The following is a 71,340-nucleotide window of genomic DNA, read 5'->3' on the forward strand; positions in this document are numbered from 1 at the left end:
GTTATCTACTGTTTTGGGCAATATTGGGCTTTATTATCCACTTTTATATTATTTTTGGGACTAACCTATTAACCGGAGGCCCAACCCAGATTTACTATTTTTTTGCCTATTTCAGTGTTTCGAAGAAAAGGAATATCAAACGGAGTCGGAACGGAACGAAATCAACTGGAGATGTTATTTTTGGAAGGAAAGCTACCGGAAAAGCTTGGAGTGCACATCAGGAAAGAAGGGAGGTGCCCACGAGGGTGGGGGCGCGCCCCCCTGCCTCGTGGCCCCCCTTCGGTCCACCACATGCTTCTTTCACCCATATATACCTACGTATCCTAAAACTTCCAGAACACACAATAGATCGGGAGTTCCGCCGCCAGAAGCTTCCGTAGCCATCGAAAGCCAATCTAGACCCGTTCCGGCACCCTGCTGGAGGGGGCAATCCCTCTCCGGTTGCCATCTTCATCATCCCGGTGCTCTCCATGACGAGGAGGGAGTAGTTCTCCCTCGGGGCTGAGGGTATGTACCAGTAGCTATGTGTTTGATCTCTCTCTCTCTCGTGTTCTTGAGGTGATACGATCTTGATGTATCGCGAGCTTTGCTATTATAGTTGGATCCTATGATGTTTTCTTCCCCCTCTACTCTCTTGTAATGAATTGAGTTTCCCCTTTGAAGTTATCTTATCGGATTGAGTCTTTATAGATTTGAGAACACTTGATGTATGTCTTGCCGTGCGTATCTGGGTGACAATGGGATACCACGTGATTCGCTTGATGTATGTTTTGGTGATCAACTTGCGGGTTCCACCCATGAACCTATGCATAGGGGTTGGCACGCATTTTCGTCGTGATTCTCCAGTAGAAACTTTGGGGCACTCTTTGAGGTTCTATGTGTTGGTTGAATAGATGAATCTAGGATTGTGTCATGCATATCGTATAATCATACCCATGGATACTTGAGGTGACATTGGAGTATCTAGGTGACATTAGGGTTTTGGTTGATTTGTGTCTTAAGGTGTTATTCAAGTACGAACTCTAGGGCTGTTTGTGACACTTATAGGAATAGCCCAACGGGTTGATTGGAAAGAATAACTTTGAGGTGGTTTCGTACCCTACCATAATCTCTTCGTTTGTTCTCCGCTATTAGTGACTTTGGAGTGACTCTTTGTTGCATGTTGAGGTATAGTTATGTGATCCAATTATGATATTATTGTTGAGGGAACTTACACTAGCGAAAGTATGAACCCTAGGCCTTGCTTCCTACCATTGCAATACCGTTTACGCTCACTTTTATCACTTGCTACCTTGCTGTTTTTATATTTTCAGATTACAAAAACCTATATCTATCATCCATATTGCACGTGTATCACCATCTCTTCGCCGAACTAGTGCACCTATACAATCTACTATTGTATTAGGTGTGTTGGGGACACAAGAGACTCTTTGTTATTTGGTTGCAGGGTTGCTTGAGAGAGACCATCTTCATCCTACGCCTCCTACGGATTGATAAACCTTAGGTCATCCACTTGAGGGAAATTTGCTACTGTCCTATAAATCTCTGCACCTGGAGGCTCAACAACGTCTACAAGAAGAAGGTTGTGTAGTAGACATCACTCGCATGTGTCCCGTCAACTCACGCCTGCTCGCACGGCACACGAGGAGTGTGGTAGCACGTATATTTTTTGCTTTATTGATGATTCATTCTACCGCTTTACTACTTAACTGAAGCATGGCACAGTCTAACGTACATGGTCTGAATAAATAATCCGTATGAGATATTGGTTGCCAGTTTTTAATAATCTCCCGTTTCTAAGAAGATTATATCAAAATGGGTCTCATTGATGAAAAAATACAAGATCACAGTCTACTGGTGTCCATATATGACACCACGATAAGTTTCATGAATTTCAACTAAGTTTTGGATTTACTGAATTTTAAAATATATATTCTCAATATTTTGAAATATCTTACACAAGGAAACAAGCTCCCAAGGACACATATGATTTTGCAATCCATTTTGGTGCACATGTAGCTCAAATTTGTTTTTTGCACATTAAATCCCTAGGAGATCAACCAATGTATAAAAATGGTGGAATGATGTCTATTTTTTAATTTTAACACGACACTCCGCCTTTGGTCACATGTTCACTGCAGAAAAAGTTTGACATACCTCAGAGCGGCTGTGGTGGTGCGGGATGTGTGTGTCTGTGTGTGGGGTGGGGGTGGGGGGAGGGGTCCGGCAGTACACTACTGTAGGATCGAAAGTAGGTCTAGAGGGGGGTGATTAGACTACTTGACCAAATAAAAATCTAGCTTTTCCCAATTTTAAGTCTTGGCAGATTTTAACAACTTAGCACAAGTCAAGCAATCAACCTACACATGCAATTCTAAGATTATAGCAGCGGAATGTAAAACATTGCATATAAAGGTAAAGGGAGGGGTTTGGAAAGGCAAACGCAATGTAGACACGAAGATTTTTGGCGTGGTTCCGATAGGTGGTGCTATAGTACATCCACGTTGATGGAGACTTCAACCCAGAAAGGGTAACGGTTGTGCGAGTCCACGGAGGGCTCCACCCACGAAGGGTCAACGAAGAAGCAACCTTGTCTATCCCATCATGGCCATTGCCCATGAAGTACTTGCCTCACTTGGGTAGATCTTCACGAAGTAGGAGATCTCCTTGCCCTTACAAACTCCCTGGTTCAACTCCACAATCTTGACGGAGGCTCCCAAGTGACACCTAACCAATCTAGGAGACACCACTCTCCAAAAGGTAATAGATGGTGTGTTGATGATGAACTCCTTGCTCTTGTGCTTCAAATGATAGTCTCCCCAACACTCAACTCTCTCTCACAGATTTGGCTATGGTGGAAAGATGATTTGAGTGGAAAGCAACTTGGGGAAGGCTAGAGATCAAAATTCTTGTGGTTGGATTGGAATGTCTTGGTCTCAACACATGAGTAGGTGGTTCTCTCTCAGAAAATGAATGCTGGAAGTGTAGGCACGTTCTGATGGCTCTCTCACTGATGGAGAGGAGGGTGGAGGGGTATATATAGCCTCCACACAAAATCTAACCGTTAAACACATAAGAGCCAACTCAGTCTGACCGAATGTATGAACTCGGTGAGACTGATTCAGTTCAAAATGTGAATGTTAGGCTTTTCGGTGAGACCGACATGATCAACTCGGTGGGACCGATGAGTTAGGGTTAGGGCAAAACTTGATCTCTATTACTTCAACTCGGTGAGACCGATTTCAGTAATAAGCAAATAGAGAGTTGGTCTGGCAAACTCGGTGGACCGATTGCTCCTTTCGGTGATACCGAAATGTTACAAAAGGGAAACAGAGAGTTTGCACTATGAACTCAGTGGGACCAATTGCTCATTTCGGTGAGACGGAAATGTTACGAAGGGAAACAGAGAGTTTGCAATCCCATCTCGATGAGACCAAGATCCCTATCGATGAGACCGAACTGATTAGGGTTTCTGGCTATGGCTATGCCAAGTGAACTCGGTGGCGCCGGATGAATCAAATCGATGGGGCCGATTTTGACTTTAGGGTTAGGACATATTTGGATTTGAGAAAATGGTCGAGGGTTTTGAAGCATACACTACTAGGGAAAAGCCTAGCAGTAGCGCGGGTACCCGCGCTACTGATAAGGCTCTACAGCTAACATGTAGCAGTAGCGCGAGTTGAAACGCGCTACCGCTATACCTAATTAGCAGCAACGCTCCCCTTACCAGCGCTACTGCTAAGTGCTTTAGCAGTAGCGTTTTCCTGTCCGGCTAAAGAGTGCTGCTACTATATTTTCTCATATCTCTTTTCCGCATATTTGTGATGTTTTTGTATATGTTTTAACAGTATTATAATCATATCATAAACATGCAATATGCTCGTCTTATCATACACATAATAGTCTCATCATATCATCCAACACAAATCATGTCATCACATCATAATCACGATATAGCTATACAAGTTACATGACATGTCTCATCATACATAATGTAGTACTTCTTAAGGCGTCGGTTCGTATCCCTCTCTCGCACTAGCGTGAACCTAAACTAACTACTGGCTGTCTCTCAGAAACCGGAAACCGGTACACCTGGGACTGACACTCCGGCCACTCGTCGTATACTCCTAGTGTAGCACTTCTTCGTCATCGATGATCTATGCACCTGCATCATCACATGAGTCAATGATATGCAACATATATAGTTGAGCAACAGAAAGAGAAAGACTTGGCAAAATAGAAGCAACATATCATAAGCGTAAATAACAAAGTTCATCATACCAAAATGCCCTAACTAGAGTGATCTTCGCTAGTTGAGGTGGACGGTTTAATTACATCACAAATAAAGTTTTGTCGTGCATAACTCAAAGTTTCTTCATTCAGAAAGTATGGACTAAATGGACACATTGTCATATATCGACAATCACTCCAACATGTAGTGCCAGCCATCCAAGTCAGGGAGATAGTCCCCGAGCTTAGTGAAAGGCTTCAGGTCGAGACACTGAGCGGCTACACGTGTTCGGACGTCTTCCCGCGACATTTGCCCTTCCTCGTAGAATGTCCCTGTTTTTTCGAGGTCCTCCTTCATGATGACTTGGGCAAGTTCACCCTGGATGTGATAGAACTCAACTCGAAGTCGATGATCTAGGATATCTCCTATGTTCTTTGCCCATTGCAGAATATGTGCATCGCCGGATGTAGGTGACATGCAAAGGTTCTGTTGATCCCGTATGTACTCCAGCATGTGGTGTAGGACATAGAATCCATCACTAAGAGTATCACTCGGTTGCTGGATGCAGCAGAAGTCGGTCTTATGGCCAAAGGCGGGCCTGCCTTTACTTTCCTTCTTGGTCTTGATCTCTCCACCTCGTACGCCGTAGAAAAAGATAGCATTGTCAAGAACAGACTTGATGTGGGTGTAATCCTTTTTGTTCATGTTCTTCGATGAGTCCAAGTAAAGATAATGGGAGTATCGGGGGTAAAGGATGATGAGGACCGCGCGCCCGCCGCTCCACAAAATAAGTACACCTCAAATTAATTAGCCTCCACCATGCAAATGAATGATTGAAACCGAAGGAAAGATATCCGCGCGGGTGACTTACAGGGGATGATAAGGCACGAGAATCGTCTCCTTGTCCTTATTGGCGACCATGAAATCGATGATGTAATCCCTCGCCTATTCACGGTGCTTTGCGCAGACTACCAAGAAGCCCTCGTGCATGAAGTATGGATCAGCGACACAGATATAAGGTATCTTCTCAATCTTGATGATGTAGTTCATGTACAAGGCATAAAGGCGGACAAACATAAAATCCAACTTCTTCAAGTGAGACATGTCGAAGATGTAATCGAATCGAAGGAAGAACTTCTCCGCGGGGAATGTGTCGACGTACAACCTTTGCCGCGACATGTTAACCACGTAGAGTGGGTATCCTAGATTTTCCGAGGCGATGAGACTTTTCTCTCTCCGCAGCACATCATCATGAAGTCTCCTTAGATTGTCATGTATGGCCTCTACCGATGCCTTAGGTAGGATTGGTTCACCGGGATATGGTATTTCGCCGCACCGGGGACAGGTATATGGTCTTGAACTCGAGGCTGCGGAGGCGGCTGGATCATAGCAGCAGCTTTATTGTTGCCTTTCCTTGCTCTCTTCATATGCTTCTTTGGTGGAAGGTCGTCTATAATATGTTCAGCCTCCGGAGGCGGCAATTCAGGCACCGACTCATGACGCTCAAACGCTGAGTACTCATACTGCTGAGCCATCAATCCTCCGTCATCGTAGGCGCCAGTATTGAGATATTGTTGAGTGTCATTGTCATCCTCATCCTCATCTATGGTGACGTCACCCGTGACTAATGGAGCCTCTTCCTCACCCAGTCTGCTATCACCCAGCATGACAGGCGACGCTAATTGGGTAGGTGGGGTGTTGATGTTCATACCTTGCTGAGGCTGCATGGTCGTGGGTGTGCTCCTGGCCGCCTCCAGACGAAGCAGACTCTTTGGCCACAACAGGACCACCCCTTGCAATCGTCAAGCCACCGCGGGGTCTCATCGTCATCCCCCCTAGTACCGGAGGAGCCAAATTCTCGTGGCCCGGTTTGACACTGGCCACGGAAACCTTGAAGACGTCAGGGGGGATCGGCCGGCTGTGGAATAATTGTTCCTTCGGCTTCATTATCGTCGCCTTTCCCACGTCCACCTTCTGGTCGCTGATTGTGTACAAAATGGTGCACGAGGTTACGTCGGCCTACAAAGACATGTCTGCGACATGAGTCATCTGAAAGGCAACGGAAACAGGAGATTATATATTTATTGAAAAGGGCCGGTGTGACAGGTACCGTGAGGGCGTCAAGCTCAGCCAGAGACGAAGCACTGCCGAGCACATTCAAGATGGAGGACGTGTTGTTATGAGCAGGTGCGGGAGCCGGTGCAGGAGCTGGTACGAGAGCCGATGCATGATCAGGTGCTGGAGCAGGTGCTGGTGCAATGCTAGTCGAGCTACTCCCGAAGAAGTCGGCAAGGGGAAAGTCCACTGCATTTTTATTTGGATTTTGCCTGCTCCAACTGACGACGATCGGAACCAAGACACCACATGAATCTGCAATCGCCTGTTTTGCGGTAGCTACCGCTGTTGCGACTGTCTCAGCTGATTTCTTCTCAACCGCAATCTCAACCTTCTTGTCAATTTTTCTTCAATTAACCTCTGTCTTTCCTTTCTCTCCTCCGTGGTCTCACGGTAGTACTTCTTCCACGTGGTGCCATCTCCAACACCGTGCACGTGTCCATACGATGGCCGAGTGTCCACTGGGAGTCGTTTCAATATGTTCAAGGCCCGGTTGAATGGGGTGTCCCACTTGGGCCACGCCAACGCCTCAGACGGCGAGTCGCTTTCGGCCGCAATACTGTGTTGCTCTCTCTCTGCAAAAGGAACAAGGATCGTTTACAAATAGGGATAATTAGATTTATGCCCCTAGTTGTGTCCCACTCGTCTGTTTTACCCCTAATTCCCAAAAGTCACCAGTTCTGTCCAAGTCACTTTGATCCTCTTATGCTTTTGCCCTTTGACCATTTGACCGTCAGTTTGAAAACTTCATAACTAATTCATACAAAATCAAAAAAATGCAAATAAGATACCAAAATGTTCAGAAAAACATCACCTATATGTCAGTGTCATTTGCATTCATGAAAAAAGTGTTGGAAAGTGCACATCCGAGTTTTAGCTCTTTTGATACCACCATGAATAGTAACTCTAAAAAAATTCAAAAAAATATGGTGGCAAAGAACGACAAGTGTTCTAAGTGCTTGCCAAGTTTCATTAGGGAACGACATTCGTGGAAGTCGTGGCAAAAAAATCTATTTTGGAGTGCTGATTGTTTTTTTTGCCGCGGCACCCACGAACGTTATTCCCTGATGAAACTTGGAAGACACTTAAAACATTTGTCATTCTTTGCCATGAAATTATTTTTGAATTTTTTGAACTTTTTAAGATTTTACAATTCATGGTGGTAGCATAAGAGCTAAAACTCGGATGGGCACTTTCCAACACTTTTTTCATGGATGCAAATGACACTGACATATAGGTGATGTTTTTCTGAACATTTTGGTATCTTATTTGAATTTTTTTGATTTAGTATGAATTAGTTATGAAGTTTTCAAACTGACGGTCAAACGGTCAAAGGGCAAAAGCATAAAGGAGCAAAGTGATTTGGACAGAACCGGTGACTTTTGGGAATTAGGGGTAAAACAGACGAGTGGGACACAACTAGGGGCATAAATATAATTATCCCTTACAAATATGACTAAACGTGTAGTCGAATTGATCCGAAACTAAAATTACCAGCAGTCTCATGAACTCCGTCGTGACCGGGTCCGTCTCGAAAACCTTATTGACTGGGTCCCAATGGTACCGGGCCCTGAGGACATCATGCTCCCGCGGGACGGTGAACTCTGCCAAGGGGTCTGGGATGCCCAGACTTTTGCATTTCGTGTCCTCCTTGGCCCATATGGACCTCTTCCCAGCGTAACCACGTCTTCCGAGGTGGTGGCACCCTATGTTCCTCTTTTGAAGCCCCTTCCTCTTTTGAAGCCTCTTTGGTTTCGGTTCTATACCGGCTCCGCCAGTCTCGGTGCCGGTCTCGGCGCCGGTCTCAATCTCAGCGCCGGTCTCGATGTCGGTCTCAGTCTCCAATGTGATAGGTGGGCCTAGCAACAACAACCGTTGATCGGCGGCAAGGTTCGAAAATCCGTCTGCCGCCAGGTAGACGTCGTCGCAATCACCATAACCCTGTCCTTCATCATTGCTAGCCATGTTTCCTAGGATTAAATCTAGTCACTTAATTCTAGACCTAATAAATTGAATAATGACATAAAAGGCTTATGTTTTGCAGGAACGTTGATTCCTTCCTAGTGCAGCAAATCCCGGGCACTCGATATGTCCTAGTTTGTAGCACAAGTCATGCCAAAATTTACGAAAAATTTCGGCATGACCTTTGCTAAAAAGTGGACAAATCAAGCACCTAAAATTTGCCGGAAAGGAAATGAATCAACATTCCGGCAAAACATAGGCCACTCGGCTTCATTCCCTAGAAACAACAAAAGGCCACTTGGGCACAATCGAACCACTTCTATGAAAAGATATAACATGAACACTTAAATGAAAAGATATAATCTACAATAAAAGTCTAGGAAGGGATCATCTTTAAAATAAAACTTGCCTAAATTCTTTTCCTTGGAAATAGTGGTCTTTTCAAAAATCAAAAACCTTTGCAAAATGACCTCACTAAACACTTCTCTGCCTAGGACAGAACCCAAATTCTGGTCTAGCTATTCCTCACACACACACACACACACACACATTATTTTCTCTAACCCATCTCTGCCTAGGATAGAACGCAATTAAATTGCAAAGGAACTCCATTTCTCCAACCCTTCTGACCTAATGCTCTAAAATAAATTTTTGCTCTAACCTAGCCAACCTAGTTAAGCTAGCTTGTTAACCCAACGAACCTAATTAACCTAGCCAGTTAACCTAGTTAGTTAACCTAGTTTACCTAGATAATTAACCTAATTAAACTAGTTAACCTAGCTAGTTCTCTGTCAAAGCCCTAAATAAATTTTGCACTAACCTAGATAATTAACCTATTTAAACTAGTTAATCTAACTAGTTCTCTGTCAAAGCCCTAACTAAAATTTTGCACTAACCTAGATAATTAACCTAATTAAACTAGTTAACCTAGCTAGCTAGTCCTCTGTCCAATGTTTGTGTTATGCATGAGAGAGGGAGGAGGGTGGGGGCTTACAGAGGATGGCTCCGGTGGTGGCGAGGGAGGCAGTGGTGGCGAGGGAGGCAGGGGCGTCTCCGGTGACGGCGAGGGATGCAGTTGTGGCGAGGGAGGCAGGGGCGTCGAGGGTGGCTCCGGTGGCGTTGGGGGCGGCTCCGATGGCGTTGATGAGGCAGCACGGCTCCGGTAGCGTTGGGGGCGGCTCCGGTGGTATTGATGTCTACTACACAATCTTCTTATAGACGTTGTTGGGCCTTCAAGTGTAGAGGTTTGTATGACAGAAGCAAATTTCCCTCAAGTGGATGACCTAAGATTTATCAATCCGTGGCAGGCGTAGGATGAAGACGTTCTCTCTCAAACAACTCTGCAACCAAATAACAAAGAGTCTCTTGTGTCCCCAACACACTCAATACAATGGTAAATTGTATAGGTGCACTAGTTCGGCGAAGAGATGGTGATACAAGTGCAATATGAATGGTAGATATAGGTTTTTGTAATCTGACAATATAAAAACAGCAAGTTAACTAATGATAAAAGTGAGCGAAATCGGTATTGTAATGCGTTGAAACAAGGCCTAGAGTTCATACTTTCACTAGTGCAAGTTCTCTCAACAATAATAACATAGTTGGATCATATAACTATCTCTCAACATGCAACAAAGAGTCACTCCAAAAGCAATAATAGCAAAGAACAAACGAAAAAATTATTATAGGATACGAAACCATCTCAAAGCTATATGATGAACATATGGATGCAGCTAGTCCATGCCAAGCGACAAGCGTATGTACGTGAGCCACTAAAAGTATAAATAAATAACACTCGCAAAAGAAGTAAATAAATAAATTCCACGGAGCGAACCAACCTGTGGTTGAATGGTTAGATGGACTATGGTATTTCCAGCCCACCAAGGTTCAAATTCTGGTGCTCGCATTTATTCCTGGATGCCTACGGCGACTTCGTAAATTTCAAGATGATATACCGGCTCAGTTTTTCGGAGGTGCTCATAAGGGTAGAGTGTGCGTGTGTGCGTTTATACTGATGAGTGTATGCTTGTGTCTGTGCTGTGTTCAAAAAAATTAATTCCACACAAAAATGCAATCCGGTTTTTCTCCTCCACGCAGGCACCACCTATCACCTATCCCGTCTATCTACCTACCTACCTACTCATGTGGTTCATAGATAGTCTCGTGCGTGCATGACATGTACGCCCCTACTTGCTTCTTGTAGGTCGGCACGCACTACTATAAATTTGACGAGATAGATGGATGGATCGATCAATCGATCGAGGTGTTTCTCCATTCATCCTTTCTTGGCTGCTTCCTGTGACCGGCCTTCTCGTCTCCAACTGACTGATGATGCCCATGGTCGCCGCCGGCGATAAAGGCAGCCATGGAGCTTCTTCCACCTGCAGCATGTGCAGGCAGCTGACCAAACTCTTTCCTCTCCACCTGGTCATCGTCCTTCTCCTCGGCGTCGCCACCAACGGTCGGCCGGAGGCGGCTGCGGCGAGGTCGTTCATCTTCCACAACGCGTGCGCGCACCCGGTGTGGGTGGGCGCTCTCAACGGCGCCACATCGCCGCGGCTCGCCCGCACCGGCTTCTACCTCGCCTCCGGCGCCACGGACGCCGTCGCTGCCCCGTCCTCCGGCGCCTGGTCCGGCAACTTCTGGGCGCGCACCGGCTGCGCCGTCGACGCCTCCACGGGCCGCCTCGCCTGCGCCACCGCCGACTGTGGCACCGGCGATGTCGCCTGCGCCGGCCGCGGGCCCGCCCCGCCCGTCACGCTCGCTGAGATCACCCTCGCCGCCCCGGGCGGAGGAGGCCAGGACTTCTACGACGTCAGCCTCGTCGACGGCTTCAACCTGCCCCTCTCCATCGCGCCCGACAACAATGGGGACGGCGGTGCCTGCCGCGCCGCGGCGTGCGCGGGCGACGTGAACGCGGTCTGCCCGTCGGACCTGCGCGTGGTGTCCGGCTCCGGCGAGGTGGTGGCGTGCAAGAGCGCGTGCAACGCCTACGGCAGCGCGCGCTACTGCTGCACTGGCGACTACGGCACGCCGGCGAAGTGCGGGCCCACGAACTACTCGCGGGTATTCAAGGCCGCCTGCCCGGCCGCCTACAGCTACGCCTACGACGACGCCAGCTCCACCTTCACCTGCGCCGGCGCCGCCAGCTACCACATCACCTTCTGTCCCGTCACCTGATTAATGGCACACCCAATTCGTTCATTAACTATACAGTAAAAATTACTCTATCACACGAAGTTTATTTTCTTCATTGAGAAAAAAGTATACAAAGTAGAAAAAGGAAGTATAAATATGCAATTTTTTCTTCTTTGGTGCAAGAATGCGTACAACGGAGATTCATTTCCTTAGAGCAACACCAATAGCTCCTGTCAAAAACTTTTCATAAAAGTCATTTTGGGATGATCGTATAATTTAGGAGAAATACAACTACATTTCACAGTTCCTGTAAACTTATTTTTCGTAAATCAATTTTAGCCCCTATCTCATAATCTGATCATCGTGGCCCACTTGTCAGTGACCCAACGACAAAATAACAGCGACAAGCGCGCGTGGTATAGGGGTGCTGCCGACGAACATGTGCTCACCTTCGGCCATATCCCGTCGTGCGGGTGCGGGCGCTCGGACGCCCGCCGCAAACCACGTTGAATAGTGTTGGTGGCAATGTCGGGGTTAAAATCGACGATGCCGAGTGGCGACGGTCGGAGCGTCGTGCCGCAAGGGAGGTAACAGGAGGACGCATCAGTCGTCTTGGACGTGTCTAGAAGGTCAGATTTGTAGCGGTGGAGACGAGGAAGCGGGCAACAGAGGTTGGGGCTTGCCGGCGGCGACCATCTTTGACAACGGCAGTGCGGCCTCGCAATGGCGGCGGTGCTAGGATGTCCGAGTGTGAAAGTTCATGCGGTTTTAGCCCGCCAAAATTACACGGAAAGATTATCTTTTCATCAATGTGAGGAAAGTTAAGGGGCTATTACACATGCTTGGGTAAAAAAATATTAGGTTAACCGGAGTTGTCAGGGCTATTTTTGCCTCAACATCCTATAAAATGGTGCCGCACTCGGAAAATGATGGCATGAATAATTACTGATGATGTCATTAGCTTGTGATCCTAACCAGGGGCATAGCCAGGCTCCAGGCTACCAGGACCATGGCCTGGGGCATGCCAACTCGCTCTTTTCTTGACTGTAACTACATAATCACAGTTTGACTCTGTTTATTGCTGTAGCAATGATGTTGGTCCGGGGCTTGTCTCTTTAGCTTGATCTTTCTCCCGTTCGAATCCAACGGGTTGAACGGGCCCCTGACTCGCGCCCTGATTAGGGGCGCCCAATCAAACCATGGTTGGTGGGCCCCTATGACCCGCGCTATATAAACAAAGGTGAGGGCCGAGGCACGACTCAGGAGGTTGATCGTTGCCACAAACCCCACCGACAATCCCTTCCGATTTAGGGTTAGCGCGGCGCTCACGGGAAGCTTCACCACCGCCGCCATCCACTCTCTGCCATCACCGGCCACTACTTCACCATGGCCGGCTTTGGCACGGGAGTTCCTCATCTGGACAAGGAGAAGGTAATACCACAGTAATCCACCACGAAACCCTAAACCTAGCCGATCCATGGAGTTAACAATGGTATCAGCCAGATCGGTTTAGGATTTTTGGTAGGAAAAAGAAACGGGAGTTCCAATCCCGCAAATATAATCCCCTCCCAAAGAACCCTAAACCCAACAGAAAAAAGAGGGCAAAGAAAAGTTGTGTCGCCGCAAGGCCGCACCGTTCCTCTCGATCCCGAATCGCATCGCCATGCCGAGGATCCGGGACGAAGAACACTACCCGGAAAGGGGCAAAGGGCACCACCACCGAGCCGCTTGACGGCGACGCACTCTCCTTCGGGAGCTCGCGCGCGCCGGCAAGGGGGGCGGGGGCGGCGCCGCCGCATATGAGGTTCGCACCTCTCTCTCTCGGTGTTGCTAGAAGAGGGAGGAGAGGGAATGGGGAAAAGAGCAGAAAAGGAAAGGGCGGCGCAGCGCGCCGCTGTGGCCGTCAACGCCGTCGCTGCCGACCGGCCTGGCAGAACGCCGCGAGAAGCGGGCGGAGCTCGAGAAGGGGGAAGGAAACAGAGACGCGCGCGGCGCGGTGGCTTCTGCCGCCGCAGCCGGCGGCCAGACCGGACGGCCGGGGCGCATCCCCGTGCTTCCGCCGTCGAGAGAGAGAGCGAAGAGAGACGAAAGAGAAACAGAATGAGGCTAGGGTTTGGGCGAACCGCGCGGCACCGGTGTTTTTGTTCTGGCGACAGGCGCGGGCGACCGTCCGATCAAAGGGATGGCTAGGATGCAAACCCTAGCGCAGGGACAGGCCGGCTGGGCCGAAAGCAAAAGCAGACTGGGCTCAGGCCGGCGGCCCAGGCCGAATCCAGGTCGGTTCGCGCAATGTGGCGCGCAGGGCAGGCCGCTGGGTCGAAAGGGGGACCCGACTGGGCCCAGGCCACCAGCAGCCGCGCGCGTTGGACGAGGTCGCATCGTCGTGCTGGGCCGAGGCTGCAGCAACGCGTGCCGGGCTCTGCTGCAGTTATTTTCTCTTTTTTTGATTGTTCAGAAAATAGAAAAGTTTCTAAAAAGAATAGAAATGTTCATGAATTTTTGCAAAGGAAATTAGAAAAGTTCATGATTTCTTATTCGGTTAAAGAAAAGTTTCTGTAAAATAGTAAAAATTTCATGAATTTTTATTCATGTTTTTCCGCTGCGTAAATAATTAATAGTGCTCTTTAACAAAAGTTTCGACAGAATTAAGTTTTTAAGAGCATGTTAAAGTGATTATTAAAATGAATATGGTTATGTTATTTTTATGACCAACTTTGTTAATAACATGATCATGTTTTATTGTTGAAATTTAAAGGTGCATTTATTTCTAATTTGATTGTGGCGGTGGTGGTGGCCGTCTGTCGAGAGAGAGAGAGCGAGCGAAGAGTGACGAAAGAGAAATGGAATGAGGCTAGGGTTTGGGCGAACCACGCGGCGCCGGCGTTTTTGTTCTGGCGACAGGTGCGGGCGACCGTCCGATCAAAGGGATGGCTAGGATGCAAACCCTAGCGCAGGGACAGGCCGGCTGGGCCGAAAGCAAAAGCATGCTGGGCTCAGGCCGGCGGCCCAGGCTGAATCCAAGTCGGTTCGCGCAACGTGGCGTGCAGGGCAGGCCGCTGGGCCGAAAGGGGGACCCGAGTGGGCCCAGGCCACCAGCAGCCGCGCGCGCTGGACGAGGCTGCAGCCTCGTGCTGGGCCGAGGCCGCAGCAACGCGCGTCGGGCTCTGCTGCAGCTATTTTCTCTTTTTTTGATTGTTCAGAAAATAGAAAAGTTTCTGAAAAGAATAGAAATGTTCATGAATTTTTGCAAAGGAAATTAGAAACGTTCATGATTTCTTATTCGGTCAAAGAAAAGTTTCTGTAAAATAGTAAAAGGTTCATGAATTTTTATTCATGTTTTTCCGCTGCGTAAATAATTAATAGTGCTCTTTAACAAAAAATTTGATAGAATTAAGTTTTTAAGAGCATGTTAAAGTGATTATTAAAATGAATAGGATTATGTTATTTTTATGACCAACGTTGTTAATAACCTGATCATGTTTTATTATTGAAATTTAAAGGTGCATTTATTTCTAATTTGATTGCGGTGGTGGTGGTGGCCGTCCATCGAGAGAGAGAACGAAGAGAGACAAAAGAGAAACAGAATGAGGCTAGGGTTTGGGCGAACCGCGCGGCGCCGGCGTTTTTGTTCTTGTGACAGGCGCGGGCAACCGTCCGATCAAAGGGATGGCTAGGATGCAAACCCTAGTGCAGGGACAGGCCGGCTGGGCTGAAAGAAAAAGAAGACTGGGCGCAGGCCGGCGGCCCAGGCCGAATCTAGGTCGGTTCGTGCAACGTGGCGCGCAGGCAGGCCGCTGGGCCGAAAGGGGACCCGACTAGGCCCAAGCCAACAGCAGCCGCGCGCGCTGGACGAGGCCGCGGCCTCGTTCTGGGCCGAGGCCGCAGCAACGCGCGCCAGGCTCTGCTGCAGCTATTTTCTCTTTTTTTGATTGTTCAGAAAATAGAAAAGTTTCTGAAAAGAATAGAAATGTTCATGAATTTTTGCAAAGGAAATTAGAAAAGTTCATGATTTCTTATTCGGTCAAAGAAAAGTTTCTGTAAAATAGTAAAAGGTTCATGAATTTTTATTCATGTTTTTCCGCTGCGTAAATAATTAATAGTGCTCTTTAACAAAAATTTTGATAGAATTAAGTTTTTAAGAGCATGTTAAAGTGATTATTAAAATGAATAGGATCATGTTATTTTTATGACCAACGTTGTTAATAACATGATCATGTTTTATTATTGAAATTTAAAGGTGCATTTATTTCTAATTTTTGCCCAACGGTAATATAGATTTAATTGCATAGACAATTATATGTTTAATTTGACCAACGTTAGATTAATGCATATGATTGTTATATTGATGTCACAGAAATTGTGATTTCAGGAGGCTTTCACTTGATGAGTTGCCTAAAAGATGTTCCGACACTCAGAGGTGACAATCACACTGAGTGGAGGAAGAAAGTTGAACTAGCATTTGTCTGTCCTGATCTGGACTGGGTTCTGGATGAATCACAGCCGGTCAGACCTACAGAGTCAGTAAGAGAGGCCACTCATGATGATGCTGCGTGGGCTAAAAAGAGGGGGGGTTATGCTCCTTTTAAGATGTCCTACATCATAGAAAACCAAAAAAGGGTCAATGCAAACAAAAAGTGCATGGCCTTTATAAAGAATACAATTGAGAGCACCATTGTGGGCTCCATTGCAGAGTGCACTTCCGCAGGGGAGTTGCTTTCAAAGATAAAGAGCCAGTTCACTGGTTCTTCAAAGATATATGCCACCCAGGTGTTAGAGCAACTTGTGACAGAACGCTACACAGGTGGTGGTCATGGAATAAGAGAGCACATCCTCAGGATGAGCAATATGGCAGCAAAGCTAAAGCCCATGGATGAGGATCTGGAGATCAAACCAAAGCTCCTGGTCCACCTGGTCATGGCTTCACTGCTAAAGGAGTTTGAAGCTTTTGTTGTGAACTACAATATATCACCTGGAATGTAACGCCCCGAGACCGATGTGCCAGGTGTCTTCCAGTTATTCGATGTTGTTGCCATGTCATTTGCTTGCGTGTTGCATTTCATCATGACATCATGTGTATTGCATCATCATGTTTTCAAAACCTGCATCCGTCCGGGTTCCCCCAGTTCCGTCCGTTGTCCGTTCTGAGCCCAACCACACTTGCACGCGCCCGCGGCATGTCCGAAATAGTATTTTATAAGTGGCCAGAAAATGTTCTCGGAATGGGATGAGAGTTGACCTGTGGTCTTATTATAGTGTAGATAGACCGCCTATCAAGTTTCATCGCATTCGGAGATCGTTTGATGCCCCAACGGATAAATATAGCGGCAGTATAGCCGGTCTAACGTCGGACGTTTTTGGTCTCCGGAAACCGTGCCGGGCTGCATCTCTCCCCTCTTCTTTCAGACCAACCCGCTCTTCACAATCCGCCAGACCCAATCTAACCTCTCTCGTCAGCCCGCGGCCCTCCTCGCGCGCGTCCGAAAGTTGTCCCGGACCCGACCCGGACAGTCGTCACCGTTGGATCCGGATCATCCCCAAACATCTACAAAATATCACTGTTTTCTTATTTAGGCTCCCTAGCCTATTTTTCCCAACCGCTCGATTTCGATCGAAGGATCCAGATTAGCCCCTAGCCAAACACCCATATGCTATAAATAACTAGTCCAACCCTAATTTTGAGGAGAGCTGTCCCATCCACCAAATCCTCCCTCTTTTCCCTCACTCCGCCGCCGCCAGCAGCATCTCCATGGGGATCATCCCAGATCCACCTCTCCAATCAGCCTCCGACCACCTCCCTGTTTTTCCGCGCCGCCTAATCGCAACAGCCAACCACCATCGTCCGCCCGAGACCCTGGTCGTCGCTCCCAAGCTCCTCTGCCTGTGCTCTCTCCGCAGCCGCCCGAGGACGCGCCTCCTCGTCCCCGCACTGCCCGTAAGGCACCGGCCTCCTCAGCTCCTCTGGCCCTGCGGCAACCTCGCCAGAGCAGCGAATCAGGCCATGCCTTCCTCCTTTCCTCTTGTTCTCTGTACCCTCCCATAGCTCTCGCTCATGCCGCCTCTCTCCTTTTCTTTTCCCTGCAGGAACCAAACAGAACCACCACCGCCGCCACCATGAACAACCGCCGCCGTCTTCTGCAGCTGCTGCTCCGCCGCCTTGCCCGCTGGTCGCCGACACCCCTAGTCCCAGATGAGCCTCGCGCCATATCTTCTCTTCTCCCTCCTTCCATTCTTCTCACTCTTCCTCACATCCCCCTCTCTCTGTCTGCTTGTACAGGGAGTTCTTACGCCTCAAAGCTTCAGCGCCATCGTCGAGTCGCCATGGCCTCCATCTCGTCGCCCCTTGGCCGCAGTTGCCGGACCGGATCCGTCCCCAGGGGATCCACCGCGGCCCGCCATCTCCATCGCTCCCTGGCCGCACTGCCTAGAAGCATCGCCGCTCGTGACCCTGTTGGGTGCTGCCTCATCTGCTCGTGCTCGAGGGCGTTGACCGAGCCGTCCCCAACCTCCATCTCGTCACCCATGCCGCCGCCTTGCTCCGCCCTCGCCAGTGAACAGCACCAGCAGGTCGTCCTCGCCATCCCTGCTCCAAACCAAGCCGCCACCGATGCCTCTGTTTCTGCCTCTACATCGAGCAGTGCTTGATCCGGTCGCGCCAGTTGACCGCGCGCGTGCGCCCGTCCGTGTCAAAGCGTGGCAGTGACCGGCCCAGCAATTTCCTCCCCAACCAGCCTCCTTCACCAACGGGCCGAAGCCCATGGTGAGCAGTCGCCCAGACCCTGTGCACTGTTGGGCCGGCCTCTGATTCGGCCCGTTATGTTTTTTCAGTTCTGGAGGTTTTTCCTATTTATCCACAGAATTGCAGTTTTGTAGAAAAGACCCTCATGTTCATACATTTAATATCTCACAAACTAAGCATCGCATGTTAAAACTTTAAATATGAAATATGACTAGAATTTCATCTAGTTTCATAATATTCTACTTTCATCCATGTTTAAAATGTTTAAAATGCTATTTGTTTAAATTTGCTCCTATGCCATGTTAAAATGCTTTAATTCATAACTAAATAACCGTAGCTCGGTTTCAAATAAACTTTATATGTAAATGGGGTAGAATTTTGCCTAGTTTAACATGGTGGCTTTACTTTGCATGTTTAACAACCCTAAAATTGTGTTTAGGGAAGATCAGTACCAAACCCTAATATATGCATATGGGGATTTACCGGATTTGTTGTTCGTTGCTTCCGGCCTCATTTAAACTTGACTAGATAGGTAGTTTTACTTTGCTTCACCTTGTGCCATGCTAAGAACATTTAATATTGTTGGGTACATAAACGAGATTGAACTAAATAACCAAATGTGGTGTCCGGCAATATGCAACTCGTTGCATATTGAGCTCCACTTAATTTGTAGTGTTGTTTGTTGCACTTTGCCATGCCATGCTTCATTAAACCGGACATGCATCATACTTGGTTGTGCATCATGCCATGTTATGTGATGGTTGTTTACTATGTTGCTTGCTTCTTTCCAGTGTTGCTTCTTCTCGGTAATCCAGTAACGTCGTGTTTGTGAGGACTCGTTCGTCTACGTCCGTTTGTCTTCTTCATGGACTCGTTCTTCTTCCTTACGGGATTTCAGGCAAGATGACCATACCCTCGAAATCACTTCTATCTTTGCTTGCTAGTTGCTCGCTCTTTTGCTATGCCTATGCTACAATACCTACCACTTGCTTATCATGCCTCCTATATTGATGAACCAAGCCTCTAACCCACCTTGTCCTAGCAAACCGTTGTTTGGCTATGTTACCGCTTTGCTCAGCCCCTCTTATAGCGTTGTTAGTTGCAGGTGAAGATTGGAGCTTGTTCCATGTTGGAACATGGATATTTTGTTGGGATATCACAATATCTCTTATTTAATTAATGCACCTATATACTTGGTAAAGGGTGGAAGGCTCGGCCTTATGCCTGGTGTTTTGTTCCACTCTTGCCGCCCTAGTTTCCATCATATCGGTGTTATGTTCCCGGATTTTGCGTTCCTTACGCGGTTGGGTTATAATGGGAACCCCTTGACAGTTCTCCTTGAATAAAACTCCTCCAACAAGGCCCAACCTTGGTTTTACCATTCGCCACCTAGCCTTTTTCTTTCCCTTGGGTCGGCCAGCCCAAGGGTCATCTTTATTTTTAACCCCCCTGGGCCAGTGCTTCTCTAAGTGTTGGTCCAACCCAGAGCACCGTGCGGGGCCGTCCCTTGGCAACTTGGGTTACGTTGGCTCCCGTATGCTTAGCTTATCCGGTGTGCCCTGAGAACGAGATATGTGCAGCTCCTATCGGGATTTGTCAGCACAGCGGGTGGTCTTGTTGGACTTGTTTTACCATTGTCGAGGATGTCTTGTAACCGGGATTCCGAGCCTGACCGGGTCTTCCCGCTAGAAGGAATATCCTTCGTTGACCGTGAGAGCTTGTGATGGGCTAAGTTGGGACACCCCTGCAGGGATTTGAACTTTCGAAAGCCGTGCCCGCGGTTATGGGCAGATGGGAATTTGTTAATGTCCGGTTGTAGAAAACCTGAAGTTGACCTTAATTAAAATACATCAACCGTGTGTGTTACCGTGATGGTCTCTTCTCGGCGAGGTCCGGGAAGTGAACACGGTGTTGGAGTTATGCTTGACGTAGATTGTTCTAGGATCACTTCTTGATCATAGTTTCTCGACCGTGCATTGCCTTCTCTTCTCGCTCTCATTTGCGTATGTTAGCCACCATATATGCTAGTCGCTTGCTGCAGCTCCACCTCATACCTTTTACCCTACCTATAAGCTTAAATAGTCTTGATCGTGAGGGTGTGAGATTGCTAAGTCCCCGTGACTCACAGATACTTCAAAAACCAGCTTGCAGGTGCCGGTGATACCGTGCAGGTGACGCAACCAAGCTCAAGGAGGAGCTCGATGAAGATCTTGTCCTTTGTGTTGTTTCGTTCTAGTCGATCAGTAGTGGAGCCCAGTTGGGATGATCGGGGATCTGTGTAGCTTTTGGGGTAGTCTTCTTTTATTTTGGTTCCATAGTCGGACCTTGATTGTATCTGGTTGATGTAATGCTTTATTCTTGTAATTGTGTGAAGTGGCGATTGTAAGCCAACTATGTATCTCTTTCCCTTATGTATTACATGGGTTGTTTGCGAAGATTACCTCACTTGCGACATTGCTTTCAATGCGGTTATGCCTCTAAGTCGTGCTTCGACACGTGGGAGATATAGCCGCATCGAGGGCGTTACATGGAACATGGGACATTGAAAAGACAATAGCAATGTGTGTCCAAAAAGAGGACAGACTCAAAGCCTCACATGGTGGTACACTCAACTATGTGAAGGGTCACAAGAAAAAGAATTACAATCAAATCAACAAAAGTTCTCCTTCAAATCCACAAGGAAAAGCTCCCTATCAGCATCAGCGTCAGCAACAGCCTTTCCCAGTGGACAAAGACACTTGTCTCCACTGTAAGCAGACCGGGCATTACAAGAAAGACTGCCCTGTTTTGCTGAAGTCCTTAATGGCAAAGCAAGGTAACAACATTGTTTCCTTAGTTAATGAATCCTTGTACACATAGTTTTTGAAATCTACTTGGTGGATTGATTCAGGAGCAACTGTTCATGTTGCAAATTATTTACAGGGATTCCATTCGACCCGGACTACGCTAAGAAGAGAAAGAGGCATTGAGGTAGCAAATGGAATTCAAGCGGAAGTTGAAGCTGTCGGCGACATCTCCTTGGAGTTAGCTGATGGATTCAAGCTTCTACTTAGAGATGTTCTTTATGTTCCTTCATGTAATGGAAACTTAATTAGCGTTTCATGTTTGGACAAAGAAAATTATGAGTGTTATTTTGGACATGGCAAGTGTGCCATATGGTATAATAATGCTTATGTGGGTGATGCTTTACTACAAGATGAGCTTTATTTGTTATGACTTAGTGAAAAAGTGCATTCTGTATGCAATGTGAAAGAACATGTTTCCGCGTCGAATAAAGAACAAAAGAAAAGAAAGAGAACATTCGACTCATCGAAATTATGGCACTGTCGCTTGGGCCATATTTCGAAGGGGGGAATAGAAAGATTAGTGAAAAGTGAAATTCTTCCTCCGTTAGAATTCTCAGACTTAGAACAATGCGTAGATTGCATTAAAGGAAAGTATATAAAACAAATCAAAAAAGGTTCTATCCATAGCACAAGCGCACTAGAAATCATCCACACTCACATTTGTGGACCATTTCCGGTGAAAAGTGTGGATGGCTATGACTCATTCATAACATTCACAGATGATTACTCTTGCTATGGTTATATTTATCCAATCAAAGAAAGATCTGAAGCGTTGGATAAATTTAAAATATTCAAAGCTGAAGTTGAAAATCAGCATGATAAAAGAATAAAGATAGTAAGGTCCGATCGTGGGGGAGAATACTACGGTCGGTACACTCCATATGGCCAAGTCCCTGGACCTTTTGCTAAGTTCTTGCAGGAGACTGGCATAGTAGCCTAGTATTCAATGCCAAGCGAGCCTCAGCAAAATGGAGTAACTGAAAGGCACAATCGTACACTTATGGATATGGTGCGCAGCATGATGAGTTATTCCAACTTGCCATTGGGATTATGGATGGAGGCGCTTAAAACCGCCATTCACATTCTCAATAGAGTACCAAGCAAGTCGGTGCCCAAAACACCGTACGAGCTATGGACAGGAAGGGTGCCCTCCCTACAACACTTCAGGGTGTGGGGGTGCCCTGCTGAGGCCAAAATGTTTAATCCAAACATTGCAAAGTTAGATCCCAAAACAGTAATTTGCCACTTCATTGGCTAGCCAGACAGATCAAAGGGTTTTAGTTTCTACTGCCCAGACAGATATACAAAGTTTGTAGAAACGAGACATGCAGTCTTCTTAGAGGACGAAATGATGAGGGGGAGCTTGGTAGCTCGGAAAATTGATCTGGAGGACAAGAGGGTGCATGCACCTAATCCGATGATTCAGGAGCCATTTTTCTCACTACCAGTTGCAACTCCACCCATGACAACTATGGGGGTAGACCCGGAACCTGTCCGTCAGGAGCCGACTGAACCCGTTGTTGAGCATGAAAGGGAGGTGCAACAGCAAATTTTAGAAGAAGTTCCAGAAGTTGAGGCACAGAATGTGCCAGAAACTGAGGCCCTTAGAAGGTCTACAAGACCAAGAAAGTCAGCTATTTCTACTGACTTTAAAGTTTATAACACAAAAATGGTTCATATGGAAAAAGATCCCACCTCATATGAAGAAGCCATGAGAAGCCCCCATTCATCGAAGTGGATGAAGGCAATGGAAGACGAGATGAAATCGATGAGTTCCAAAGATGTTTGGGACTTAGAGGAAATTCCTAAAGGAGCCAAAACAGTAGGTTGTAAATGGGTCTACAAAATTAAGTATGACTCTAAAGGGAATATAGAAAATTATAAAGCACGACTCGTGGCAAAAGGATTTACACAAAGAGAAGGGATAGATTACAATGAGACATTTTCTCCAGTCTCATGTAAGGATTCCTTTAGAATCATAATGGCATTAGTTGCTCATTTTGATTTAGAGTTACATCAAATGGATGTTAAGACGACATTTCTGAATGGTGATTTAAAAGAAAAGGTCTACATGAAACAACCCAAGGGTTTTATCATGGAAGGCAAGGAAAATATGGGATGCCACCTAAAGAAATCCATTTATGGATTAAGACAAGCCTCTCGGCAGTGGTATCTAAAGTTTAATCAAACGATTAAAAGTTTTGAATTTAAATAAAATATTGAGGATAATTGCATTTATGCAAAGTTTAAAAATGGGAAATATATTTTCCTAATCTTGTATGTGGATGATATCCTGCTTGCTAGTAGTGATGTTAGTCTACTACAAGAAACGAAGAAATACTTATCCTCAAATTTTGACATAACAGATCTTGGTGAAGCATCATATGTTTTGGGCATAGAAATTCACCAAGATAGGAACAATGGAGTCTTAGCACTATCGCAAAAAGCATATTTAGAAAAGGTTCTTAAAAAGTATAATATGCATGCGAGTAAAGCCACACCTGCTCCTATAGTCAAGGGCGATAGTTTTGAGAAATTCCAATATCCCAAGAACTAGTACGAGATCGATCAAAGGAAAGCAGTACCATATACTGTTGAGCAATTAACAGAATTTAGCATAGTTATGAGAATATCTAGGTATTATCATGTATATAGGCATCACGTCCGAGACAAGTAGACCGACTCCTGCCTGCATCTACTACTATTACTCCACTCATCGACCGCTATCCAGCATGCATCTAGAGTATTAAGTTAAAAACAGAGTAACGCCTTAAGCAATATGACATGATGTAGAGGGATAGACTCATGCAATATGAAGAAAACCCCATCTTGTTATCCTCGATGGCAACAATACAATACGTGCCTTGCTGCCCCTACTGTCACTAGGAAAGGACACCGCAAGATTGAACCCAAAGCTAAGCACTTCTCCCATTGCAAGAAAGATCAATCTAGTAGGCCAAACCAAACTGATAATTCGAAGAGACTTGCAAAGATAACCAATCATACATAAAAGAATTCAGAGAAGATTCAAATATTATTCGTAGATAGACTTGATCATAAACCCACAATTCATCGGTCTCAACAAACACACCCAAAAAGAAGATTACATCGAATAGTTCTCCACAAGAGAGGGGGAGAACATTGTATTGAGATCCAAAAAGAGAGAAGAAGCCATCTAGCTAGTAACTATGGACCCGTAGGTCTGAGGTAAACTACTCACACTTCATCGGAGGGGCTATGGTGTTGATGTAGAAGCCCTCCGTGATCGATGCCCCCTCCGGCGGAGCTCCGGAACAGGCCCCAAGATGGGATCTCATGGATACATAAAGTTACGGCAGTGGAATTAGGGTTTTCGCTCCGTATCTGATCGTTTGGGGGTATGTAGGTATATATAGGAGGAAGGAGTACGTCGGTGGAGCAACAGGGGGCCCACGAGGGTGGAGGGCGCGCGTGGGGGGTAGGCGCGCCCCCTACCTCGTGGCCTCCTCTTTTCTTTCTTGACGTAGGGTCCAAGTCTCCCGGGTCTTGTTCGTTGAGAAAATCACGTTCCCGAAGGTTTCATTCCGTTTGGACTCAGTTTGATATTCCTTTTCTTCGAAACCCTAAAACAGGCAAAAAACTGCAATTCTGGGCTGGGCCTCCGGTTAATAGGTTAGTCCCAAAAATAATATAAAAGTGGATAATAAAGCCCAATAATGTCCAAAACAGTAGATAATATAGCATGGAGCAATCAAAAATTATAAATACGTTGGAGACGTATCAAGCATCCCGAAGCTTAATTCCTGCTCGTCCTCGAGTAGGTAAATGATAAAAACAGAATTTTTGATGCGGAGTGCTACTTGGCATAATTTTAAGGTAATTCTTCTTAATTGTGGTATGAATATTCAGATCCGAAAGATTCAAGACAAAAGTTCATATTGACATAAAAATAATAATACTTCAAGCATACTAACTAAGCAATTATGTCTTCTCAAAATAACATGGCCAAAGAAAGTTCATCCCTACAAAATCATATGGTTTAGTCATGTTTCATTTTCGTCACACAAGAATGCTCTCATCATGCACAACCCCGATGACAAGCCAAGCAATTGTTTCATACTTTAGTAATCTCAAACCTATAAACTTTCACGCAATATATGAGTGCGAGCCATGGACATAGCACTATGGGTGGAATAGAATATAATGAGGGGGGTTATGTGGAGAGGACAAAAAAGGAGAAAGTCTCACATCAACGAGGCTAATCAATGGGCTATGGAGATGCCCACCGGTTGATGTTAATGCAAGGAGTAGGGATTGCCATGCAATGGATGCACTATAGCTATAAATGTATGAAAGCTCAACAATAGAAACTAGTGGGTGTGCATCCAACTTGCTTGCTCACGAAGACCTAGGGCACTTGAGGAGGCCCATTGTTGGAACATACAAGGCAAGTTCTATAATGAAAATTCCCACTAGTATATGAAAGTGACAAAACAAGAGACTCTCTATCATGAAGATTATGGTGCTACTTTGAAGCACAAGTGTGGCAAAGGATAGTAACATTGTCCCTTCTCTCCTTTTCTCTCATTTTTTTGGGCCTTCTCTCTTTTTTTTCTTTTTTATGGCCTTTTCTCTCTTTTTTTATGGCCTTTCTCTTTTTATGGCCTTTCTCCTTTATTTTAATTCCTCACTTGGGACAATGATCTAGAAAATGATGATCATCACACTTCTATTTATTTACAACTCAATGATTACAACTCGATACTAGAACAAAGATGACTCTATATGAATGCCTCCGGCGGTGTACCGGGATATGCAATGGACCAAGAGTGACATGTATGAAAGAATTATGAACGGTGGCTTTGCCACAAATACTATGTCAACTACATGATCATGCTAAGCAATATGACAATAATGAATGTTTCATGATGAACGGGATGATGGAAAGTTGCATGGCAATATATATCTCGGAATGGCTATGGAAATGCCATAATAGGTAGGTATGGTGGCTGTTTGAGAAAGATATAAGGAGGTTTATGTGTGAAAGAGCGTATCAATATCACGGGGTTTGGATGCACCAGCGAAGTTTGCGCCAACTCTCAATGTGAGAAAGGGTAATGCACAGTACCGAAGAGGCTAGCAAGGATGGAAGGGTGAGAGTGCGTATAATCCATGGACTCAACATTAGTCATAAAGAACTCACATACTTATTGCAAAAATCTACAAGTCATCAAAAACCTCGGTACTACGCGCATGCTCCTAGGGGGATAGATTGGTAGGAAAAGACCATCGCTCGTCCCCGACCGCCACTCATAAGGAAGACAATCAAATAACACCTCATGTTTCAAATTTGTTGCATAATGTTTACCATACGTGCATGCTACGGGACTTGCAACTTCAACACAAGTATTTCTCAATTTCAGAACTACTCAACTAGCACGACTTTGATATTATTACCTCCATATCTCAAAACAATCATCAAGCATCAAACTTCTCTTAGTATTCAAAACACTCTTAAGAAAATTTTACTAACTTTGAATACCTAGCATATTAGGATTTTAAGCAAATTACCATGCTATTAAGACTCTCAAAATAATCTAAGTGAATCATGAGAGATCAATAGTTTCTATAAAACAAATCCACCACCGTGCTCTAAAATATATAAGTGAAGTACTAGAGCAAAATTATATAACTCAAAAGATATAAGCGAAGCACATAGAGTATTCTAACAAATTCTAAATCATGTATGGCTCTCTCAAAAGGTGTGTGCAGCAAGGATGATTGTGGTAAACTATAAAAAGCAAAGACTCAAATAATACAGGACGCTCCAAGTAAAACACATATCATGTGGCGAATAAAAATATAGCTCCAAGTAAAGTTACCGATAGAAGTAGACGAAAGAGGGGATGCCTTCCGGGGCATCCCCGAGCTTTGGCATTTAGGTGTCCTTAGATTATCTTGGGGGGTGCCATGGGCATCCCCAAGCTTAGGCTCTTGCCACTCCTTGTTCCATAATCCATCAAACCTTTACCCAAAACTTGAAAACTTCACAACACAAAACTTAAAGTAGAAAATCTCGTGAGCTCCGTTAGCGAAAGAAAATAAAAGACCACTTCAAGGTACTGTAATGAACTCATTATTTATTTATATTGGTGTTATACCTACTGTATTCCAACTTCTCTATGGTTTATAAACTATTTTACTAGCCATAGATTCATCAAACTAAGCAAACAACACACGAAAAACAGAATCTGTCAAAAACAGAACAGTCTGTAGTAATCTGTAGCTAGCGCAATATCTGGAGCCCCAAAAATTCTAAAATAAATTTCTGGACGTGAGTAATTTATCTATTAATCATCTGAAAAAAGAATTAACTAAATATCACTTTCCAAATAACAATGACAGCAGTTCTCGTGAGCGCTAAAGTTTCTGTTTTTTACAGCAAGTTCAACAAGACTTTCCCCAAGTCTTCCCAACGGTTCTACTTGGCACAAACACTAATTAAACACAAAAAACACAGCCAAAACAGAGGCTAGATAAATTATTTATTAATAAACAGGAGCAAAAACCAAGGAATAAAAATAAAATTGGGTTGCCTCCCAACAAGCGCTATCGTTTAACGCCCATAGCTAGGCATAACAAGCAAGAATAGATCTAGGTATTGCCATATTTGGTAGGCAATCCATAAGTGGCTCTCATAATAGATTCATAAGGTAATTTAATTTTATTTCTAGGAAATTTTTCCATGCCTTTCCTTAGTGGAAATTGGAATCTAATATTTCCTTCCTTCATATCAATAATTGCACCAATCGCTTTAAGGAAAGGTCTACCAAGAATAATAGGACATGAAGGATTGCAATCTATGTCAAGAACAATAAAATCTACGGGCACATAATTCCTATTTGCAACAATAAGAACATCATTAATTCTTCCCATAGGTTTGTTAATAGTGGAATCCGCAAGGTGCAACTTTAGAGAGCAATCATCAAAATCACGAAAACCTAACAAATCACACAAAGTCTTTGGAATCGTGGAAACACTAGCACCCAAATCACATAAATCATAGCATTCATGATCTTTAATTTTAATTTTAATAGTTGGTTCCCACTCATCATAAAGTTTTCTAGGGATAGAAACTTCCAATTCAAGTTTTTCTTCATAAGATTGCATCAAGGCATCAACGATATGTTTAGTAAACGCTTTATTTTGACTATAAGCGTTAGGAGAATTTAGCACGGATTGCAACAAGGAAATACAATCAATCAAAGAGCAATTTTCATAGTTAAATTCCTTGAAATCCATAATAGTGGGTTTAGCAACATCTAGGGTTTTAATTTCTTCAATCCCACTTTTATCAAATTTAGCATCAAGATCAACAAATTCCGAATTCTTGGAACGCCTTCTAGGTAAAGGTGGATCATATTCAGTCCCATCATTATCAAGATTCATATTGCAAAACAAAGATTTAATAGGGGACTCATCAATAACTTTTAGATCTTCATCTTTGTTTTCATAGCAATCCGGTTTAGCGGCCATCTTATTAACTAAGGTAGCATGCCTATCCGAAATTTCAGCAGTTAATTTCTCAAGATGAGCAATTTGGGATCTTAAACCATCGAATTCTTTAGACATATCATAAAGTTCTTTATTCATAAAACTCATAAAACTTTTCTGTTCTTTAAGCTCATTTCTGAAGAAACTATTATGTTCAAATTGCAAGACCATGAAACTCCTGACATTGCTTTCGATCTCTTCTAATCTTTTAAGGTGAAGGTCACCAAATTTAGGTAGAGCCATCGTGACAAGCAAGCAAACTAACACACAAGCAAACAAAAAGCAAGCGGGCAAAAAGGGGCAAATAGAGAAAGAGAGGGAGGGTAGAGATAGAAAGAGAGAGAGAGAGAGAGAGAGAGGGCGAATAAATCGGCAAGGGTGAAGTGGGGGAGAGGAAAACGAGAGGCAAATGAAAAATAATGTAATGCGGGAGATAAGGGTATGTGATGGGTACTTGTTATGTTGACTTTTGCGTAGACCTCCCTGACAACAGCGCCAGAAATCCTTCTTGCTACCTCTTGAGCACTGGTTGGTTTTCCCCGAAGAGGAAGGGATGATGCAGCAAAGTAGCGTAACTATTTCCCTCAGCTTTTGAGAACCAAGGTATCAATCCAGTAGGAGGCTACGCGCGAGTCCCTCATACCTGCACAAAACAAATAAATCCTCGCAACCAACGCAAATAGGGGTTGTCAATCCCTATAAGGCCACTTACGAGAGTGAGATCTGATAGATATGATAAGATAATTTTTTTTGGTATTTTATGATAAAAGATGCAAAGTAAAATAAAGGCAAAGTAAATAGCAAAGGAAATAACTAAGTAGTAGGAGATCAATATGATAAAGATAGACCCGGGGGCCATAGGTTTCACTAGTGGCTTCTCTCGAGAGCATAAGTATTCTACGGTGGGTGAACAAATTACTGTTGAGCAATTGACAGAATTGAGCAAAGTTATGAGAATATCTAGGTATGATCATGTATATAGGCATCACGTCCGAGACAAGTAGACCGACTCCTGCCTGCATCTACTACTATTACTCCACTCATCGACCGATCCCGCATGCATCTAGAGTATTAAGTTAAAAACAGAGTAACGCCTAAACCAAGATGACATGATGTAGAGGGATAGACTCATGCAATATGAAGAAAACCCCATCTTGTTATCCTTGATGGCAACAATACAATACGTGCCTTGCTGCCCCTAATGTCACTGGGAAAGGACACCGCAAGATTGAACCCAAAGCTAAGCACTTCTCCCATTGCAAGAAAGATCAATCTAGTAGGCCAAACCAAACTGATAATTCGAAGAGACTTGCAAAGATAACCAATCATACATAAAAGAATTCAGAGAAGATTCAAATATTGTTCATAGATAGACTTGATCATAAACCCACAATTCATCGATCTCAACAAACACACCGCAAAAAGAAGATTACATCGAATAGTTCTCCACAAGAGAGGGGGAGAACGTTGTATTGAGATCCAAAAAGAGAGAAGAAGCCATCTAGCTACTAACTATGGACCTGTAGGTCTGAGGTAAACTACTCACAGTTCATCGGAGGGGGTATGGTGTTGATGTAGAAGCCCTCCGTGATCGATGCCCCCTCCGGCGGAGCTCCAGAATAGGCCCCAAGATGGGATCTCATGCATATAGAAAGTTACGCCGGTGGAATTAGGGTTTTGGCTCCGTCTCTAATCGTTTGGGGGTACGTAGGTATATTTAGGAGGAAGGAGTACGTCGGTGGAGCAACAGGGGGCCCACTAGGGTGGAGGGTGCGCCTAGGGTAGGCAGGCGCGCCCCCTACCTCGTGGCCTCCTCTTTTCTTTCTTGACGTAGGGTCCAAGTCTCCTGGGTCTTGTTCATTGAGAAAATCACGTTCCCGAAGGTTTCATTCCGTTTGGACTCCGTTTGATATTCCTTTTCTTCGAAACCCTAAATAGGCAAAAAACAACAATTCTGGGCTGGGCCTCCGGTTAATAGGTTAGTCCCAAAAATAATATAAATGTGGATAATAATGTCCAAAACAGTAGATAATATAACATGGAGCAATCAAAAATTATAGATACGTTGGAGACGTGTCAATAGACCCGGGGGCCATAGGTTTCACTAGTGGCTTCTCTCGAGAGCATAAGTATTCTACGGTGGGTGAACAAATTACTGTTGAGCAATTGACAGAATTGAGCATAGTTATGAGAATATCTAGGTATGATCATGTATATAGGCATCATGTCCGAGACAAGTAGACTGACTCCTGCCTGCATCTACTACTATTACTCCACTCATCGACCGCTATCCAGCATGCATCTAGAGTATTAAGTTAAAAACAGAGTAACGCCTTAAGCAAGATGACATGATGTACAGGGATAGACTCATGCAATATGAAGAAAACCCCATCTTGTTATCCTCGATGGCAACAATACAATATGTGCCTTGCTGCCCCTACTGTCACTGGGAAAGGACACCGCAAGATTGAACCCAAAGCTAAGCACTTCTCCCATTGCAATAAAGATCAATCTAGTAGGCCAAACCAAACTGATAATTCGAAGAGACTTGCAAAGATAACCAATCATACATAAAAGAATTCAGAGAAGATTCAAATATTATTCGTAGATAAACTTGATCATAAACCCACAATTCATCGATCTCAACAAACACACCGCAAAAAGAAGATTACATCGAATAGTTCTCCACAAGAGAGGGGGAGAACATTGTATTGAGATCCAAAAAGAGAGAAGAATCCATCTAGCTACTAACTATGGACCCGTAGGTCTGAGGTAAACTACTCACACTTCATCGAAGGGGCTATGGTGTTGATGTAGAAGCCCTCCGTGATCGATGCCCCCTCCGGCGGAGCTCCGAAACAGGCCCCAAGATGGAATCTCGTGCATACAGAAAGTTACGGCGGTGGAATTAGGGTTTTGTCTCCATATCTGATCGTTTGGGGGTACGTAGGTATATATAGGAGGAAGGAGTACGTCGGTGGAGCAACAGGGGACCCACGAGGGTGGAGGGCACGCCTGGGGGGGTAGGCGCACCCCCTACCTCGTGGCCTCCTCTTTTCTTTCTTGACGTAGGGTCCAAGTCTCCCGGGTCTTGTTCGTTGAGAAAATCACGTTTCCGAATGTTTCATTCTGTTTGGACTCCGTTTGATATTCCTTTTCTTCGAAACCCTAAAACAGACAAAAACAGCAATTCTAGGCTGGGCCTACGGTTAATAGGATAGTCCCAAAAATAATATAAAGTGGATAATAAAGCCCAATAATGTCCAAAATAGTAGATAATATAGCATGGAGCAATCAAAAATTATAGATACGTTGGAGACGTATCAAAGTGATTCCCTAGAGATAAAAGGATATTCAGACGCAGATTTTGCGGGGGACAGAGATGGTAGAAAATCCACGTCAGGATACGTCTTCACTCTCGCTGGGGGAGCTATTTCGTGGAAAAGCTCCAAGCAGTCGATAGTTGCATCATCCATGATGTATGCAGAATTTATAGCATGCTTCGAAGCCATGGGGCAGGCGATATGGCTAAAGAAATTTGTACCCGACTTGAAAGTGGTAGATTGTATTCACAAACCACTAAAGATGTACTACGACAACCAACCCGCAGTATTTTACGATCACAACAACAAGTCGAGTAATGCTGTCAAAACAATAGAGATAAGGTATTATGTTGTGAAAGATAAAATTCAGGATCAAACTATAAGTCTCGAGCATATAAGGACAAAGGATATGCTTGCGGATCCGCTAACGAAAGGCTTACCATCCAATGTGTTCAAGGAACACTTAGCCGGCATGGGTCTAAGGGAAAGCCTTATGATTTCTGGATAGGCCCAAAAGGAACAGAATTTGTTTCTGAACATAACGTATGTTGTAGCCGTATGATTCTAACGGCAATTGAGCTGTGATGATGAAACATGCTCTATGTACCAATATGTGATGAAACAAATAAACTAGAAAGTATAAGGTTAAAAGTAAAGTTGAGATCAAGGGGGAGAATGTTAGGTTGATCTCTCTCTCGTTCGAACCCAACGGGTCGAACGGGCCCCTAACTCGCGCCCTGATCGGGGGCGCCCAACCAAACCATGGTTGGTGGGCCCCTGTGACCCGCGCTATATAAACAGAGGTGGGGGCCGAGGCACGACTCAGGAGGTTGATCGTTGCCACAAACCCCACCGACAATCCCTTCCGATCTAGGGTTAGCACGACGCTCATGGGAAGCTCCACCACCGCTGCCATCCACTCTCTGCCATCACCGGCCACTACTTCACCATGGTCGGCTCTGGCACCGGGAGTTCCTCATCTGGACAAGGAGAAGGTAATACCACAGTAATCCACCACGAGTCCCTAAACCTACCTGATCCATGGAGTTAACAGTCTCCAACCTGGCTGCGCTACTAATCCTAACCAACCGAGTGTACGCTACAATGTCTTTAACAACTTGTTTGGCTACCCTTGTTCCATTTCATTAGATAGAAATGAAATCTCTATCAAGATTTCATTTACTTGGATTTAGATTTCAATTCAACTTTCATGTTTGGCTGACACATAATTTATAAACTGAAATGATTCTATCCCATGGTTGGCTGCTATTTTGAGGCATACTCATTAACCAACACAAAAATGAGCAAGAATATAACATCAAACATCTCTTGTTCACACATGTAATAATATTGTGCAGTAAACTCAACCATGACGGTCCACATAAAATAAAACAAGGAGAGCTCTTTTTTTGCGAGAATTTTTGATTCATCAATTGTTAGGGTATTACAAAGAAACCAGAAGTAAAAAATTACAATCAGATCCGTAGACCACCTAGCACCGACTACTAGTACCGGAGCAAGCTGAGGCGCGCCGCCGTCATCGCCCTTTCGTTGTCAAGATTTCAAGCTTTTCAATACATCAAGGGTTCACGATAATATCAAATGATCACAATGCATCCAAGGTTCACACCATAGCTAAGTTTACAGAAAATTGAACCTTTACATTGCTGAAAGAGCCATCAAGAGCCTTGAATCTCATCGTTTGATAACCTTGTCTATGTAGCAAGTGGCCTCTCTTTTGTACTTCAACACTCTGACTGGCCTCTCCATCTGGCATCTACAACAATATGAAAAATATATTATTCTTAGAAACATAAATGCAATTGAAAAATATACATGGATGAAGGAAAATAAACACTTTCTGTTTTATGAAGAAATCATGTATCTCAAATGTTCATGTATCTCGAAAATATGTTTATATTTTTTAAAAAATGTTCATATCCTAGAAATAAGTGTTTATGTATTTATATTAAAAAAATCACAAATCTATGTGTGGTCAGAACAATTTTCCCGGGACACATGAATATTTATTCTATACAAATGACTATTTTCCATATGATTAGTGTTCAAGCGAAATAATATCTTAAGTTGTTTTTGGGCTCCAGGTTTTTAAGTTATGATTGACTTAACAAATAAATTGGGGTTCTTTTCTTAAGTACTCAGAAGATTTTTTTTAGCCAGATACTCAGAAGATACACAAGATCGAAAATTCAAAGTTGTTATGGACCGGCCCAACGTGAGCTATATTACGCTCCCAGCCTCCCAGGGCCCAGGGCCTCTTCCCTCTACTCCTCGTGGGTCTAGGATGTTCTGGATCGCCGTGAGCACGGTAAAATCATCTTCTCCTCTCACCCCAGCGGGCTGACTGCTCTTGCGACTGGACTGGGGGCGAACCCTCGATCGGCGCGGGCGGACGGCGGCGACCACCGGAGGCGAGAGATGGTGGTGATCGAGCTCGAGCCGGAGCACGAGGGCGAGGAGACGACACGCCCCTCCTCGCCGCCGGAGTTCGTGGAAGCCCCGGACCCGAGGAGGGCGGAGGTGGACGAGGAGGCCTTCGAGGACGCGCTCACCGACGAGCAGCTGCGGGAGGTATCGCCCCGATCACCCCATCCATCCACCCGTCCTCCTTCTTGATTTCTGTGCTCGAATTTGAGATCCCGACCCTGAGGCTTTGATTAGGACATATGGTGGTGCGGTGCCGCGAGGGTTCCATTGGTGGGCTGGCTCTTAGGGTTAGTTTTCGCAGGAGATGGTCTTGAAAACAACATTCAATACCCCCCCCCCCCCCCCCGCTTTTACAAATACTAATAACTGAGAAGGATGCAAGGATTTATAGTTAGTGTATGATAATTGATGCTCGATTGCGTTCCACTCAGTCAGCTAATGAATTTAATCTCTTTAATTTGTTGGACCCTTCAGATTTTCTTATGAAATAAGTCTATATGTTGCCTTACTAGAAGATATTGTCCTGATCCAACTATCGTGGTTGAGTATTAGTATGCAGGCAGCACCATAGGTTAGTTTCATGATTGGGTGTTCTCATTCCTCGGATATAGCAGGCAAATAATCGACAATACACTCTAGAAAAACTTAAGTAAGAAAGGCTGAATTGAATACAATACACTCTTCATATGACTGCTGTACGAAACTAACTTTGCTGAAGTGGCAGCGCTAGATTTTGCGTAGAGCTTGTTCCTGAAATTTTACGGGATCGTTTTAAGTGTTCTGGTCTGTAATAAATGAAGCAGTGACTAGCCAAATTTCTTGCTTTGATAAATTATTGGACTGCTGCTAGTAACTGCCTCTGAATAGGCCTCTGGAAACTGTTGACGGAACTTCATGTCTTACTATGCTGTTTTTTATGCTATGTTGGGCTGGGCATTTCCTAGAGCATCACGTTGAAGAGTTTTGCCTTCCCATATTAAAATTTTCCCTTCAACTTGGTGCAGAAAGCTAGAAGCCAAGCAAACGATGCAAAAGCAGAAGGAAACAAGCATTTTGCAGCTGGACAGTACGAGGATGCATTATCACAATATGAAATTGCACTGCAAATTGCTGCTGAACTGGAATCTTCTGAAGACATATCCTCTGCATGCCATTCAAATCGTGCTGTATGTTTCTTGAAATTGGTAAGGCACTTTTCGGGTCGGTTGACAACTCGGAGGACATAGGATACTATCCACATTTGCTTGCCATTATTGCCCATTTACATGATGTGAACATGCAGTAGTTCGGTCATAGTATTTATCATTGCATGAAGATGGTATGGTACCATCATATAATTATTTCTTTTATCTACGGTTTATCCATTCCTGATGTACTGTAGGAATGTCATTACTTTTATCTGTTTTCTGTGTAATCTCGGTAGAAAGCAGGGAGCAGCGATTTGGCTCCCGACGACAGTAAATGCCTTTAGCTTCTCTCTCTCGTCACATCTTGTTTCTCTGATCTCTCTCCTACCGATGGGATGGGGCTGGAGCCAACACTCGTTCTATCCAACTTGAAACGGCGAGGAGTCCGGTGGACTGTGGTGATTGGGCACTGCAACGTGTGGGGAGGGGTGTTGTTTACATGGATGTGACTGCTTGAGTGCCTGATCCATAGTCTCCCTCCTCGGCTCCAGCTGCCTGAGCGACTGATCGCGCAAGCCCCTCGTCTCCGGCGGGCAGAGGTTGTGGATCCGGCTTGTCCGTTGACTCCGGCCATGCCGACGTGCGCTGGCTGAGTTTGTGTAGGTGGATTCTCGGTGGAGGGCCGAGGTGACTTCTCATGCGTGTGGTTCCTTGTTTGCTTGACAACACTCCTTTTCTTCTTCTTTGGATCTTATATCGGTTAATCACAAATCAATTGATTTCCTGCTGCATCCGTGCAATTTGTAGTGCTGCATTTTTTTGTGAATCGATAATTTATTTGTAGCAGCAGCAGTGGTGCTAGATGGGTCATCAACTAATTCTGATGTCTAGAGCATTTGTTTTGTTCATCAACTTTTATTCCCCATGCAGGCCATTTCGTGCAAAGGTTTTTACTGCACAATCAATCTGATTTTTCATGTTCATGCCAATATCTTGTACTTTGACTGGTTAAAAAATTGGGTGCCAAGATTGATTTAGTGAAACATCTATTGTGGTGATGATGCAATCAATCTGTCCTAATCTGGTGCTAATTAGGATGAATAATGGTGTTGCACAATGAATGGGCTGCTGCAGCATAAGTATATCAATGGTAAAGAGAAAGGTGTCCAATCATGTCTTGTGTGAGTGGGACCTCTTCATGTCAGGATAGATGCAAGGGGACGGCGTCCGCATGTCCGCGAACAGAAAAGTTACACTAACACGGTTATTAAAGTAATGAAGATTACTGCAATTTTTGCTTTGTGGACAGCCGTGGACATGCAGATGCTATCCGATTGCATCCCTAGGATAGCAGTACCATGTGTCGGCCAGAAATTATTTAAACACCACAGTGCGAAAATACTGAACACATACAACAATATATACATTCTGGTGCGTCAATCCCCATGCATACCAAACGTCAGGATAAAGAGCTCACCTGTGCTTGGGCACCGTTCTTGATATCCCATTGCTAAGAACTGTGATGTTAAACTTGCTAGACTAGGCCATGTAATTATGTGGTTGATGAAATCTTTGATTTGTAGTCTAATTTCAAATGCCCTTCATGTACTTGAATGAGCGTTTCTGTTAAGTAAGGGTTTTTATTTTGGTCATATCTTATCACACGCAAACTCTGGTGCTGACTTCATGTGATCTAGGGGAAATATGATGAAACAATTAAGGAGTGCACCAAAGCGCTTGAGCTGAATCCTTCATATTTGAAAGCTCTGCTTCGGAGGGGAGAAGCACATGAAAAGCTTGAAAACTATGATGACGCTATTGCTGGTTAGATTTTATCCTCATTATGTGCTTTATATTGTCAATTTTAGTTCAGTGCATTCACATAATTTTTTATGCCATTTTTCATGTTCCACCAGTGCTAAGTTTTGAGTATTGTTCCTCTTCGCAGATATGAAAAAAATCATTGAGCTAGATCCTTCAAATCAACAGGCTAAGAAATCATTGTTCCGACTTGAGCCACTGGCAGCAGAGAAAAAGGAAAAGATGAAGGAGGAAATGATTGGTAACATCTTCCGCTAATGTTTAGACTTTATAACAGCTTTATCTGTGTTTATGCTTCCAGTGTAGTTCACAGCTCTAGCCATCTTATATATGTATAGTAACGTATTGGTCCTGTCGATGATGATATTTGGTTGCACGGCATTCACGATTGTGTTATTACTTGCTGGCACAATTTTCTTTAGTGATTACAAGTGTCATCAGAATATGTGCCGTGAATGTACCAATGTTTTACATAGCTCATATGCCCTCCCAACTTTTGTTGAACAAAAAAGGATTATTCAGCAGGAGGAAGGATTCTGAATTATTCAGACACCATGGTTGTGTCATATGGAATGCCCCATTTAGGCTCATGCACAGCTCTGCACCCTCAGACCTTGTGACATTTGGTTGATTTATTCTTTGCTCATGTTTCCCTATCTAAATTTATGTGATGCAGCAAAGCTGAAAGATCTGGGCAACTCGGTGCTGGGGCGGTTTGGGATGAGCGTGGACAATTTCAAAGCTGTCAAGGATCCAAACACTGGCTCGTACTCCGTTTCTTTCCAGAAGTAGTAGCATAGCATAATGAATTATACAGACGAACATGGCTTGGTGTCCATTGAGGGGGAGCCTCTAGTATATCCTTTGAATCCTGGAGGCGATTGTTGATGATAAGTTATGTAATGGTCTTGCACTCTTGAAGTCAGAACGCTCGATCTGAAGATGAGCCTGACCGTTCTTGGACTTTATTCTCCTTCGGTGCTTTCACGTATGATACACATGTACATTTGCTGCCTAGGCACTAAGTTGTTTTTTGTAAACGACTCTTCATTTTCTTCTGTAGTATGGATGCACTATCTGTTGTCGAATTGCTTTTATGGCGGCAGATCCTTAGCTTCTCACCTGTTGATCCATTTCATGATTTTATTTGTCCTACAAGGAACAAAGAAATTGGCTTGGCCTGTCACAGTGTTTATCATGCTAGGGAGTTCAGTTTTGAGCCTTGCATCATGCAATTTAGTTTCCATGCGCGTGATCGCCAGTGATAGGTTTCAACTTGATGCCTAATGCATTATTTTGATGCAATGTTGTGCAAACTGAAGGGGAAAAACGTGACAAACTTTTCATTGTATCAACGAATATGCAGTTATCTCAGTCCGATATCAGTAGGCGCATGCGCCTGGGGAAAACACACACACGAATATTCGCCGCGTCGTGGCTGAAACCAACATGGTACCTTGCCAGCCACGACGCCGCGCCATCAGTTGCGGTGCCCGCCGGCCGGCATCGTCATCACGCAATGTACAAAGCCCAAACAAACACCACGCTCGTTAGCTACCGCTCAGGCCATTGGCGTCGGCGGCCGCCTCGAGCCTCCGCCACCGTGCGTCGCGCGCGGCGGCCCGGGCGTCCGCCTCGTCCCGGCTGGCGGCGAGGTCGGCGGCGCAGCGGTCGTAGAGGTCGGGCGCCACCTGCAGGAGCAGCGCCTTGACGCTGGCGGTGACCTGCTGCACGCACTTGCTCCAGTGCCGCTCCAGGTTGTCCTCCACGCTGGCCACGAAGGGCGGCAGGATGCGGCCCATGGCGCCGCCGGCCGACGCCATCTCCAGGAACCGCTCGTTGTTCCACACGTACAGCGCCCGCTCCGCCACCTGCAAATCAAAGCACACAATTTTTCTGCCCGTTCAGCTTCAGCCGACCACTCACATCAATGCAGTCAAGTTCATCATGATTAGTGCTAAGGATAGGGTAGGGCAATTATCCATGGCTGGATTACACGACAAGGAACGTCTGCTCCGGTCGAATCATCGCCTTGGCAAAGCCGCTTTGCAAAGTTAGTTGTTGGTACTAACGCACTTCAGAATGATTCAGCAGCTGGAGGGCAGGGGGATGATACACTTGTAACGTGGCAGGCAGGGCACCACAACGCCACTGTGAATGTGGGTGCACGGTGGAGTTGGCATCGGCCCGCATTCCCGAGCGGATTGCGTTGTGTCGGGACTGAAAGATAGGGTGGATGGGGGCGGCAGAAAAGTGAGGTTTTTGAACCCGAATTGCACGAACCGTGTGGTACGTACGTGCATCAAGTCGACAAATTGATTAGCCAAAGTGACATCGCTTTATAAAGCCTCTACCAATCGCCGAAACTTTCGATCAACTACTGTTCACCTCCTGCAAGCTTTCTTCCCCCACATGCACCCAACTAACTGTATGTATGGGGGCAGATGTTGGTGCATGCTGAATGGATCTCCTCAAAAGTTGAAACTAAAGCGACGTGTTGTAACGGTATATTCTGCAATCCAATGTCAGTCTGAAGCCTTGGGTTCAGAGATTTACTCTAACCTGACAAAAATTCTAAATTGCCACTTGAACCTGGTACGTTCGTGCAGTAGTGATTAAGCGGGAACGATTTTTTACCTGGGAGCTGCAGCTGGTGGCGCAGCGGGCGATCCGGGAGCAGATGGGCGCGGCGAGGGCGTCGAACTGGCGCTGGTCCAGGGCGTCCACGATCTCCTCCAGCTCGTCGATGAGCAGCACCTCCTTCTGGCAGTTGGTCACGGGCCACCGCCGGAGGATGCCCTCCACCACGGCGCCGGCCAGCCCCGGCTCCTTGTGCACGAACTGCAGCACGCAGTAGACGAGCTGGCGGTGGTAGGCGTGGAGCCACCGCGCGCGGTGCAGCGGCAGCAGCACCCGGAGCAGGAACCCGCGGTGCTCCTCCTTGAGCGGCACCGCGAAGCCGTTGATGATGCTGCCGCAGATCTCCAGCAGCTCCGCCACACCGCCGCCGCACTCGTGGACGGACGCCAGGAGGGCCGCCGACATGGAGCGGCGCATGAAGGCGCGCTCCGGGGTCAGCTTGGCGTAGAGCTGGTGGTACGCGGTCTTGAGCCGGTCGCGCTCGCGGGGGTCCTCGGAGGCGAAGAGCGCCAGGAGCGACGTGAGGAAGGGGCGGTCGACGTGGTTGCGGAGGGCCTTGGCGTCGGCCGCGGCGATGACGGCGAGGAGCACGTCGTAGACCGCCTGGAGGTGCGGCCACGACGGGAGCAGCGACGCCGAGGGGGCCTCCTCGTCCGCCGCCTCGGCGAGCACCGACAGGCAGCACGCCGGCGGCGGCATCGTGCGGAACAGGTTGGCGGCGAGCATCTTGACCAGCGCGACCATGACGAGGTGGTCCAGCCCGGGCGGCTGGTTCTTGCCGCTGGAGCGCACGGCGGCGAGCACCTCCTCGAGCCGCTCCAGCTTGGCGTCCCGCTCGGCGGCGTCGTCGTCGTCCGCAAACGTGAAGACCCGGCAGCAGGAGGCGATCTTGTCGATGAGGCTCTCGGCCTCGGGCTCCGGCTCCGGCGGCGGCAGCTTGTTGCCAGCCGCCGCGGCCGCCGCGGCAAACACGAAGACGCCGTCGGGGTTGTCGAGCTGGAGCAGGTGCAGCAGCGTGGTGGACGTCCTCTTCTTCCTCGGCGGCGGCACCGTGGCGACGACCTCCACCTCGGCGCCCATCGGCCAGCACCCCCTGAGCAGCGACGAGGACCCCACCTTGGCAGCGACGGCACGGCGCTATCAAGGGCGTCACGGGCGGAGAGACACCGCGGGCGGCAACTTAAAGAGGCCCGACTCAACTCAAGGAAGGAGGAAGCCGCCAAGCGGTGGCGGTGGTTTCGCCGCCCGGACGGTCGCGCGCTCGGGAAACGCCGCGCGTTGGGGAGGACGTCCAGGGTGGTCGTTGGCCGCTACTTGAGCCCCAATCCAAGCTTGGATCTTCCTGGCTCGTCACGTCGCCACCTTTGCGTCGCAGAGAGAGAGAGAGAGAGAGAGAGAGGGGGGGGGGGGGGGGGGGGGGGGGGGGGGGGAGAGAGAGAGAGGGAGAGGGAGAGGGAGCGGCCCCGCGGGTACGCACGCTCGCACCATGGTGGTCGTCGCTTTATACGCGGGAGGCAGAACCGATGCGCCACCCTTGGCGCCGAGCGTCCTTGACACGTCCACGTCCACGTCCGGCCGGCACTGGCGTTGGCGAGGCCGTGATTCGCCCATGAACCCACAGCGCGCGGGCGGGCGGTGGATTCAGCCGGATCGGCACTGCTGCCTTGCCTGCTCGGCTGGTGCTGCTATTGCTGGGCATGTGATGGTGTGGCCGTGGTCCTCTTGGCTCACAGGCTGCTCACAGGCGAGCTGGGGAGAGCATGCAAGAGCACGACGCAAACGGCAAATCCAATGTTGACCGTGCTGTGCTGGTCGACCGCATGCGGTGCAAAGATGGCGGGCGGACCCCCGCTCACGGTCACTGTAACGGACGAGTTTTTGACACGGGCAGGCAACAGTGGTGCTTTTGGTGGCCGTGCGTCGACCTGCTCGGCCGCTACTGTTCCTTTTCGGCCTGTAATAACTGTTACGCGCTCTCTACCTAAACTCTAGACTTTGTAGCTGTCGATGACACATGTCACCATTGTATATGTATGCGCACATATGATGGGCGTATCAGTGTACGAGTGGGAGGTGTGGTATCAAACAAGAAGGCGATACAAAACATCCAGAGCTTAAACCTAACCAAGCTTCATCCTTCTTTAAGCATAATAGAAGAACCCAGAGGCAATTGAAAAAAAAAAGCCCAAGAGGCAACTCAAAAAATAAGAACGCTGATAACGATCATACGTGTGACGTACTACCATACATCCACCCACATTCTGTGTGTGGCGTAAGTAGGAGGCAGCCCACGCGAGGTAGGTGTGGGCGAATATTAGAACTGCCCACACATGTGGGCACAACTACTTCATGTTACACGCCCAACAAGTACTGTTTCTCCCACCCTGCGTGTGTGGCATGAAGCAAAAATGCCCACATGTCCTGACGCAGCTACGTTAGTTATCAGTGGGATGACGCTTTAGTTGCCATCTGGAATGTTAAATGTAGTTGTAAAAGCATGACAACTCTTTCTGTTTTGGTTAACTATAGCTGCTATGTCTAATTTATGATAGTTGCCACGTGCAATCAAACCATAGTTGCCATGTGTGTTACCTGGTTGCCACGTAAGCGCAACTACAGTTGCCATCTACCAACAAATTATAGTTGCCATGTGTGTTTACCTAGTTGTCACATACGCGCAACTGCTGTTGCCATCTATCATCATACGAGTGTCGTGTGGGCGAAGAGCAGTTCACCCACACGCGCGTGGACTGATTGGTGACTGTGTGGGCGGGAACTGATTCACCCATACGGCGCAGCTGGCAACCGCGCGCTGCGGGTCGTGTGGGCAAGCTCTAACGCCCACACAACACACTATGCCTACCTAGCATTCAGATTTTTTTTTGGATTCGTGCAATACAGAATCAAGGTGGATTAAGACGTGTGAATGATGCGCAAACGTGTCACATATGTGGACGTTATCATTTTTTTAGGATATAGATGTTATCATTTGAGAAAAATAAACCAAAAGACGACGGCAGAAAGAAATGAACATTTCAAACTCATCTCACAAAACTAAAATGGTAAAACACATGGGCTGACTACGGGGCTGTTATGGTACTTTCCCCTAAATACTATCCACCCCCCCCCCCCCCCCCCCCCTTTCCTCCCAAAAAAAACACACACCGGGGTGGGGCCCTGGCCTCCCCCTTAATGCAACCAAAAAATTGTCAGGTCAATTTACAACCCGTAAACCTTAAGTAAAGGTCCGTTGATGTAGCATTGTTGTATCGCAAACGATATACACAAACCAAATAAAATCTTGACAAGAATCGTCGTCATTTTTGGTTTAGATCTCACGTACTCGTCAATGAATAGGTTAGAGCAACTTCAATGGACTGACCTAAACCGACGGTGATTTTGTCCGCATTTTATCTATAGCGCCTGCCCTGTTTTAGATATGGGTTAGCAACGCGTTCAACGCGCCAACCCATATATGCCGACGTGGCCGGCTAACTGCCATATTTTAACAAATAGCTCACGTGCATAACAATAGTCAAATAATATAGTTTGAACTGAATAAAATAGCATAGTTTTACCAGCCAAATAAAAATAAAAATGTCTCACATAGTTTTGCAAGCTCAATAAAAGAAGAAGGGCAGTTCTTACACTCCCAATGCATGTAGTCTATACTGTCAAGCATATATGTGAAGTCCCTGCTGGCATTCATCGCCAACAAACGGGTTGTATCTTTAGGAGTCGACTCTCTCAAGTATTCAGGGCCAAACACAACAATAACAGTCTTGCAGAACTTATACAGGGACTCTACGCATGTAGACTCGGTCATACGGACGTACTCATCAATGAGATCACCGGGCACTCCGTATGCAAGCACTCGGATGGCGGCAGTACATTTCTGATAAGAGGAGAAACCAATCTTACCAACGGCATCCTCTTTGCACTCGAAAGTCATCATAACCGACCACCCCCACTCTAATACGGTTGAAAAGATGCCTACTCATATGGAAACAGCGGCGGAATTTTTGATGTTTGAACAATGGATTTGTTGTATCAAAGCAGTCCTTCCAAAGAAGGAAATGCCCGCTCTCTCGGTTGCGATTCAACGCCGGAAGGTGGTCCGAAATGGAGCCACGAACAACGGCTGCTGGCTATTGAGGTGGTGATGGACCAACACGGCAGCCAATATCTCCTCCTCGTCATCGCACGACGAATCGTCGGAGTCGCAAAGGAAATTGTGAAAAAAGAACTCGTCGGCGGAGTCCATTTTGTACCTTGGCAAACTGTCAAACAGTTTGCGGGCGTCGACGAAGGAGACGGCCGGTGAAGAGAGTCGCGGCGCGCACGGACCAGCTAGCTGCCCTGCCGGCATCCGACGAGTGGGCCGGCATGCGATGAGCGTGCCGGTAAGGATCTGGCCGGGGCGGCGAGGCGGCTTCTTGGTCGCGGTGGCGGCTGTGTCGGGGTGTGGGGGAGCGGGGGTGGGAAGCAGTCTACTCCTCGACGGCAAGACGATGTCGACGGATGATGTGGGAGTTTGGCGGCGTTGCCGAGCGGATATTGCGGTGCTGGCAGCTGGCAGAGTTGCCGGAAAAAATGGGCGGCGGCGTCAGCGACGAAGGAGGCGGACGAGGGTTGCTGTTGGAATGAGTTAGGCCAATGTGCCACTGACCAGCGGGCCCGAGGAAGGAGAAGGCGAGCGCACGCGCGTCCGTCTCGTGTCCGCGCCGACGCAAATCCGGCTTAAAAATGGACCGGGAATAAGTCGCCCGCGAACGAAAAGCAGACGCGCGTCCATTTGAGTCGGCGCATTGGACTGACTTTTGTATCCGCGTCGACCCAAACGGACGCAGGTGAATAAAATGGATCGTCCGATTGAAATTGCTCCTACTTTTCACTCACCATTGTACTACTCGAGATAAAACAGGTTGGAAGGGCTCTTTACCCATCTCACAGGGGTCCGGGCCTTGGTATATCGTGTGTCTCTTCTTTACGATTCTATTGAAATTGTTCGGCGAGGCCATTTGTTCGCCAATTCATTGTATAATTCTGATGCATATGATCTTGTATATGAGCTAATAGGTATTTGCTTCGAGGGTGAGCATTTTCAAATTGCATTGATTTTTCTATCAGTGCTCCAACTCACTCTTTTATTTTTCCGGCTTTTTTGTTGGTGTAACAAATTTGGTATTTCCTTGGAGCAATTGATGCGAATGTGGTTAGCCCGGTTGGAAGGGGCAAAAAAGACAAGAGAAAAGGCCATTGTGGTGACCCATCCTGATTATGTTGTCGTGGCAACGGGAAGGCGAGTGTGCGCCAATGGTATTGTCTATCATATGCCTAGCTAGGCACCTAGGCCGATCGGTCGGTCCATCGCCATGAAACAAAAGCGGTGTACGTACGGGAGATGGTGGCGAACATGCGTACAGAAAAAAAAGATGATTGCATAATTTGCACTGTATTGTGGTACCAATCAAACAGGCCGGCCAAAAAGGTCAGCACAATGGAGCCAAACAAGTGAGCCACTCACGCAACGGGATTGTGGGTAGCAGCTACGTACTACTCCCTTCGTTCTAAATTACTTGTTATGGATTTGTCTAGATACGGATGTATCTACACTCATTTTAGTGCTAGATACAGATGTATCTAGACAAATCTAAAACAAGTAATTCAGAACGGAGGGAGTAGCTAGCAGCACGCGAGTAGCACAGGTGATTTCTCCTCACACCATTGGTAGCTGGCTCGATCGCTGGACCGGACTGGAGCCGGCCAGAGACAAGGGTTCACGTGCTGCCCACAGATTGGCGATAGATAGATAAGTATAGATGGGAGTATTCATCATGTACAACATACGTACAAAGAAGCAAGGATCCTGCTCACAAACTTCTCCCGGTGTCCGGTTGCGGCGGCCTCCCTCATGCATATGCATGCCGTGTGGCCCCCGGCGAGAAGGCGGCGACATCCACGGAGCTAGCACGGGCGCGCCTCCGGCCAGAAGACGCCGCGGCGCCATGTGCATGCCTCTCACCACGAGCCTCGCTAGCTAGCTTGCTAGACAACAATCTCGCCAAAAAAAAAAACTAGCTAGGGAAACCCAGACCAGACTGCCTATGCATGGAACGGCCAGCAGCAGGTGAGACCATACCGAATCGAAGGGCCATCTCGCAGTTTGGTCACGGCTCATCAACCATGCTTGACCAACCGAGAGCGTACAGCACCAGCTATAGCCGTGGTTCAGAGCGTATGTCAAGGAGCATGAATGGGGGGTTAACTGAAAGCATACGTGCGTGGAGGTACTCTGCGTGCCGTGGCTTGGACTTGTGATCATCGACTCATCGTCCCGTGCACGGGCAATGATTCTGCTGTTCGTGCCTGGCTGATGATTCAAGCGGTGCGATGTTTCTCTTCGGAGCTTCGGACGGTTGGGTGACCGTACGTCAGTCTACATGTGAACTGCCTGGCTGGCGCATGTGATGAGCGAGCCCGTGACTGACTGGCTGACTGACTGACGTAAAGGTGGTCGATAGATTCTACGCTACGAGCCCGACACGCCGTCAGCCCGGCAGACCCAAGTGTGGCTACCGAGCAACAAAACGGACGCCCAACATGTTGCGCCCAGTAGTTTACCGCTGCAACAAAAGCTGCTCCCACTCCTGCCCTCTTCTCTAATCTATGAACAAGTGGCTCTGGAGGCAGGGTCACGTACCACGGATGCACCGCACCGGATCGATTCGACGGACACCGCGAGCGGATCCAGAGACCACAAACCCGTCGTCCTCAACCGAGCCTACTCACCGCAACAAGGAGTAACAACTAGCAACGCACGTAAGTAAATAAAGACTGACAAATCGTTCTTGTACGGGGATCACAATCGCATGGCAGGTAAAAATGATTGGCCCAGGCATTGATTTCAAATCACCTCGAATTTATGCAAAACCAAGGACCGCTGTCCGTGTCTCCCCTTCTAGTACACGCTGCGATTCAGACAAAGCACACCATTCCATTCAAACCACAAGGTAACCAACCGCGTGTTGCTGCTGTGGAAGCGATTTGAATTCATGCCGAGCATGGCGCGTGGATGTTCAGAATTCTATCCCAATTTTCCTGTAGCACTTTAAATCATCACCACGTACTTACATGGCAGGTAAAAATTGAATTGGGCATTCATTTCGGAGCGGCTCAGGACTTGTGTAAAGCAAGGATCCCCACATGGTGCGGTTCAAAGCGGGCACGTCGGTTGATGAATGCCAAGCCGTGAATCATCAGGCACTAACAACCAAGATAAGTGATTGATGCATCCTAACCCTAAAGTCCTGTGAAAATGTCGCATGGTAGTACCTACAGGCCTACAGGGTACTGATTTGCTTCACCGAATTAGTCTAGTACAGCTTTCCCAGACATGACCCAAGAAAGGAGAACCATATCAGGTACGTTGGCTGGATGATTTGCTTGGCCGAATCAGTGTAGTACAGCTTTCCAAAACATGCCACAAGGAGGAAGAACCCGGCTGATTAATCAGGTACGGTCCGTCGATGATTGACACCAAGAGGTGGCTAGTGTTGAGAATTCAGACCTGCGGATCACTCTCGTACATCAAATCAAGGAAGCATTATTTCTCCATGAGACACTACAACAGATAAGAAGTACGTAATAATCTTACAAGATTGCACTTCACTAACAGTCTAGCAAGGCATACTAGTAAACATCAGGAAGCAGATACTGCCGGCCGAAAGGCAGTGTCATCGTCTGATTGAACACGATAAATATTTCAAAATTTTGCAGTGTAGGAATTCGAAACACCAATTTCTGCCAGTATTACTAAGGAAACATTATTACTCTATATGATACTAGGATACAACACACCAGATTAAAAAAAAATACCACTCTTATAAGATTGCACATCAATAACAGTCTAGCAAATAAACTTCAGGAAGCAAGCAGAAAACATGGTGCCTGTAGCTGCTGGTGAAGTTGATGTGCCTGATCAATGTTGTTTGCCTGATGTGCCTGGCCCTCTATTCACAGCAGTAAGTGCTGTTCTACAAATTTATGCTGTCATTTATGTTTACTCAAATCTTCTAGCTCCTTAGCTGCTGCTAGCATTAGATGGCAGCAGAACCTCATATTCCCTTTGTTTCTGCACTGGGTGCTGGTACTACGTTGTTCCATTACCGTGCTGATAGCTGAAACTTCTTGGTCCTTTTGGATTGTATGGGAAGAAATGTTTACGAAGCAGCTACTGCCTTCCACAAGGCATCCTCTGATGGGCGCTTGATGAAGCCCCGGTCAGCCATTGATTCCACAAGCTCTTCGTGCTTCCTGAGCTGTCCGGCCTTCCTCAGCAGCATCAGCACCATATCATACACCGGCTTCGTGGGTTTCAGGGATTTCTCCTCGACCATTTCCCTCAGCGTCGCATGAGCGCGCCTCCAGTTTCCCCTCCCACAGAATGACTCGATTAGAGCTCCGTAGGTGTTCACGTTTGGCTCCACACCTTGTGCATCCATGTCCTTCTTTATCCTCAGCACCATGTCCATCGACTTCTCCTTATTGAACAACTTCATAAGCAAATTATAAGTCACCACATTCGGCTTACACTGCAGCTCCTGCATCCGTTCGTATAGCTTCCGTGCAGCTTCTACATTGCCGGTCCCCAGGACCAACTTCAGCATGGGATTGAACGTGTGGCAGTCAGGAATACACCCCTTGGCAATCATCTTGGCGAGCACTTTCATCGCTGCGTCAAGGTTGCTCTGCCCCTTCCCGCAATGTGTTTCCATCAAGAAATTGTATGTGATAATGTCCGGATCACAACCAAGCTGCCGCATCTGGTTGTGCACCTGCAGCACCTGCTCAGAACGCCCGGCCTTGACATGAGACCGCATGATGGCATTGAAGGTTGCCGTGTTCGGCGGACACCCGGTGTCAATCATTTGGCAGAGGAGCTCCTGCGCACGGGGAACCTGCCCCGCGCGGTACATGGCATCAATCACAGAAGTGTAGGTGTACACGTTCGGCATGATCCCCGCCTCCTGCATCTCAGCGAACACCCGCTCTGCCTTGTCGAGACACCCGGCCCGACACCAGGCATGCACCAGGGTCGTGTAGAGCACGACATCAGGCGGAAATACCGACTTGTAGCTGTCGAACAGCGCCTGGGCCTCACTGGCGAGGCGCTTCTTGGACAGCGCGCCAAGGAGAGACGCGAGCACCGCAGGGTCGGGGACCCCGGCGCCATACTCCTCCATGCGACGGAACAGCTCGGAGGCCTCGGCAGACATCCCCGCCCGGACGTACCGGCGGATTATGGCGAGGATGACCTGCGGCGAGACGGGGATGGAGCGCTCGCGCATTTCGTCGAGCAGGTGCCGGGCGAGCGGGAAGTGGTGGTGCTTCGCGAGCAGGTCGATCATAGCGGCGTAGAGCGCGGGGAGCGAGTCCGCGGGAAGCGACGGGAGGACGTGGTGGAAGAACGTGAGGGCCTCCGGGAACGGGACGCCGCGGCGGAGCGCGAGGAGGCGGCCGAGGAGCTGGAGCGCGAGGTGCGGCGCGGGCGGGGAAGGGAGGAGGCCGGCGAGGGTGGAAGAGAACGCGGGTAGGGGCTCGAATGGCGGCGAGGCGGGGAGCGCCGTCGACGGGTGGGCGCGGCTGTGGTCGAGGATCGCCGCGTGGAGCGAGTCCAGGAGCTTGGCTTCCGCGGGCGTCATGGGCAGAGGCGAGTCGGGAGCCGGTGGCGGAGGCGAGGCGGGCGCCGGCTCTGTGGTGGGATCGGTGGCGCATAGGCGGCGGAGGAGGAGGCGCGAAGTGGTGGAGAGGTGGCGATTGCGCTTGAGGAGGAGAGCCATGGCGGCGGCGGGTGCGGTGGCTGCTCGGTCGCGGTTGCCGGCGACGTGGGGGCTGTAGGGTTCAGGGTTTGGGTCTGAAGCCATTTCGATGGGTTCAGGCTGTTTTACCTGAAGTATTCGTGGCCCATGTAGCCCGTGAAGTGAACTGTTGGGCCGGGCTGCATCACGAGCGATCGAAGCTTTTGCATGCAGAGAAGCTCAACTTCTAGCAATTCTTCTCAAAAGAAAAAACCTCAACCACAAGCAAAAGAGCTGCTTATTCAGAGACTGTTCATCGCTAATGATTGCCTATCAGTCTTGAAGTATATCTCTGATAAATCAGGTGCAAGACAAGGGGCCATCACATGGAGACCTATGAATGAAGGAACAATAATCCCTAAAAAAATGAAACAATAATCATGAAGTTGACAGTTTAGTGAACTGTTAGGGGACTTCCTATTCCACGCCGTCTAACCCAACTGGTGCTCGCTGCAGCGCCCTGGTAGACCAGCCCACGAACACACAACGCCAGCGGAAAAATCCTAAAACAAAGCTGTCACGCTGAGGATTCGAACTCACGCCATTGCTCGGCTAACCACTGGAGCTACCTGGTACTAGTAATCCATAGTACCTCGAAAATACTTAAGGACGATAGTAGTTGTGTTGTTCCAAAAAATGCAAGTTCACAGATTTAAAGAATGTTCACGATTTTTTTTTTCAAAAAGAAAAGGCTCGCATATTAAAAAAAGTTCAATAATTTCAGAAAAAGCTCACGAAATTTTAAAAATATCACTAATTTAAGGAAACTTAATGAATTTGAAAAAAAATCACAAATTTGAAAAAGTTCATGAAATACAAAAAAATCAAGAAGATTGATTTGATTTTTTTCACAAATTTGAGACAAAATTCACGAATTAAAAAAATATAAACAATTTTTTAAAGCTCGTCAAATTTGAAAAAATATCATCAACTTTGAAAAAAGTTCATCGAATTTGAAAAATAGTTTATCAAATTTGGGAAAACATTCATCGAATTTGAAAAAAAAGTTCACCCAATTCAAAAAAAGGTTATCCATTTTGAAGAAAGGATCACGAATTTTAAAATAACCGCGCATTAAAAGAAAACAAAAAAGGATAAGAAAAAAGGAAAAAGGATAAACTAAGCTGAAGAACGAAAATAAAGGAGAAAATGATGTATATTTACACCTGCGTGGTGTTGGCCTTGTGGTTAGAGCAGAGCTCTTGCAACAATGGAGTTGCAGGTTCGACCCCCCTTTTCAAAAGAAAAAGGCCCAACCACTAGCAAAAGAGCTGCTTATTCAGCAACTGTTCATCGCTTATGATTGCCTATCAGTCTTGAAGGATGTCTCTGATAAATCGGGTGCAAGACACGGAGCCATTAGATGGAGATCAATGCTATAGCAGGAGACTTTGAAGAATGCAAGTTCACGCATGCACGAAGAAAGAAACAATAATCATGAAGCTCACAATTTAGCAAAGTTTGCTTTATCTCTTGATGCACGCTGTCATGTTAGGCTTGGTGTGCCCCATGATTTTGTAATTGTTTCACTAAAAGTTGTTGTTTAATAAAGGTCGGCGAAGTTTCTTAAAAAGTGTATGATGCGTTGGCTAAAAAAATGTATATTGTGCGAAGCTCCGGTAAAATGTATTCTTAAAAAAAACTCTATACTAGCTTTATTGTTCATAGAACTGTTAAACCATCCACAAGGTTTTACAAGATAAAATCGACAGGTTCATTAGAAAAAAAAAGTACCCTAATAGAGAGTAAACATTCTCTTGGAAAGGTTTCCCGAGCGAACAAGTGTGCTCTCTGGGTGGCTCTTGCGAGAGAACATATAGTTCCCTGGAAAACCGCTCCAATGAACGAGGGAAAGTTGACATACTATAGCAGGCAAGTTGCCCGCGTGTTCCAAACATTGCCATACTGCAGCATAGAAGAATTGTCATGTTGTAAATGAGGATCATGACAAATGCTACCGTATAGAATAATTGACATGCTACATGAGGGAAAATTGCCACACATGCCTAAATTGTCATGCTATAGCATGTAGACGTGCAATATTACAACACAGAATTGTCATGTTATATGAAAGAAAATTGCCTACTTGTTCAGGCATTTGACATGCTAGGAGAAGGGGGTTGTCATGCTACATCAGGAGGAACTGTTACAGAGTGCCATGCTCTAGATACATGATTTGCCATTCAGATGTGATCTTTTTCTGTTTTTTAAATTCATTCAGATGTGATCTTGAAGGGAAGGATAGGATAGGGGGTGGGTCGTTTTGCTTGATTGCCATGGAAAAAGTGAATATTTTATGTCTTTCATTCATATATTTTTTTGAGAATTTTTTCATTCATATTACGAATCAGTACAAAGCAGTTGACCCTTACAAGCACACTGAAACGCAAACACAAAGAATCATGAACACCTAGAATATCCTAAGACAACCATAAAACAAGAAGATCTCCGGAGCCATGTGTTATCATCCCTGAATCTTGAGAGAAGACCCCTGCAACAGAAGGATCTCCAACGAGTCGCAAACAGATCATCATCTTCGATCACGGTACAATTGTCGCCATGCTGCTTCCTCCTTTCTTGACACCAGGGCTGAGAGGGCATGGAAATCAATCCAACACACCTGCAACAGCCGTCGCCATCTTTGGTTTTGAGTACCGCGAAAAATGTCCCTTCCAAAAAGAAGAGAACTCGAGTCATCCGACCGGTCGAGCACCGCGGCAGGGCCATCCGCCCGGACAAAGTAGGATCTTCCACCAGCATCAGCACAGAGGAAGGAGAAGAACAGCAGCAGCAAATCATATCAACAAGGAAGAAGAAAGGTCTTCGTCTCCCTGCATCCATCGCCCATCCGAGGACCCAAACGGCCAGTGTCGATGGACCTTCAACCACCATAGCATGTGACCTCGACGAGATCCGGGGATCCCCAACCCCGCTGGCTCCTAGACGAAGGCAAAAGCCTCGCCTGACCGCGAACGGAGCCCGAAGAAATTTATTCCGACGCGACACCATCGCAACGGCCTCGGCAACGTCTCCCTCAATCCTAACCCTACCACACACCCACCTAGCGAATAGACCTGAGGTTCCTCCTCCCACCCCCCCCCCCCCACCGCCGGAGCGGCCAACGGAGAGAGAGGGAACCGGCGGCGCGCAAGGGAACCCTCTCGCCTCCCTTGATCGCCTGGAGCGGTCCTACTTTTCCGGAGCGGTTTATGTCTTTCATTCGTTGAGAGGGGTGCATTGAAGCGAACAAGTCTACCACCATGATTGTCCACGTATCGCTGGTTGAAATTCATATGAGTGATCGAACGCGCCGGCGTCCCTCAGAAAACAGGGATGGTGCGGCAATACGTGGCGTGGACTTGTGAGGGTTGATAAAAAACTTGACGTGGACCCGTCATGGTACGTTTGAGGTCGCGTGAACGCCGGTACAGTCGGACAAGCTGACGCGGTGAGCTTATCATCATCGAGGAACCCCAGAAGCTGGGGAAGGAAGCGTAGTGAGTGGTAGGTGACCATTCCGTTCGCGCATCTAAAAACTACTCTATAATCCAACGCTAATAATCAACCATGGTAAAATACTTGGACTCGGCACGGCTACGTACCGCTGGCTACTAGTACTACTTTTTCAGCCTCCAGGTGTGTGCGCGACTTTGCAGGGCGTACGCTCTGCACGTTCAAACCGCCCGGGAGGAGAATGAGAGCATGCGTATGCCGTATGATATGACTGACCTCCATCCTCCATAGATTCATGGCGGTTGTTTTTTATTAAGGTAACCGAGGCATGTTTGGTGGAATAACATAACACATGAAAGCAGGTGGGGCACCGAGACTGGCTGTCAGTGTAAACAGCAAGCTCAGCGCAACAAACAGCTACACGTTTTCATTGCCCACGGTGTCAAGAAAGAAAATTAAAGAAAGAAATAAAGGAAGACAAAGGACGAGACCTCTGATCCCCACCCGCAGGTCAAACCGCGCCATTCATTTCGGGAGAAACTTTCTTCCCCGGTACGTGCAGCCTTTTTCCACGGCGTAATGCCTGATGGCGTACTACGGAGCGGCTATCTAGCTAAGCAACAACGCAACATGCAGGTCGTGCGGCGGAGCAAGCCAGCGATCGAATTGATTCCCACAGCGACGGGCCGCCCGGGGACGGAATTTGGCCTTACTCCCGTTCGCGTACACACGGCCGCGGAGGTTCTCATCCATCACTACGGACGTACGTATACCGTAGCTTACAGCACCAGCGAGCCGTCGTCGTCGTCGGCCACGGGCGCCGGCGCCACGACGGCGCGCTCGGGGGTGACGAGGCAAACGGCGGCGACGTCGACGCGACGCGGCCGTCGGATTGTGTCACGGGGAAACCGGGTCGTCGACACAAGTAGTGAGCGCCGAGGTCGCGCGGGAAACGCTAATATAATCCCGGCTCGCGCGTGCCGGATCCGGTCCACGTACGTCCCGACCACGACCTCGTCGGCGCCCACTGGCTAGCTAGCTGGAGCGAGCGCGGTTTCGCCGCGGGGATTAATGAGGAGCACGAGTAGCTAGCTAGCTCGCTAGCTGCAGCGGCCGGAACGAACCTGCTGCCCCCGCCGGTTTCCCGGCCTTTGACCACCGAACACGCCATTCCGCCAGTGCCTGCGCGGTGCGCCGTCACATCGCGACCCCGCAACCTTATTTTACTCCGTCACCAACCGTCCCCCCTCCTCCTCCGGTGCGTGGCCAACGCCCGTCGTATATAACCAGGACCAGTACACGGTACAAAGGACAAGGCTGAAAAGCAAACGATCCATCGAGCTCATCGGCCAAGAATCTATAGCTAGCTAGCGCGTCCAGGTCTCGGCACAAGCAGGCGATGGAGAGGAAGCCGACGAAGAAGCACGCGAGGAGCAGGAGCGGCGCGCTGGCGTCCTTCCTCAGGTCCACGGCCGCCTCCTTCTCCTCCTCCACGGCCACCACCTTCGGCTCCCGCCCCGCCGGCGGCGGCAAGGCGTCCTTCAACCACCGCAACGCCTTCTCCGGCCCCATGGTCTCCATCGTGCCGCCCGAGGCGCGCGGCGGCGGCGGCAGGAGGCGGGGCGGTAGTAAGCAGGGGGGCGGCAGCGGGTACCGGACGCCCGAGGCCTCGTCGCCCAAGGTGTCGTGCATCGGCCAGATCAAGCGGAGCAAGTCCAAGACCAGCAAGGCCAGGAAGGCGGCAAAGAACGTCGCCCCCGCGGCCGCCTGCGGGATGGACGGCGGCGCCTGCCCCATGCCGCCGCGGCCGCCGGTCCACAGCAGGCCAAAGAGGTCGCTCGTCAGGCGGATGTTCTCCCGACGGAGCAGGTCGCGGCCTTCGTCCTCCTCCTCGTCCCACAAGTCGAGCGGCGCTGCCGATCTTTTCAAGGGGAGGCCGGGGAGCAGCGCCGCCGTGGCCGCTGCGCCGGTGTCGGGGCCGGGGATGGCAGGGCTGGGGCAGATGAAGCGGTTCACCAGCGGGCGCGGCGCGTTCCAGGACTTCGACTGGAGGGAGGCGGAGAGGAGGGGCTCCGACGTCGACGTCGACGACGATTACGTGGACGACGGGTTCGTGGCGTTCTCGGCGCCGCTGGTGCTGGGCGGCGGGGTGGTGGCGTCGGAGCCCAGGAAGGAGGTGAACCTGTGGCGGCGCCGCCCCATGTCCCCTCCCACTCCTCTGGAGCTCCCCTGAGAGCGGACGCCGCAGCAGCTAGGACCTGCATGGCTGCCACACATGCAGGGCACGCCAAATGTGTCGTCTGTTCTTTCATTAGTTTGTGTACAGAAGCAGTATACTTCTACGTGATGCTCATAATACAAAGTAGTAGTGTCGATTTTGATTTTGTAAATGTGTGATGGTCGTGTATTCCTGAAGGAATTAAAGAATTTTTTTTAAATCAGGCACGAGTGGAAGCATATTTTTGAATGAAAACATGTACAAAGACGAACAGAGACGATTTCGAATACATTTGCAAAGTCGACGGACGCGAGCATAATTTTCACACACGCATCCTTGCTTTGCTTGCTTGGTCGCGCTTGCGAGCGTCGGCGGCGAGCATATCCTCTCCAAAGAAAGGCTTGGTCGCCTTCCTCTTTTCCAAGATGAGAAAAATATTTGTACGCTAGCTACACTAGAGCCTCCGATATTGAGAAGGATTTTGACATAATTAATTGGTTCGATCGGTGTCATGGTCGAAACAGTCAAGACGATGGCGCCTTCCGTCCATACCAGGGGCCTAGCTATGGCATGCTCGGCCCCTCCCGATCGATCATCGTGTCATATTCAGAGCAGTTTTGTGTCGACACACGTTTCGTCTAGAAAACTGAGAACCCCCCCGGTAATTATGGAGCGTGTAGTGTTTTCAGTCTCAGAAATTTGGTCAGCACAAGTTACCACTGTAGACTTGGATGTCGGCAGGAAGGAATTATAGGTGTTTGGATTAGAGAGAGGTAACGTCAATGGTAAAGAAATTAGATCACGCTGGTAACAAGGACGTAATGGATAAATCCTTGTTTTGTTTGGTTCATGCCTGTAAAGGAATCTAGTTAGACAAAAAAAAAAGAATCTAGTTAGACTTCGAGGCTGTTGCGGCCGGAGACTGAAAAAGAAGGAGAGCATACAAGGGAGAGGACGGAGAATCGAGGACGGAAGGAGGGAGGAGGGAGGGTATTTGCAGCGAATGGTCCTGCGACGACAACAAGCTGGGGCAGCAGAGAACGGTCCAGCGACGACGGCGAGTTGGGGTGGAAAAGAACGGGGTGGCGAACTGGTGGTCATGGGCGGCGGCGATGGGTACCAGTCGATAGGGCTACACCAAAGAGGCGGAGGAGAAGGCGCACATCCGGTGACTCGTCGGCCATTGGAGACGAGAAGAGCCGGCTCGAGCCTGGCGGCGCTGTGAGACTCAGAATCCCTAGATGAAATGCAGGTCGTGCCTACCGGCGGGTGTGCCGCGGATGCGGTGGCGCCGGGCCAGGAAGAGAGGGTCGAGGGGAGCCGGAGGGCGGCTCGAAGGGGACTAGGGAGGCGGCGGCGTTGGTTGAGGTGGAGGGGATCGTAGGGAGAAGAAAAGTGTGGATGGTATCAATCAAGAGCTATAGCTAATGATCTTCACATGGACTAGGTATCATATGCCAGAGGGCGGCTCGAACGAGACCAGGGAGGCGGCGGCGCTGGTTGAGGTGGAGGGGATCGTAGGGAGAAGAAAAGTGTAGATGGTATCGATCAAGAGTTATAGCTAATGATCTTCACATGGACCAGGTATCATATGCCAGAGGGCGGCTCGAACGGGACCAAGGAGGCGGCGGCGCTGGTTGAGGTGGAGGGGATCGTAGGAAGAAGAAAATTGTGGATAGTATCGATCACCGTAGATGCCTCGTCGTCGACGGAAACGTCTCCTTCCATTGAAAGCGCATCGCCGAAATTTTTGAAATAAATCCAGAAATAATACAAGCACTAGGACTTGAATCCTGGTGAGCTGAGATGACATTATTCCTTTAAGCATTCAACCATAGGTTGGTTCGCGGTATCATATTTATATATATTGTTGATTCGTGAGATTTTTTTTTCACATCAGAAGCTAGGTTCCCTGGAGGTTTTCACGCGCGAGCGCGTGCCCGTAAGTGCATGCGATGCACCTTCTTTTTGGCTATTATTATAAGGATGACAAGACGAGGATGCGAATAAGAAAACGAAGCTGCTAGTGTCGACATGATCTGACAAATGAGGCAGGTGCTGGTAAAACATGGGGCTGGCCGTACATCACATACCAATCGTGGGCAACACACGAGGATGTGTTTTCGTGGCCGTTAGCCGTCACGTTTTGCCCGTTCCTTCTCGTTGTTGAGATTTTTACGTTTAACCCGTCGCGTGCATGCTTCATTTTTTTCTTGAGGGTTGTCGCGTGCATGCTTCATTTTTTTTCTTGAGGGTTGTCGCGTGCATGCTTCAGTACAGACGACAACACGAAGGGAGCATTCAAACCAACCTGTGGTTGGATAATCAAAAAGACAATGATATCATTAGTCCAGCAGGGTTTAAGTTTTGATGCTTGCATTTATTTTAAATTTATTTTAGGTTTCAGACGATGAGATGATATGTCAGCTCAATTGCCTGGAGCTGCTCATAGGGATAGAGTAGTGCACGATCCTAATAAAAAGGCGGCCTGGCTCACGTTTTGCCCGTTTGGCGGTCGCTAAAAATTTCACATTTCACCTGTCGCTGCATGCTTTTAGATACGCATGAACAAGAAAAAAGCAACAGATTTATTTTTGAGGGGGGAAAAGGAAAACAAAGATGACACATATCAGTGTTATTCATCGCGCCAAACCCTATTCGGTGCCCGTACCGCTGGTTAATGGTCTCGGCGCAAACGGCGCACCCCCCTCCTGCATTGATGGTCATGGGCCCGCCCATTTAAGGTATATGAGTGGACCAAGATACCTGGTTTTGGAGAGCTTCTGTTTTTTCGCCTTATCTTTTCCTGGACCGGTTTTTTGTGGTTTTATCTTTCTTTTATTCCCTTTCTTTTTTCAAAGAATTTTTTTTCAATTTTGTCATTTTTTCTATCGATGATTATTTTCCAGTTTTGGTTAATTTTTTTGAAGATTGATGAACTTTTTTTGAAAATCAATGGATTTCTTTTAAAATTGATGATTTTTTTCAAATCGATTAACTTATTCCAATAGTGTTGAATTTTTTCAAATTTGGTTATTTTTTTGGGGATTGGCAAACTGTTTTCAAAACCAAATTGATGAACTTAATTTAAAAACAACAAACTTTTTCTATTTTGTGAACTTTTTTCATAATTGACGATCTTTTAAAAATTTGCCAATTTTTTTAAGATAGGTGAACTATTTTTCAAGATTGATGACATTTTCCAAATCAATGAACTTTTTCAAAATTGATGAACTATTAATCACAATCATTGAAATTTTTCACAATTTTGTGAACTTTTACAAAAATCGATGATTTTTTCAAATCAAGGATTCTTTTTTCAATTTGATGAAATTTGAATAATAAAATAGAAGACAACATGGTCAACTACACGTCAAAACTTTAATGGTCAAAACAATTGACTGGATCGAACGAGCGAGTTTCTTTTTCCATTTTAGTTGATTGTGAGAAAAATGGCAGAACACAAACACAAAATTGAAAATTCTGCATTATTTCAAAAACAGCTAATGGATCTGAAAAGATTTCATAATTTCAAAATCTGTTGGTGGATTTTAAAAATATTAACATATTTGAAAAATGTTTATGAAATAGAAAAACAGTTCAAATATTTCAAAGAATGGCCTTGCGATTTATAAAATTAATGGATTTGGGAAAAGTGCATGGGTTTAAAAAATGAACCCAAATTTGGAAAAAGTTCAACAGTTGCAAAAAAAATTGTGTATTAGGGAATGCTCCTGAATTTAGAAACAAAATAAATTTCAAACAAGTTCTGGAATTTGATAAATGTTCACAGATTAAAAAAAGGAAAAGAAATGAAACGAGAAACAAGAAAACAGGAATATTCAAAACGAAAATTAAAAGTAAAATGAGAAAAGAAAATGATAAAAAGGTAAACCGAACAAAACCAATCATGAGAAAAGAAAATCACAAAAATGTCCCGGGAAAAAACCACAAAAGAATCAATACCACTGAATGACGGTCACATGGACCAGGCCAGTAGGAAAGGATCGGAAGTCTATGTGGGCGCTGCGTATGCGGGATGCCTATTCGTACTAAATCACTAATTAAAGAGTATTTCTTTAAAAGATCACTTCCATCTTCTCAGATTTTGATAAGTGGCATGCGTGTCACTTGTCGTAACGTGGGAATTTTCCCGTTTTTCATACATCCATTTATTTAAAATGTTTTATTTCTAAAACCGTACGTCCAAATATCGAATCATTTAAAACACCATTGGATTCCTCGCGTCGAGATCTATTATATCTCATGTTGATAGGTTTTGATGATTTTTTTTACAAAAGACGAACAAAAAAAATAGACCAAAAAACCGAACTGGAAGCATGTTTTTTTTTCTTTTTGAAAGAGGCACGGCCGTGCCTTTTGCGAAAACACAACCATGCACCTTGCGCAAGCAAGACCGTGCCTCTCGCGGATGGAAAAAATAGAAAACATATTTTTTTCGTTTCCGAGAGGCATGGGCTCGCGAAAGCACAACCGTGCCTCTCACGGAAGAAAAAAGAAACAGAAAACACGTTTCGTGCCTCCCGCAGAAGCTAAACTGTGCCTCTCGTGAAAGAAAAAAACAAAAAACATGCTTTTTTTCGTTTTTTGAGAGGCACGGCCGTGCCTCTGGTGAAAAACACAATCCTGCCTCTCGCGGAAGAAAAAAAAACAGAAAACGCGTTTTTTATCCGTTTCCGAGAGGCACGGTCGTGCCTCTCGCGGAAGCAAAACCTTGCCTCTAGCGTTAGGGGTGTGCCTTTGCCTCACTAGACGCGAGAAGTAGGGCGGCCTCGCCTAACGGAGCGCGAGACTGGGCCAGCCCAGCTCACGGGAGGCCATTCTCCTTTATTATATTTTTTTTTCATATTTGACCTTTTTTGCTTTTTTGCTTTCTTATTCTACTTTTTTTGCGGGCTTATTCTACTTATATTTATACATATAAATATTTTAGAAAAAAATGCCTCTCATTTGTATGAAAATTGTATATAAAAATATACAATATGTATGAAAAAAGTTCATCATGTATTTAAATTTTTAATCAAGCAACTGAAAAATAGGTTAAGCAAGTTATTGGAAAATAGACATCATATGAAGGAAAAATGTACTATGTCTATGAAGAAAAGCACTCTTTAAATATCAATATTTATAAAAATGTTACTCATCTATTTCGAAAATATAAACATGTGTACAGAAATGTAGAACATGTATTAAAAACACATTGTAAAAAACAATTTTTAGAAATTGATTGTGAGTCAAAAAATTATTAATCACCATATTTCAAAATTGTTAAGTATGTATAAAAATAATGTTGCTAATACATACCAAAAATCACTGTTCAAGAATTCGTTCGATGATTAATCAGTTAATGGGCCTGTTAATTGCTACTCGTAGGGTGACCAAATCAAATAGCACCTATTCATCGTGTTAACTTGTCATGCCAATTAATTAGCCTGTTAGACTGATTAATCAGTTGTTAGGCCGATAATCAATGTTGACCCAAGAACTTGTGGGTAAACAAAGCACAAATAATTTCCCTGTAACCCCTCCAATCCCCCTCTTGCTCCTCAATAGCTAGAGTTTGACCAAACAATAGCATATTTTGGTATATTACATAGCTGAGACCATGAGAGTATGGTATTATACATAAAAAACTAGATACGTGTTGGCAATTCCTATTTAGTGTATCCATTAATGATCGACTGATTAATTAAGTTGATAGGCCGATTCACCGATTAACCACTACTCCCAAGCCGACCGAGCAGCTACCAGTTATCAATTTTCTAAACAATGCCGAAAATGTACAATGTGTATGAACAAAGTGGTCATCAAACACATATATTTGAAATATAAGAAAAAATAGAATGTTTATTAAAAAATTCAAACATAAAAACACAATTTTTATAAAACATTGATCATGCATAAAAAAAGAAGGTAATCATATATTCTAGAAATGTTGAACATGTATTAGATTTTTCGATATATACCAAAAATGTAAAATTTGTTTGAGAAAATTAGTCATCAAACATAATTTATAAAAACTATTTTTCGTGGATCTGAAAAATGTTTAAAATGTATCTAAAATGTTTCTGATGTATACGAAAGGTGTACAGATGTGTACAAAAATGTAGAGATGTGTTGAAGAAAAAATACCGAACAAAAGCGGTCAAAACCGAAGAAACAAAAGAAATACCTCAGAAACGAAGGAAAACGGAAAACCCAAAGAAAATTGTAAAACCCCATGAGGAAAGGAAGGAAAACCAAGAAAAACAAAACAAATCCAAAGAAAACTAAGAAAATTAATATGGATATATAAAAACAAAGAAAAATATTTAAATTAAGAAAATAAGAAAAAATAAAAATAGAGAGGGGAACAAAATAAAACCAAAGAAAAAAAGAAAAAACTAGTAAAAACACAAAAAAATGAAGAAAATGGTGAAAAAAAGAAACATATGAAACCATGAAGGAACCAAAACCCGAAAGGAAAAATGAAAGAGAAAAAGGCACGAGCAAGGGAGCGTGAACTATCACTGGGACAAAGTGGGGAAGAAAAATCTTAATGCGAGAGTATCTTCCGACTCGCACTGACTGAGATATAGCCCCGGCGTATTCGTAGCGCCGTAAAAGCCGAATTGGATTCACGGGCATCTTTTGGTAATGTGACACACAATTGGTCAAACTTGTACAGTCATGGGCCAGTTTCTAGCCATTAGCAAAACAGTTGGTCGAGTGCTTGCTCGAGCCCATGTAGCAATGTGGACAGAAAATGCGACGACCCGAGAGCTATATCTTGCTTTACACGAGATGGAACAAGCTCTTGTGTGAAGCCTAAACAGTAGTTGGCCGACCTGTTATACCTCGCGCAGAAAATGAGAAATGGAGTAAAAGGGGAGAACGAAGGATCAAACCGAGGACTCCCCGGTGTTGAGTACCGCAGCTAGCCAGAAAGCCACTATTGTGTTTGTGGAAAACTAAAAGTTGTGATGAACTTAGGGGAAAGGTCTGGTTTTTCCATTGCTTCTATCTTGTTTCTTTGTTTTTGTTTTTTCTTTGTTTTTTCATGGATTTTCTTTTTTTTTGGAGAGAGCAAACCACTAATGCCGAGAGGTATTTTCATGGATTTTCTTTGTTTCTTTCTCTGCTTTTATTGGTTTTGCTTTTATTTCTTTTTTCCTTTGTGTTTCTTTGTTTTTTTGTTTTTTTGTTTCTTTTCTTGGTTTTCATTATTTTTCATCTCAATCTTTTTTCTTTGGTTTAGTTTCTTTCTTTCTCGTTTTTCATCGGTTTTTATTTTGTTTCTTTATCGTTTTTACTGTTTTCATTCTTCTTTTCCAGTTTTTTGTTTCTTTCTCGGTTCTATTAAAAAAAATATTTTTTCTTCATGTACACTTTTTATACACATTTAACATTTTCCAAATGTTTGATAAATATTTTTTAAATGCAAGATTAACATTTTTTTCAATACATGGTCAACATTTTTTCTCTACACATTCAACAGTTTTCAAATACTTGTATAATGTTTTTTTTTCAATTGATTCATTAACATATTTTAAACACTAGATCGACTTTTTCACACATATTGTATATTTTTGTATACATTTTTTCTATACACATTTAACATTTTTTTAATGCTTGGTCAACATTTTTCAATGCAAGATTATTAATTTTTATAAATGGTCGGCATTTTTTCTATACGCATGCAACAAATTTTAAATGCTTTATTAAAAATTTCAAATACTTGTTCGAAATTTTTAATAACATATTTTTAATACATGGTCAAATTCTTTCAGACGTATTGTATTTTTTTGTACACATTCTTCGTATACATGGTCAATATTTTTTCTATACACATTCATTATTTTTAAAATGCATAATTAACATTTTTCAAAACATTATAGAAAGTATATATCTTTATAATATATATGTTTATATTTTTCTGTAAGTATAAACAAAAGTAAATAAAAGAAATAGAAATAAAACTAAAGGTGAAACAAACAGAAAAAACGAGCAAGTGGCTTCGGGCGAGCCGGGTCTGTCCATTTAGGGCGGCGCCTGGTTGATCGTGCTGGTTGGACCGGCCCATTCTAGAGCTGACTCTTTGTAGCCATTAAGCTCAACCGGCGGTTGAAGCGCCCTATAGGAACTATGAACTAATCGACGCGCAAATTGGTTAAACTTGCACGGCCGTCGGCCGGTTTCAAGCCATTAGCAAAACAGAATTGGTCGAGTGCTCGCCCGAGGCCATGTAGCAACGTGGACGAAAGTGCGACGCGTACCAAACATGATCCATGATCTACAATTCTTCTGGACCGCAGGGCAGACGGGAAAGGGACTTGGAATTCGGCTTGCAGCCCCCAAATAGCCATGTCGTCGTAGATGTTTCCTTTGGTGCTCCCAAAAGCTTGCTAAAATTTGGCAAACTGGTGAGCATAGTGGGTGGCGGCGGCGGCACGTCTGTTTGCTCTGCCGCCAAATTAAGCACGCCACGCTTGGAGTCTATGGAGACAGATCCATTCATCGTCTATCCACCGTTGTCTCGGGGTCGCTGTTTGCCAGACAAAGAGACGGCGACGGCTCCCGTGTGTACGTGGGGGACTGAGCTGAGCACCCGGTCGACGATGCCGTCACCGTCGCCGTCGCCGGCTCCCGTCGCTGTGGAGTGGGGCAGGACGGATTGGCCTCCCCCAAGGTAGGAGCGGCAGGGGGGGTCACAGTTAACACGGCTCCAGATACAGAGAGAGACGGAAACGTACCACCAGCTGGATGTAGACGTTGGGTGCACCTCAGGCCTCGAATCTTATTACGAGCGGTCCGTCCGTGAAGGCAGATTACACATACAGTATATATCGAGGGCGGACCCACACGTCCATGCCGACAAATCCATGGCCCGTTCTGTCTTGGTGATATCTGAAAGTTTCGGCGGAGAGGACAAGACAGCAAGGCATGTCTGCAACCTGCAGCGGAGTACAGTTGGATTTGTTCTCCATGCCGGCCTGCTCAGATTTGGCGCGCCAGACCACCGTCCTGGCTCGGCGTGAAGCAACAGCACGGTCTCTCTCTCTCTCTCTCTCTCTCTCTTTTTTGCGAGTAAAACAACAGCACAGTCTACTCTACTCTGGCGGATTTGTCACTCGACGTAACGGGCATTCGGCGGCGTGAAACACAAGCACGTTCGACCGACTACCAGCCAAGACAAGATCTTGTCACAAAAACAAGACGAAAAGGCTCGCTTGCTTTTCACGGGTGACCACTCTCAGGAGCCAGTTGCAGCGGCCTGACCTGACCACCGGCCGGGGCAGAACAATACGGTCTGTCTAATTTGTTTACATATAGTAGTACTTTTTCAGCGCTATTCTAATTTTCTGGCCATGTGGAAGAAAAAGATGATTCCTGTCGTCCAATGCGCTGCAGCAGGAGCAGCAGCAAGGAAAAAGTAGAGGCGAATGAATGAATGATGGCGGGGGCGAATCGGAGATTTCTGCTAAAAATCCACTGGCTTAAAAGTTGGCCGTTGTATCATTAGGCAGGCACGGCTCGGGGCTTGGCAGGGAAGCTGATGTGCCGCGTAAAGTGTTAAATTGATTAACGACGATGATGGGTAGGCCAGGTCGCTTTGCTCGGCGGCAGCAAAAGGGCGGATCGTGTCCCGCCGCTGGCCAGGAGATGGATCGCTTCTTATTAGTTTAGTATACGCTCCCCGTACACCTGGCTCCTGCTCGATTAGTTAGTGCATCGTACGTATCTTCCATGTAGTTGACCTACGGCTACATCATATGGTATTTTATATTAGTGAGTATAATAGCAGCAAAAATGAGCTGGCCTGAATCGTTTGCTCGTGTGGCTAACCTGGCGTCTGTGTGCTCTCGTAAGAGACAGGTGGATTGTAGGGCGCTCCCAAATGGTCGTCGTGCGTCGTGCGCCCCATTTCGCCCATGGGAACCGGTGGTGTAAGGGGGTGTTTGGTTTCAAACACTTTTTTTATGTTGGGACTATAAAAAGTCTCTAACAAACCAAATAGGATGAAACCTTTTTGGACTTTTTGCTAAAAGACCTTAGAAGCACCTCCTTGAGAGTCTTTTTTAAAAACTCCTAGGGATTAAAAAAAGTCCTAGGACTAGAGAACCAAACACCACCTAAGACTGACCAGCCTGACGACGGGTTAAACAACAAACCGGCTGGTTTACTCAACGCGTGAAGATGAGATGCAACGGACATCCCGAGACGGTCGGATGGCCAACTCCAACGCGACGATGCATGCACTTTTTTTTAATATGGTTGGTATTGCCGCTTTATTTAGAGTTCAAACTTCCGAATCTCATCCAAAATTACATCCAGGACAAAGTCAGGCGGAGCCCCCACCCAAACCTTACAAAGTTCATCATCAACACCTACTTTCGCAAACTTATGCATGACAACATCCGCAGAACGCCTAACCCAAGACACCTTTACCTCTGAAAACGATCGCATTATAGACTTTATTTCTTGCACCCAAGGTCCAGCTGCAGGTAGATGTCTTGGTGAGTGATTCAATATATGAACCACCCCTTGACAGCCAAGCTTCACTTGCACCTTCTCGGCGTTGATTTCTATTGCCAGACGAAGAGCTTGCTTGCATGCCAGGATTTCCGTCAACCCTGGATCAACAATATTGGGAAAATGATGACACATACCTGCTCTAAAAGCCCCGTTGTGATCTCTGAGAACTGCTCCTCCGCCACCCTTGTCACCTGCTTTCGAGACAGCTCCATCTGAATTTATCTTGATCCAACCTTCATCCGGCGGCTCCCATTTTTGTTTCTCTTTCTGCCGCGAACTCCTGTCCTTTGCTGGATGAACTTCCTTCCATTGTTGCATATGGGTAAGCACAGCCGGAACCACTTCATGGGGGGCCTTGATTCTCTTCCCATCTCTTGCCTCATTTCTGGCCAGCCAAAGATCGTAGATAGCCTGCATCGTTCCTTCCTTCTCCTCATCCGATGCATCGGCGAACCATCCAATCAGCCATCGAGCTAAAGCACTATGGGTCTCCATCGGGTATGGCGCGGTCACCGCTGGAACTCTCCTCTCCGCTTGAAACAACCGCCAAAAGAGGACAGAGTGCTGACAGCCCCAAAACCGATGGTATATAGTTTCTTCCCTTCCACATGCAACACAGAATACTCCTGGCTTAATCCTTCGTCGGTGAAGCTCTGATCCAACAGCCAAACCATTTTTTATGAGTCTCCACATATGGATCTTTGCCTTTCCCGGCGCGTTAGTGTCCCACAGTGCAATGTACCCCTTGTGCGTGTTTACTGAACTAGATGACTCCGACATCCCATTTCTTACCTTTATGAGGGTCATTTTCAGATGGTAGGACGATCTGACAGTGAAGCAACCATTTTTCGTGAAATTGCACACCATATAGTCCTCTATACCTATGCCCCCCGTCGCTATCTGTTTGATATCCGCCATGTCTCCTGCAGAGAACATAGCGTCCACAATAGCATGATTCCAGTTGCAACCATCCGGAGCTAGCAGGTCAGCCACCTTAGTCACCCCGGGTATGAAAACCTGACCCAATGGTCTCAATGATCCACTTTTGGGTATCCAATTTGCATGGTGGACGCTGACTTTTGACCCATCTCCAATACGCCACACCGTACCCTCGTGCAGGAGATCTCTCCCATGCAATATACTTCTGAAAGTGAACGAGGTCGTCGACGGGCAGGTGGCTGACATGATCGAATCCTCCTTGAAGTACCGCGCTTTAAGTACCCTTGCACACAAAGATGATGGCACTGTAAAATCCTCCATGCTTGTTTAACAAGGAGAGCCTGATTGAAAGCTTCTGGATCCCGAAAACCCATTCCACCTTCACGTTTGGTCACATGCATTTTCTGCCATGAGATCCAATGCACTTTCCGCTCACCATTTCTTGCACCCCACCAGAATTTTGAAGAGATAGAGGTCAGATTCCGGCACGTCTTCTTTGCGAGGTGAAAACAACTCATGGTGAATGTAGGTACCGCTTGGAGCCCCGGTTTGATAAGAACTTCTGAAAGGATCGATATAGTTGACTAGAGGGAGGGGGTGAATAGGCAACTAACATTTTTTAGTTTTTCTTTATCAAATTAAACTTTGCATCAAAGTAGGTTGTCTAGATATGCAACTAGGTGAGCAATCTATATGATGCAACAACACAAGCACACAAGCAAGCAAGGGATACAACACAAATAAAGCTTGCACAAGTAAAGGTAAGAGATAACCAAAAGTGGAGCCGGTGGAGACGAGGATGTGTTACCGAAGTTCCTTCCCTTTGAGAGGAAGTACGTCTCCGTTGGAGCGGTGCGGAGGCACAATGCTCCCCAAAAGCCACTAGGGCCACCGTATTCTCCTCACGCCCTCACATAATGCGAGATGCCGTGATTCCACTATTGGTGCCCTTAGAGGCGGCGACCGAACCTTTACAAACAAGGTTGGGGCTATCTCCACAACTTAATTGGAGGCTCCCAACGATACCACGAAGCTTCACCAAAATGGAATATGGCTCCACGGTGACCTTAACCGTTGTAAGGGCATATTTATCCCTACGGTGTTTTGGTGATTGATGATAATGCATTTGCGGACTAATCGGGTGCTTTGGTTTCTTTCAGATATTCATCCTTTGGCACGCAATGATTATTTCCCCTCGGCGCTCTACTCAAGACGGTGTATCTTCCTTCGTGACTTTGTTGGTGGACTAAGTTTCGTAGTAGTCACCGTACTATCAAGAGGGGATCTGCTTCGATATGGTTTGGGTGGAATCAACACGTACACGTTCTTCTCTCTCCCACCGTTTTCTCTCCGTCTCTCTGGAGCTTCTCTCTTCTCCCTTTGTGGTTTTTCCTGGACCCAGCGGTAGTACCGGGCCACAGCGGTAGTACCGCTGAGGCTCACTAAGCGGCAGTACCGCTCCTCGGAGCGGCAGTACCGCTTCTCGGAGCAGTAGTACCGCTTTATGACCTCAGCTGTAGTACCGCTGCGGCTCCGTGTTCCTACCGCCTCAACTCGAGTGCGCATTTTCTCGTGTCGGGTTTTACGGCACTAGCTGCAGTATAGCGGTAGTACGGCTGGAGCTCAGCAAGTGGTAGTACCGCTCCTTGGAGCGGTAGTACCGCTGGTGGCCTCAGCCGCAGTACCACTGTGGCTCCGTGTTCCTACCGCCTCGACTCTAGTGCGCATTTTCTCGTGTCGGGTTTTACGGTACTAGCTGCAGTAGTAGTGGCGGTAGTGCTGCTTGCGAGCGGTAGTACCGCCCTGCCTCCGCGGTAGTACCGCTCTGGGTCCCAGCCCCAGCCCCTTCTCCTGTAGCGCGGCAGTACCGCTGAGGTGGAGCGGTAGTACCGCTTTGGAGCGGTAGTACCGCCCTGCCCCCGCGGTAGTACCGCTCTCTGCGGGGCTGAGTGGGGGGTAACGGGTGGATTGTTCCCCCACTATAAAAGGATGTCTTCTTCCCCCTTTGACCTATCTCTTCCACCATAAAAGCTTCATTATTGCTCCAAGCTCCATTTTCGCCCGATCTCACTCCCTAGCCAACCAAACTTGTTGATTTGCTCGGGAGTGGTTGAGAAGGCCCCGATCTACACTTCCACCGAGAGATTTTTGATTCCCCCACTCATCCTTAGCGGATCTTGTTACTCTTGGGTGTTTGAGCACCCTAGACGGTTGAGGTCACCTCGGAGCCATATCCCATTGTGGTGAAGCTTCGTGGTCTTGTTGGGAGCCTCCGATTAAGTTGTGGAGTTTGCCCCAACCTTGTTTGTAAAGGTTCGGTCGCCGCCTTCAAGGGCACCAATAGTGGAATCACGGCATCTCGCATTGTGTGAGGGCGTGAGGAGAATACGGTGGCCCTAGTGGCTTCTTGGGGAGCATTGTGCCTCCACACCGCTCCAACGGAGACGTACTTCCCTTCAAAAGGAAGGAACTTCGGTAACACATCCTCGTCTTCACCGGATCCACTCTTGGTTATCTCTTACCTTCACTTGTGCAAGCTCTTTAGTGTTTGTTCCCTTACTTGCTTGTGTGCATGTTGTTGTTGCATCATATAGGTTGCTCACCTAGCTGCACATCTAGACAACCTACTTTGATGCAAAGTTTAATTTGGTAAAGAAAAGCTAAAAATTGGTAGTTGCCTATTCACCCCCCCTCTAGTCAACCATATCAATCCTTTCAATTGGTATCAGAGCCTCGTCTCTTTATTAAGGACTTTACCGTCCAAAGAGTATGGTTGATACCGTAGACGGAGCGGAGGAACACTCCGGTGTGAATCCTATCTCGTCTACGGGCGATGGGGGAACTTTGGTCTCTCGTGAGGAGTTCAATGTAGCCTTGGAGACATTGAAAACCTCCATGACGACCGAAGTTGAAAACATGTTTACTAAATTTCTTGAGGGGCTTAAACTATCCACCGCACCGTTGAAAGTGGGGGATCCCACCAACAAGGTGTCGGATGCTATCCCCGACAAGGGGGAAGCTAGTAGTGAAAAGGCTCCTTCTTCTAGTGGCAAGAATGGCACCGGCATCTTTGCCCATGTGGAACCACCACTTGTGTATGGTGGACCGGTTCCTTCTACTCATTTGAATCATGCCGGTCCTCCTCCTAAGATTGTGAAAAATGAGGATTTTGATTCTTGGGTTTACCGCTTTAAACGTCATTTAAATCATGTGAACACTAACCTTTGGAGAATCATTGAAGAAGGTTTCTACCCACATGATCCAAGCAACTTCACTCCTCGAGAAGCCGCGGACAATCAATTCAATGAGAATGCTCTCTTCATCATTCAAGATGCAATTCCACCCGAAGACCTACCTCATCTTCGTCCCTTCGCCTTGGCCAAAGATGCATGGCATTGTGTCGTGTCTCTCTATCGGGGAAGTGCAAGCATTCAACGCTCCAACTATGAAGTGGTACAAGATGAGGCCGATGAGTTTGCAATGAAGGAAGATGAAGAACCTCGTGAGCTTTATCGGAGAGTTACCAAACTCGCGGTCTCACTACGAGATCACGGGAGCAAGGACACGGATGACAATTGGGTCAAGCGCAAATTCCTCAAGGCAATGATGCCCTACCACAAGGCCATGTCCTCTGTCATCCGCCAAAGACCGGACTTCCACACTTTGACCTCAAGCGAGGTGTTGGATGAGTTTGTGGCCATGAACATTTTGGACAAGACCGCCGACAATGCGGTGCTCCGTTCTCAACGGGGAAAGAAGCCTAACCTTGCTTTGAAAGCCAAGCTCACCGTGGAAGAAGAAGAAGAGGAAGAGGAGGAGAGCAACCCCGAAGATACAAAGTATGCATATCATGAACACATGGCACTTGCTTCAAGGCAATTTTGGAGCAAGAAAAACTCGAGGAACAACTTTAGCAAAAACACCTCGAGTGGCACGAGGGGCAAGCAACGTGTAAGGACTTGCTACAATTGCGGCAACGTGAGTCATTTCGTTGCGGAATGCCCGTATGAGAAGAGGGAAGACAATGGTGGCAAACTCATTCGAAAGGACAAGGCCAAGTCGTTCCCCAACAAGAATAACTTCACCAAGAAGACTCCTCCCAAGGCCTTGGTTGTGCAAGAAGAGTACAATGAGGATGATGACGATGATGAAGATGATGAGTCGGTTGCCATGGCCTCCGTCGCCATTGCCACAACGTCACGAGTGTCCCTCTTCGACTCACCCAACGAGAGCATCAACGCCAAGTGCCTCATGGCGAAAGCCACCAACAAGGTAACCTCCAACATCAAAACTACCATCATTAATCATCCTTCCCCATCGGAGAGCATTAATGAAGTTGAGGGAGTTAATGTGGAGGCTAACGAGTTTGAGGCCTTTATGGGCAAACTCAAGGGAAAATCCAAGAAGCACTTTG

General features: G+C 46.6%; 5 protein-coding genes across 5 annotated transcripts; 3 read left to right on the forward strand and 2 right to left on the reverse strand.

The window, feature by feature from the left end:
- Positions 1-10,501: 10,501 nt before the first annotated feature.
- Positions 10,502-11,620, forward strand: LOC125510249 (thaumatin-like protein 1b). Its single transcript, XM_048675372.1, has one exon. The coding sequence runs from the start codon at positions 10,637-10,639 to the stop codon at positions 11,486-11,488; it is 852 nt and encodes a 283-aa protein (XP_048531329.1). The 5' UTR covers positions 10,502-10,636; the 3' UTR covers positions 11,489-11,620.
- Positions 11,621-34,193: 22,573 nt separating this feature from the next.
- Positions 34,194-38,393, forward strand: LOC125510251 (tetratricopeptide repeat protein 1). The gene is made up of 5 exons (XM_048675374.1): positions 34,194-34,476; positions 35,337-35,516; positions 37,157-37,283; positions 37,408-37,521; positions 37,957-38,393. The coding sequence occupies exons 1-5, from the start codon at positions 34,324-34,326 to the stop codon at positions 38,070-38,072; spliced, it is 690 nt and encodes a 229-aa protein (XP_048531331.1). The 5' UTR covers positions 34,194-34,323; the 3' UTR covers positions 38,073-38,393.
- A 204-nt stretch (positions 38,394-38,597) lies between these two features.
- Positions 38,598-41,322, reverse strand: LOC125510250 (serine/threonine protein phosphatase 2A 57 kDa regulatory subunit B' alpha isoform-like). Its single transcript, XM_048675373.1, has 2 exons — positions 39,918-41,322; positions 38,598-39,151 (listed from the first exon to the last, which is right to left on the reverse strand). Exons 1-2 carry the CDS (start codon positions 40,998-41,000, stop codon positions 38,831-38,833), a joined length of 1,404 nt encoding a protein of 467 aa, XP_048531330.1. The 5' UTR covers positions 41,001-41,322; the 3' UTR covers positions 38,598-38,830.
- A 6,342-nt stretch (positions 41,323-47,664) lies between these two features.
- LOC125510252 (pentatricopeptide repeat-containing protein At1g20300, mitochondrial) lies at positions 47,665-49,833 on the reverse strand. The gene has a single exon (XM_048675375.1). The coding sequence runs from the start codon at positions 49,760-49,762 to the stop codon at positions 48,143-48,145; it is 1,620 nt and encodes a 539-aa protein (XP_048531332.1). The 5' UTR covers positions 49,763-49,833; the 3' UTR covers positions 47,665-48,142.
- Positions 49,834-54,491: 4,658 nt separating this feature from the next.
- Positions 54,492-55,674, forward strand: LOC125510253 (uncharacterized protein At1g76070-like). Its single transcript, XM_048675376.1, has one exon. It carries the CDS (start codon positions 54,633-54,635, stop codon positions 55,464-55,466), a length of 834 nt encoding a protein of 277 aa, XP_048531333.1. The 5' UTR covers positions 54,492-54,632; the 3' UTR covers positions 55,467-55,674.
- The last annotated feature ends 15,666 nt before the right edge of the window (positions 55,675-71,340 follow it).

Source organism: Triticum urartu, chromosome 5, assembly GCF_003073215.2.
Source record: "Triticum urartu cultivar G1812 chromosome 5, Tu2.1, whole genome shotgun sequence".
In the NCBI taxonomy this organism is placed as follows: domain Eukaryota; kingdom Viridiplantae; phylum Streptophyta; class Magnoliopsida; order Poales; family Poaceae; genus Triticum; species Triticum urartu.

Bases quoted from the DNA above. Each gene is read 5' to 3' on its own strand.
- LOC125510250 (XM_048675373.1), bottom strand. From the start codon at position 41,000: ATGGGCGCCGAGGTGGAGGTCGTCGCCACGGTGCCGCCGCCGAGGAAG. The intron at 39,152-39,917 runs GTAAAAAATCGT...TTTGATTTGCAG, and splicing joins CCACCAGCTGCAGCTCCCAG to GTGGCGGAGCGGGCGCTGTA.
- LOC125510249 (XM_048675372.1), top strand. From the start codon at position 10,637: ATGATGCCCATGGTCGCCGCCGGCGATAAAGGCAGCCATGGAGCTTCT.
- LOC125510253 (XM_048675376.1), top strand. From the start codon at position 54,633: ATGGAGAGGAAGCCGACGAAGAAGCACGCGAGGAGCAGGAGCGGCGCG.
- LOC125510251 (XM_048675374.1), top strand. From the start codon at position 34,324: ATGGTGGTGATCGAGCTCGAGCCGGAGCACGAGGGCGAGGAGACGACA. The intron at 34,477-35,336 runs GTATCGCCCCGA...AACTTGGTGCAG, and splicing joins CCGACGAGCAGCTGCGGGAG to AAAGCTAGAAGCCAAGCAAA. The intron at 35,517-37,156 runs GTAAGGCACTTT...CATGTGATCTAG, and splicing joins CTGTATGTTTCTTGAAATTG to GGGAAATATGATGAAACAAT.
- LOC125510252 (XM_048675375.1), bottom strand. From the start codon at position 49,762: ATGGCTCTCCTCCTCAAGCGCAATCGCCACCTCTCCACCACTTCGCGC.